General features: G+C 43.0%; 1 long non-coding RNA gene across 1 annotated transcript; it reads right to left on the bottom strand.

Annotated features, from left to right (window-relative positions):
* Nucleotides 1-47542: 47542 nt before the first annotated feature.
* LOC122124531 lies at nucleotides 47543-53686 on the bottom strand. The gene is made up of 3 exons (XR_006150583.1): nucleotides 53613-53686; nucleotides 49181-49186; nucleotides 47543-47554 (listed from the first exon to the last, which is right to left on the bottom strand). It is a non-coding gene; the product is annotated as an uncharacterized LOC122124531 (long non-coding RNA).
* Between the last annotated feature and the right edge of the window lie 18403 nt (nucleotides 53687-72089).

Below are 72089 nucleotides of genomic sequence, written 5' to 3'. Positions count from 1 at the left end.
TCTAAGCTAGCTCTCTATCACTTGGAGCCACAAAGCCTCTTTTGGTTTTCTGGTAGTTAACTGGAGAGATGAGTCTTAGGACTTTCCTGCCAGAGCTGGCTTTGAACCACAACCCTCAGATCTCAGCCTCCTGAGTAGCTTGGATTACAGGTGTGAGCCATCAGTGCCCAGCTAAATAAAAACTCTTGTTCTTTAAAAACATAAATGGAAAATACACACTAGGAGCAAATATTTACACTTTGACTTTGTATGTCTAACAAGGGACTTACATCCAGACTGCATAAAAAATCTAAACAGTTCCATCTACAAACTAGTAAATACCCCTAACTGAACGTAAGTAATGAAAAGATGTGAGTAAACGTTTCACCAAGAAGAGATGTACAAATGAACAAGAACGATGTCCAACATTCCTGGTCATCGGGAAAATACAAATTAAAATGACAGTGAGTTACTACCTTAAAGACAAGAGAATCGGTGAAATTAAAAGAGCAAATGTTGGTAAAGATATAGAGCAAGCAACTAGACTTCTCCTATTTCACTAGTAGAAATATAAAATGTCACAACCACTTTGGAAAAAGAGTTTGGCAGTTTCTTGCCTTTAAATATACCATTACCATAAGATTCAGAAATTCTCAAAATAAATGAAAACACATTTACAGCAACATTTGCATGCAAATACTCACAGTAGCTTTATCATAACAACCTCAAAAGCAACACACATCCCTATCAACACATGGAAAGGATAAACAGCTTGCAATTTATTTTTCACTAGATACAATTTAATCCTTCACTTGGCCAAAATGAACAAATTGATACAAACAGCAATCCCAAAGAATTCTGCAGATATTGCACTGAATGAAAGAAGCTGGACTTGACAGTGTGTTGTCCCATTAGCACAAATTCTACAACACTACCACAAGGTATCTTAGTAAAACTGAGGCGGCTGACAGCCAGACCAGTTTACATGGGAGAGCAACTACAAAGACAACTTTCTGGGAAGATGGAAATGTTCTATGTTTCTGAGCAGAATGATGACTACATGGCACATTCATTTGCTCAAATCCATTGGCCTGCCAGGTGCCAGTGGCTCACATCTGTAATCCTAGCTACTCAGGAGGCTAAGATATGAGGCTCCTAGTTCAAAGCCAGCCCTGGCAGAAAAAGTCTATGAGACTCCTATCTCCAATTAACCACCAGAAAGCCAGATGTGGAGCTGTGGTTCAAATGATAGGCAGCTTTGAGCAAAAAAAGCCAAAGGACAGTACCCAGGCCTTAGTTCAAGCCCCCAAACCAGTACACAGACCCAGTCATGCGCACACACAGAAGTGGCCTGTATGCTGAAGATATGTGATTTTACTGCATGATGTCACAAGTTCAAATAAACACATTTAGCAGGAGCACTGTAATTTCCAAAGAGATAATGTTTAAAAGACAAACTTTCAGTACTAGATTTTGTTTTTGAAAGCAAAGCAAAACAAAACAAAGAAAGTGTGGTTGGGAATGTGGTTCAGTGGTACAGTGCTTGCCTAGCATGAATAAAGCCCTGGGTTCAATTCCTCAGTACCACACACACAGTAAAAGCTAGAAGTGGCATCATGGCTCAGTGATAGAGTGCTAGCCTTGAGCAAAAGAAGCTCAGGGACAGTGCCCAGGCCCTGAGTTCAAGCCCCAGGACTGGCAAAACAAAAACAACAAAAACATCCCTGTGTATACTAGAGAAGAAAATGGAAAAAGAAACCCCAGCAAGAGTGAACAGAAGAACCCAGGTGCTTATCATCAACCTTGGGGAACAGAAGATAGGCAATATTCTACTACGAGCAGAAATTGGGCGTGCTCCAGAGCCATTGGCTCCTACGACTCTGAAAGCATGTAACCTCAGACTCCTGCTCTACATGTGCAAGTGCTTGGACCCACACAGTGCAGATAACCCCAATCACCCATCAATGTGAACACTGACACTCTCCTTGCCCAAGAGACAGAACAGCGCTCCTGAATTGTGTAAGGCAGCCTGTCAACTGCTTTGTACATTTTGTCCATTTACATGTATCCTCAGTTTTCCTTCTTTTGTACTTATAAAAATACATCTCTGATAATGCTTTTGCAACTTGTGCTGATTGCTCGACCTTTTCACCTGTCGTGTGTAACGGCAGGGCAGGTCGGCTCCCAGTTCTCAGGGCCACAGGCCTCAGGACATGGGCAAAGCCAAGGAGCTTCGGAGAGTCCACAAGGGCCCAGAGAACCATGAGACCCTCCTCAGAATCCAGCGTCTCTACTTTGGGGAGTGTTTATTTGTGCATCAAGAGGAAATAAACAGACCCAGGGCCTCATGCATGCTAGGCAGGGGCTCTACAAAAGGGAAGGCTAACAAATGTCAGGGCTCTTTTCCAAAAATAAGGGAAAGGTGAGGTGCAGTGGCACATACTTGTAGTCCAACTATCCAGAAGGGTGAGAACTTCAAGGAGAACCCCTTGAACCCAGGAGTTCTAGACTAGCCTGTACAACACAGCCCATCCCAGGCTCCAAAGACAACCACCACCAAGAAAACAGATCTCAGCACAAAACAGTTTTGTCAACATTGATCAAATTTACTTGCTAGTGCCTTCACAGACACTAGAGAGCTATTTATTTGGCAGTTATAATGGCATCAGAGAGCCCAGAGGCACCAAGTAAATTATGCTACTGCTACCAGGTTATGTGGACAACAGAAGACACAAGTGCAAGAAATATAGAAAACTATCGTTTTGTTAGGCGGTATTTCACCAATATTTCAAACAAAAATCAAAAAAAGGCACAAACAAGAGACAAAAATTCTACACTTGAGTGGCAGCTGGTGTAGCTATGAGTAAATGATAACAGATTTGTGAAAAGCAAACTCAACCATCACAGTAAAGAATGAGCAGGGGCTGGGAAGGTGGCTCAGTGGTAGAGCGCTTGCTTTGCATGCACCACATAAGCAAAAAGAAAAAAGCCGGAAGTGGCGCTGTGGCTCAAGTGGTAGAGCGCTAGCCTTGAGCTGAAGAGCTGAGAGATAGCGCCCAGGCCTGGAGTTCAGGCCCCATGACCGGACCACCCCCCCCCCCCCCAAAAAAAAAAAAGAAAGTGCAGACACAGAGCCTGGGAGCTCATTTGCATATTATGCATTAGGGTATACTGTCTTATATGGACTAGGGGTAGATGCTATGATTGGCTAGCTATCCCTGTGCGATAAATATGTGCTAAGAGCACAGTTAGTAGTTACTCACTTGATATCCCTTCGCTGATGGCAGCCCTGAAGCAAGCAGGCAATCAGATCGCTAATAAACTCCACATCATCTCTGTGAAGAGCTGCCTCTAACTCCTGAGAGAGAAGAGGAAAGAGAGAGATTAAATACTGAGACTTCTTAAAATCTACACTACCACCAAAAGCACCGAGCCCAAGCAACAGAAAATGGCTGGTCAATGCAGCAAAGGGCTTGCTGCCATTTTCCATCTTCCCCCAGTTACTGCTGCAAGAGGAGCAATGAGAGCTTTCAGGTTTTTCCTAGAGTTTCTCTTATTGCCCCTACCATCCCCCCCATTCCTTTTGTCTACACTCTGGAAGACATACCCACAGTTCTTGGGGAGGGTTGGGGAAGACAGTAATGGGGGGCAGGGACTGAACTCAGGGTATTGCACCTGCTAGACCTGTATTCTAACACTTGAGCCCCAGTGTGTGTGGGGGGGAGGGAGGAGGTTGGGGAAGACAGTAATGGGGGGCAGGGACTGAACTCAGGGTCTTGCACCTGCTAGACCTGTATTCTAACACTTGAGGCCCTGTGTGTGTGTGTGTGTGTGTGTGTGTGTGTGTGTGTGTGTGTGTGTGTGTGTGTGTGTGTGTCGATCCTAGGGCTTGAACTCAGGGACTGAGAGCTGTCCTGAGCTTAATCTGCTCAAAGCTAGCGTTCTGTCCCTTGAACTCAGCACCACCTCCAGCTTTTTATGAGTAATTTACTGGAGTTGAGTATTAGGGACTCCCCCGCCCAGGCTGGCTTGGCAGCACAATCCTCAGCTCTCAGCCCCTTTTGCAGCTAGGGTTACAAGTGTGAGCCACGGGCGCCCGGCTCAGCCTGCTTTTTTGTTGGCTATTTTGGAGATGGAGCTTGGAAACGGTTCCCGGCTGACTACTTACTAACGGCAATCCTCCAGATCTCATCCCAGCCCCATGGCTGTGATACAGGTGCGTATTTCTTTTTTGCAAAGCCATGCTAGCTGTATAATCAACTAGATTGCATATTGTATAGTTTTCTAATTTAGTGGCAAAACAAAGTACAGGAGCATTAAAGCTTTATAATCAATTACAAGTACTCTTTGTTATATAACGGTTTCAAAAATAAACCAACTGCAACACTGTATGTTGAACTTAACAGAACTGGGAGGAAGAAATTTGGCAACTTTTACTTTAATGATGCTACTCCTACATGTCTAGAGGAGATTGTTGTTATAGGACGGCTCTTACATGATCTGGAGAGTAATGCCTTGGTGAGATGCATTTGTTTTGCTTACGTTTGCAAGCACTCATGTGTACAGTCTAGGGCCTGGAAATCCCTTTTCTGGGCCAACTGTATATCACACAGACTTTTTTTTTTTTGGTCGGTCATGGGGCTTAAACTCTGGGCCTGGGTGCTGTCCCTCAGCTCTTCAGCTCAAGGTGAACATTCTACCACTTAAGCCACAGTGCCACTTCCAGTTTTCTGAGTGGTTTACTGGAGCTAAGAGTGTCATGGACTACTCTCCTGCCTGGGCTGGCTTTGAACCGCAATCCTCAGATCTCAGCCTGCTGAGTAATTAGGAGTAAAGGCGTGAGCCACCAGCACCAGGCACAAAGACTTTTCTCTACGGCCTTCCCAGGTGAATTTCACTTTGCCAATCCTTCAATTTCGATGCCTGAACTACAGTAGCTATGTACTCTGCAACACATCTGCCTATGAGTCCCTCCTCTCCCAGAGTACATCAAAAGCGCAACTTGCTTGCTCTTAAGTGTGGCTTCCAACTCTGAAGAATAGTAGAGATGGGACCCAGGCCTTTGCACACGCCAAGTACTATTCCACGGATGTAAAGTCCCAGCCCCAAAATGCTCATTTTTCATTAGAGGTGCTTAGACTGAAATACGTAATGTCTCCTAGAGTTTATATTATTACTAAATATATTACTGGCTCTGCCAAGTAATTCTAACTACCTAGGAGGCCGAGATCTGAGGACTGAACTTCAAAGCCAGCCCCAGACAGGAGTCCATGAGACTCTAATTAACCACCAAAAAGCCAGGACTGGAGCTATGGCTCAAGTGGCAGAGCACTACACTAGCCTTGAGCAAAAAAATCTCAATGACAATGCCCAGACTCTGAGTTCAAATCCTAGGCAAACGTGCACTCGTGCATGTGCGTCTACATACACACACACAGAGGACATACCAAATTAAGTTGTTTTAACAGCCACACTTGAGAACATAAGGCAAGAACCAGGAGGGTATTGCTCGAGAGGACTGCCAGAAGTCTAACATAGGATATGCGTGATCTCTTAGAGACCAGACTTGGAAAACATTTAATGGTGATTTTATTTTTTAAAAATAATCATGATTTGGAGTAGAATGTAAGATGTGCATTAACTTTTTTGGCTGAGGACAGCTCCTGGGCCTGGCACCTGTAGAGAAGGCTTCAACCACTGAGCTCGCCCCCAGGTTCCCTAAATCAATATGAAGGGGGAAGAAAATCATAAATGATTTTCAGTCAACTATTAAGTGAGACAAGAGGCTTCTCAGGCTTCTTTCTGGGAGAAAAGTTTACTTTCTTATAGGATAAGTACAATACAAGGATACAGAGTCCGGACTGTTGGATTAGGAGAAAAGAACAGGCCCATGCTGTCTTTCAAACAATATTCCAGCCCCTTTCCTTGCTTCCCATTTCCCCCCCACACCATAGGTCCTAGAATATGGTAAATAACTCAGTACAGTCTGTAGACAAACAGGTTCAAATACAAGACTGCCTTTTAAAACGTAATTCTACAATACTATGTTTAATATAACAGAATGACACCTGGAAATATACTAGGATGGGGGAGAGGCATGCAGGCATGGATGCACAAATGCAGACCTGAGTTAAGAAGATGGTTAAATCATTAGGAGTGACATTGTCCAAAAAGAGATGTACTGTACTCATTACCTGACTTACGTAAATGTGACCAGTCACCCTTGTAACAACAATTTTTTTAAGTTATCATTAAAAATTAGAACCAAACCGGGCCTAGGTGGCTCACACCTGTAATCCTAGCTATTCAGGAGGTTGAGATCTGAGGATCAGGGTTCAAAGCCCGCCTGGGCAAGAAAGCCCATGAGATTTTTATCGCCAGTTTAACCACTAGAAAAACAGGAAGTGGCACTGTGGCTCAAGTGGTAGAGTGCTCACCTGGAGCTGAGGGACAGTGCCCAGGCCCAGAGTTCAAGTCCCATGACCAACCAAAAAAAAGAAAGAAACTTTTGCAAAGGTGGAGAAATATTTTCCTGCCAAAGGTCATATGGCCTTTTATAACATCATTATGGGCCATACAAAGTTATCAGTACAATCAGAGCAGATACATTCCTGTCTCTCTGTCCCCTCATTTACCAACTGACTTCCTAGGCCTTCAGTGGGCCACAGGCCAGACTTTCCCCATCTCTGTTTAAAGAGTAGTTTGAGTTGTGCAAGATGAAAAGCTCTGGAGATGTGTTTGTTTCACAACCATAAAAATACACTACTGAATATAACAATGAAAATAATATTACGGAAACACACTGGTGGCTAATGGTAATTAATTACTGTACAATGAAAACTTGTTAACAGGAAAAAAGTCATTTTCATGATTTTTCTTTTTTCTTTTGGCTTTTGCTCTACCACTTTAAGCAACAGCTCCACTTTCTGGTTTTTGAGTGATTCACTAGTGATAAGAATCTCATAGGGGGCTGTGAATGTGGCTTAGTGGTAGAGTGATTGCCTAGCATGCACGAAGTCCTGTGTTTGATTCCTCAGTACCACATACACAGAAAGAGCCAGCAGCAGAGGTGTGGCTCAAGTGGTATAGCACCAGTCTTGAGCAAAAGAAGCTCAGGGACAGCACCCAGGCCCTGAGTTCAAGCTCCAGGACTGGCAAAAAAAAAAAAATTATAGGGATTTTTCTGCCCGGGCTGGCTTTGAACTGTGATCCACAAATCTCAGCCTCCTGAGTAGTTAGTGTCACAGGTGTGAGCCACCAGCACCAGACTAATGGGTTAACTTTTTTTTTTTTTTTAATTTAATTTAATTTTATTTGTGAACATACTGTACAGAGGAGTTACAGTTACATGGGCAGGATAATGCGTACATTTCTTACCAAGCATTGCAGCCTCCTCCTTTGTTTACCCTTCACATCCCTTCCCAGCTTCCCCCCTCCCCCCCTAATCCCAATCCTTCTCCTTCCCCCCCTTTCCCCCCCTTCCCCCCCCCCCCGTACCAACGTTGTAAAGCTCGTTTTGGACATGACAACTTGTACTTCTTATTGTTGCAACAGGTCCACCTGTATCCTTAAACAACTGGTTTTTCCCCATCTCCTCCACAAGTTATACTGACATCAAATATAGTGAAAGCAGGGGTTATAATGTGGGGGAGGGACATACAAAGCAACAAAGAGATAATAGCTAGCAAGATCAATAGAAAGCCCACGGATTGGGAGAAGATCTTTACTAGCCATACAACGGACAAGGGTCTCATATCTAAAATATACTTGGAACTCAAAAAATTAAACCCCCCAACAACAAATCCTCAAAGAAACAACTGCCCAATAAATAAGTGGGCGAAAGACTTAAAGAGAAACTTCTCTGAAGAAGAAAGAAGGATGGCCAATAGACACATGAAGAAATGTTCAACATCCCTAGCCATAAAAGAAATGCAAATCAAAACAACATTGAGATATCACCTCACTCCAGTTAGAACGGCAAAAATCAAGAACTCTAACAACAACAGATGCTGGAGGGGATGTGGACAGAAAGGAACCTTACTTCATTGTTGATGGGAATGTAAACTTGTTCAACCACTTTGGAAAGCAGTATGGAGGTTCCTCAAAAGACTTCACATAGAGCTCCCCTATGACCCAGCAATCCCACTTTTGGGCATTTACCCTAATGTTTACAAACAAGACCACACTAAAGCTACCAGCACAACTATGTTTATTGCAGCATTATTTACCATAGCTAAGATATGGAACCAACCCAGATGCCCCTCAGTAGATGAATGGATCAAGAAAATGTGGTATATATACACAATGTAATTCTATGCCTCCATCAGAAAGAATGACATTGCCCCATTTGTTAGGAAATGGAAAAACTTGGAAAAAATTATATTAATGGGTTAACTTTTAATTGTAGCAATGATATAAATGTTTTAAAATTGTTACCACAACTAAAAAATACTTTTCACAGCAAGATGCTGTGTGTTCCTCACACGAAGTATGTGGTCTCCAAGGGGTAGTATGGACAAAGAAGGAAGGTAAATACCACCCGTGATACACAAAACAAATGCTGCACAAAGTAATATTACATTTATCTCATCTTCCTCTATGGAAAGAGAGCAAAGACTGAGGAGATACCAGTATCCCGTTTTTTGATATAAGGAATTTGAATTCTCTTCATACATAACCCACTGCTTTAAGTACGGATAAAACTGTCTCCAAAGAGAGTCCAGAGATCCAGGTTATTCAGCTTTACTACTTAAGGTTTCAACCCAGAGCTTAAGTCTTAGACTAAGGCACAAGGGACCCTCCTCCTAAAGACATCCATTCCAAACTTTTTTTTTTCCTCTTCTCACTTTCTCTCCTTGGGCCTTTTGTATTCTTTCACTGTGCGCATTGAACTGTGAGCACAGAAATCTGAACTTTGCCAAGATGCTCAGGGACAGCAGAGGACAGGGAAAGAAAACAGCAGAAAGGGGTGAAAGAAGACTCCATTCCTACCACCGCTCTGCGGCTTCAGAGGAGCTGCGGAGAGTAACAGGATTTGCCTCTCTTGCAGCTGGCGCCACAGCTCATTAGGGAAGAGCCTGCTTAACGTGTGCACATGTACACACATACACACACACACACACACACACACACGAAAACAAATCTCTCCGGACTGAGCAAGGGGCACCCAGACTACCTCTGGGGGAAGGGGAAGAAGACAGCGGTTAGAAAACATGCCCACTAAGGATGAACAACTGCTCACTTTAAAAAGTCCTGCCCGCCTTACAGCTGGATTCCAGACCAAGGACAGTCTAATGACATACGGAACATGAAATTTCCTTAATATAGCCGGTCACTCGACTATAGCTTTTCTTAAATAACACTCCAGACACTTTCCTTTTGTAACTCGTACCTATTCCCTCTGTAAGTTTTCTTTAACCTTTTACCAATTTGTTTCTTTTCTTCATCATCCAAGAATCAATATACAGATTTATATTGCTGCCATTTAGTCACAATAATTCCTTTGAGTTTATTTAGAGGAGCGGGGGAGGGGGGAAGGAGTGGCTAAGGAATAAAGTCATGTTGGTTGTATTTGCTTTTGGAGTTGCAAATCTTCCTGATTTGCCCAGGACCGAGTACAATGTACATCTAGATGAAAGCCCCGTGTGGGACCAGAACCCCTCATGCACAAAGGTGGGGCAGCGGGCCCCTGAGGGACTCTGGCAGCTGCTGGCCACAGAGACTGCCTGGAGTGCCAGCTCAGGACATGGGAGGAAAGGCACACCAGCCTCCAGAAGGCACCCAGACTAGCAGCTGATGCTTTCTAACTTGGTACACGTTAATTTAACCTCAAAGGCATGTGGCATGCCAATTTAGCAGGAATGTATAAGTCAGCCGGAGCAACTGCACTGCCGAGGGGCCTGAAAGCAGCTACATGGGCAAACCTTTATCTGCGCAACCCCCAAAGGCTAGCAGGTCTGTTCTGCTGCTTTGTATGCAGTGACCAGACTCAGCTATGTCACGGGCTACAATGCTGTGGAAAACAAACAGCTCCTTCCCTCAGTGTTGACTCAAAATCATCAACTGGAAAAATGTTAATTACACAATAAATGTGTGAAACTAGAATGACTTTTTTTCTGCAAATGTTTAAATTAGGAATAGTGGCTACAAAGGCTGTTTAAAAAAGGTATTCAAAATTGCCTAATCTTACACACACACACACACACACACACACACACACACACACAAACAAAATACCATGACACAAACAATGCCCAATGACTGAAAAAGCAGGGAGTGTGGTGTCTACCATGCTGGGGTGGGAGGCACTAAGCTGGACAAGCATGGCTACACAGACGGAAAGGCAGATCCTAGCCAGGACACACATGCTCTGTGCGGGTCCAGTCAGACGTCTGCCTGCACAAGCCTTCACCAGCCGGCAAAGTTCTCCCATCGGGGCTGATGACTTTCCTGGGTTCCACATCTAAGACAGGAGGTAAAAATGGCACAGCTTCCTGGAGTCATTTGCCTTTTTGTTTTATTGTTGGTGCTTGTTGCTCAGAAACACATTTTCATTTTTTTCGTGCAGTTCTGGGAGGTAGCACCAGCACCCATAGTAGGTAGATGCTCTAAGATTATTTATCTGTTTAGCCAGTCCTGGGGCTTGAACTCAGGGCCTGGGCACTGTCCCTGAGCTTCTTTTGCTCAAGGCTAGCACTCTACCACTTGAGCCACAGCGCCACTTCTGGCTTTTTCTGTGTATGTGGTACTGAGGAGTTGAACTCAGGGCTTCAAGCATGCTAGGCAAGCTCTCTACCACTGAGCCACATTCCCAGAGTCATCCTCTCAAATTTTTGACTTTTAAAACAAAGATTGGGGCTGGGTGTCAGGGGCTCAAGCTACTCAAGAGGCTGAGATCTGAGGGTCGTGGTTCAAAGCCAGCCTGGGCAGTAAAGTTCCTATGACATATCTCCCACTAACCACTCAAACACTGGAAGTGGAGCTGTGGCTCAAAGCGTTAGAGTGCTACCTTTGGGGGGGGTAGGGTGGGGAACCACCTCAGAGACAGCACCCAAGCCCTGAGTTCAAGCCCCACAAATGACCAAACAAACAAAGCAATATAAAAAAAGGCTGACCAAACCCCAAACGTTTATCTATGTTTGGTCTGCATCTGCACCTACGTTTGATATGCACAGGATATTGTGAGGGACAGCAGGAAGGTGAAGAGAGAGCCCCAGTCCAGTTGTGAGAAGTGATAGGTTGGTTACTACTGGAGGGATGACAGTGGAACAAGCAATGAGAGATGAAAGGGAAGCATTTCAGAAGCACAGTCAATAGCTTGGCACCTACTTGTAGGTAAAGAAAAAAAAAAGACAAGAAAATTTATGTTGAGTTTTAATTCCGTCTAAAAACAGAGCTAGATAAGTGTAAACAAGGAAAAGGCTAGATTGGGGTGGCAGTGATAACAAAGAATTACACTGGAGATAAAAGTCCTCTCAGTGTATACAGTGAGATGTAATTGTGTAGTGTTGTACAGACAGCTGTTCACACCCAACTGAACCTCAGCTGTTCATGTCCCAGACTCTTGTGTAAGAATGAAAACATACGCAATCAGACGTGCTTCCCTCAACTGTGGAAAGGCACCTACGGTGCCTGGCACGCACGTGCACACACACATACGCATGCACACACACACACACACACTGTGTGTATGTGAAGGATAAAAAGAGAACCTATTCTCACACAACGCTGATCAAGAATGAAAGGTTGGGATGGTATTCGGCTCAGTGGAAGAACACTTGCCTGGCAAATGTAAGGCCCTGAGTTCAGTCCTCAGCAATGGGGAGGGAGGGAGGGAGGGAGGGAGGGAGGGGGGAGGGAGGGGAAGAAAGGAAGAAAGAAAGAAAGAAGGAAGGAGGGAGGGAGGGAAAGGAAGGAAGGGAGGGAGGGAAAGAGGGAGGGAGGAAAGGAAGGAAGGAGAAAGAAAGGGAAGGAAGGAAGGAAGGGAGGGAGGGAGGGAGGGAGGGAGGGAGGGAAAAGAAAAGAAAGGCAAGGTAAGGCTGGCAATTCAATGGAAGGACACTACAATGTTGGTTCTGTCAGAATGTCATTGTGGGGGTGCACAAAGAGCCGGCAGTGGACACAGGCTGACAACAGAAAGGCACTTAGTGACACACAAGTCACCTCCAAGAATGAAATATTAAAAGTGTTTTTGTTTGCATTTGTTATGTGCAGGTCCTGGGGCTTAAATTCAAAAGTCTGTGCACTGTCCCCAACTTTTTTGCTTAAGGCTAGCACTCTACCACTTGAACCACAGCACCACTTAAAGTCGTTTTTGATGGTTAATAGATCTAATGAACTTTTCTTTCCAAACTGGCGTCACACTGCGATCCTCAGATCTTAGTCTCCTGAGTAGCTAAGGATTATAGGCAAGAGCCACCAGCACCCAGACAAACCATGTTTTAAACTAATAAAATCCTATGCTTAGCTAGGTGCCACTGGCTCACACACCTGTCATCCTACCTATCCAGGAGGCTGAGATCCTCAGACCTCAGTCTGAAGTCGGCCAGAGGCAAGAAAGTCAATGAGACTCTTGTCTCCAATAAACCACTCAGCAAAAGCCTGAAGCATCGCTGTGGCTCAAGTGGTAGAACACCAGCCTTGAGCACAAAGAGGCTCAGGGACCACGCCCAGGTCCTGAGTTCAAGCCCCAAGACCAGCCCAAAAATACATAAATAAATACTTTTTTTTTAATCCTGTGCTTAAATTCTGGTACTGACCAGTCCCTTCACAGAACAATTGGTCACAGATGTTCACCAAGCAAACAAACTGGACATTAGTAGCAACCATTCTGAAAAGATGTGTGTGACTGGAGATTCTCAGGAATGCCTGAACTCCAACAAAGAGAAGAGATATGGAACGGTAATGTGAACTAGGAATCACCAGGATATGATTCTAACAAGAAAATGGTGCTATAGCCGGACGCCAGTGGCTCACGCCTATAATTCTAGCTTCTGAGGAGGCTGAGATCTGAGGATCACGGTTCAAAGCCAGCCCAAGCAGAAAAGTCCATGAGACTCTTTTTTTTTTTGGGGGGGGGGGGTCCGGTCGTGGGGCCTGAACTCTGGGCCTGGGCGCTGTCCCTCAGCTCTTCAGCTCAAGGCTAGCGCTCTACCACTTGAGCCACAGCGCCACTTCCGGCTTTTTGCTTTTTGCTTATGTGGTGCTGAGGAATGGAACCCAGGGCCTCGGACATGCAAGGCTCTACCACTGAGCCACCTTCCCAGCCCCATGAGACTCTTATCTCCAATTAATCTCCAGAAAACCGGAAGTGGTGCTGTGTCTCAAGCATTAGAGTGCTCTCCTTAAGCTGAAGAACGCAGGGACAGCACCCAAGATCAGAGTTCAAGCCCACAACCGACAAAAGAAAAAAGAAAACGGTGCTATAGTTTGAATCTGCAGTGTGTTCAAGGCCTAGCCCCCGCCCCCCCGCACTGCAGTAGTGGAAGACGGCGGAGACTTTAAGGAGGGAGGCTAGTGAGAAGGAAGGTAGATGGGCAGGACTCCAGTCCTTTCTTCTCTCTCTCTCACCCTCTGCTGGGTAGGTAGGTAGTCCTGCCATGATGGACTGTTACACTACAGGCCCAAAGCAACAAGGCCACATGACTATAAACTGAACTCAAAAGCAAAAACAAATATTTTCCTCTTTTTTAAGTTTATCTCAGGTCTGGGACAGAATGCTAACTAATAACACAGATAGTATTGAAAATGTTAATATTAATGTCAGGTGTTGGTGGCTCAAACTTGGAATCCTAGCTACTCAGTACGCTGAGATCTGAGGGTGGCGGTTCAAAGCAAGCCAGACCAAGCAGGAAAGTCCACGAGACTCATATCTCAAACTCAAAGAAAAACAAACTTGAGCTGTGGCTTTCATGGTAGAGCACTAACCTCAAGTGAAAAAGCTTAGGGACAGTATCTTCAAACCCCACAACCAGCACCCAAAGGAAAAAAAAAAAAACATGAAACCAGGCAATGATGGCTCACACCTGTAATCCTAGCTTCTCAGGAGGCTAAGATTTGAGGATCTCAGCTTGAAGCTAGCCTATGCAGAAAAGTCTGTGAGATTCTCATTTCCAATTGGCCAGCAAAAAGCCTAAGGCAGAGGAATAGCTCAAGTAGTACAGTGCCATTCTTGAGCAAAAGCAGGCAAGCAAGCATGCAAGGCCCTGAGTTCAAGCCCCAGTACTGGCACACAAAAAAGAAAAAAAGAATTATTAGAATCCAGATATGATGCATGCTATCTACATTGCCAAAAAGATCCCGAGATAAAAACAAAACAAAACAAAACAACTTGGCAGTGTTTATCCAACCTTATCCTGGGGGAGAGATGCTTTGTTGGGGGGCAGAACTATTTCATCAGCCCTGGGAGAAATTATTCCCTCAAAACCAAAATCTTTTTAACACAATATATCTGACAAAGGCCTAATATTGAAAATATACAAGGAATAAACCCATTCCAAAGCTAATAAACCAATCACTAATGGTCTAAGAAGCTAAGGAGAGACCTTCTCTGAAGAGGTAAGAATGGTAAACAAACACAGGAGGAAATGCTCATCAACCCTGGCCATAAAGGAAACCCAAATCAAAACAACTCTGAGATTCCATCTCACCCATGGTGGACTGGTCAGCATTGTGATTTCAAACAACAAATGCTGGGGGAATGTGGGGAAAAGGGAACCCTACTGCACTGTCGGTGGGAACAGAAAGTAGTGTAACTATTCTGGACTGCAGTCTGGAGGTCAGACCCTCCCTACCACTCAGCCATAACCACTGGCCACCTACCCGACTCTCACCAGCCAGGATACCATACAGATACCTGCACGTTCAGGTTCACTCCTGCATGACTCACAATATCCAAGCTACAGAAACCACCCAGATGTCCTACAAATAGCTGAATGGATCAAAATAAGAGGTACCTATACACAATGGAAATTTACACAGGCATAAGAATATCGCAGGAAACGCATGGCTCTAGAACAAATCATGTTAACTGAAGTAAGCCAAGTTCAGAGAAACAAACGGTGCAAGTCTTCTACCACATGAGGAAGCTAGACCTAAAATACACGGGGACATGATAAACTATACAGGACTCTAGTAGATGAATACACAGGCACATCAATATGTATCTGATCACATAACACTTATCAAAATGAACTCCAGGAAATGGAAACAAGAGATTTGTTTTTGTTTTTGTTTTCTTTTTGTCTTGTTACTTCATCTGCCTTTGGGAGAGTAAAGCAAGGCACAGAAATAGAGGGACAGAGGGTGAATAAATGCAACAGTGATATTCACTAGACACTGTTGAAAATGAACTATATAACCTGTGGGTAGTTATGGGAAGGCAAAACTGAGAAAGTGCAGGAAGGAGTGACACTGTCCAAAAAGAAATGTACTCTTTACCTGGCTTACGTGACTATAACCCCTCTGCATATTACCTCTTTTTTCTTTTTTTTTAAATCGGTTGTAGGGTTTGAACTCTGGACCTGGGAGCTGTCCCTCAGCTCTTCAGCTCAAGGCAAGCACGCTACCACTTGAGCCACAGACCACTTCAGGTTTTCTGAGTGGTTTATTCGAGATAAGAGTCCCACAGACTTTCCTGCCCAGGGTTGCTTTGAACTTGATCCTCAAGATCTCAGCCTCCTGCTGGGTGCTGGTGGCTCACCCCTGTAATCCTAGCTACTCGGGAGGCTGAAATCTGAGGATCATAGTTCAAAGCCAGCCCAGTCAAGGAAATCCGTGACTCTTATCTCCAATAAACCAATCGGAAAACCAGAAGTGGCTCTGTGGCTCCAGTGGTAGAGTGCTCGCTTTGAGTTGAAGAGGTGAGGGACCACGCCCAGGCCCAGAGTTCAAGCCCCACTACCGACAGACAAAACAAAAACAAACAAAAAAATTAAAAACAAAACACTAGTATCTTCTGATGCTTGATTCTGGTTAGTAAGCAGGTCTTACGTTAGAAATATAGCTTGTGCTGAATTGGCAGGTGTGAACATGAAAGCCACCAAAGGCACCCTATGTATTTTAAATAAATAGTCTGTCCCACAAAAAAGGAAAAAGTAGCATTTTTGTTTGAGTGGTGCTGTTGGTGGTTCTGGAGTGTTGAATTCAGGGTATTACACTCGAGCTCTACCAGTTGACCTACAGCCCTTTTTGCTTTGGTCAATTTTGGGTCTGGTAGAGGCTTAGGCCTGGTTGGACTATCCTCACAGTAGAATCTTCTCACCTCTGCCTTCCTGTAGCAGAGATTACAGGTGCTCATGTCGGTGATGGCAGCTCACTACCATATCTGGCACAAGAACTTTAACTTATAGAGCTCAGGGACTCATTTAGTCATCTGAAGGCAATCGTGATAGAGCAAGACACATTTAGCAGACATTCAACTAGGTGGATTATATAATCAGAGTGACCACTTTCAAAACAACTGGTGAACAGATGATTTTGCTGGGGAAAGAAAGACTAGAGAAGGCAAAGTACACAGGACATAGACAGAAGGTTTGTTAACTGTTGTTTTTCAGTCAGTCATGGGCCTTGGCACTGTCCCTGAGCTCCTCAGCTCAAGGTGAGCGCTCTACCGCTTGAGCCACAGCACCACATTAAACAGGTTTTACACAACCAAGGGCAGGTGCTAGTCAGCCAACATTTGCTGAGCACTCAGTGGTGATGCAAACATTCTTACTGACTAAAGCTGAGTGCTCCCATGGACAAAGGCCTTAACCAGACAAGACATTTCCCCGCTTGGTGGTACTGGGGGTTGAACTCGTGCTAGTGAGGAAAGTTCTCTTCTACTTGAGTCATGCCCCAAACCCTTTTTCTGCCTTGATTTACTTTCAAGATAGAGTTTAGACCGGCGTGAGCCACAATCCTCTTAATTGGGCTTCATATTGCCAGCATCTGCCACCAGGCCGAAGAAATGGTTGAGATGGAGTCTTACTAGCTTTTTAATGCAAGATCCCCTCATCTCCCTACGGTTACAGACTTGTGTCAGTACTTACCTGTGAATTTCAGGGGGGAAAATCATGATGTGCTGAAATTAGAATAGAAATCAGAAAGAAAAAAAAAGAAAAGAAAAAGGGCTGGGAATGTGGCTCAGTGGTAGAGTGCTTGCCTATTATCCAGGAAGCCCTGGGTTCGATTCCTTAGCACCACAAACACAGGAAAAATGGGAAGTGGTGCTGTGGCTCAAGTGGTAGAGTGCTAGCCTTGAGGAAAAGAAGCTCAGGGACAGTGCCCAGGCCCTGAGTTCAAGAAAGGAAGGAAGGAAGGAAGGGAGGCAAAGAGGGAAGGAAGGAGAGAGGGAGGGAGGGAGGGAGGGAGGGAGGGAGAGGAAAAGGAAAAGGCAAGGCTTTGCCAGTACCACAGCAGCCTTTGTTCTGGACTTATCAATGAACTGCCTTCCTGGGCCTCCAGCCATTACACTGAGCCAATCACCCCCTTTCTTCTGTCTCTCCTCTGCCTTCTTGTAACTGGCATTACCCTCTCCCCATCTCCTGCCTTTCTTTCTCCCAAATACAAAATGCCAACTAAATCGTTAGGTTAAGTGTATGGCATGCTTCCTTTCTGCATTTCACCACCATGGCTTCTGAAACACTTATTCTCTGCTTTCTTGTTTTCTTTTAAGCTCCTCAGAAGACCTACTCCACTACCTATTTTCAGTAAAAATGGTTAAAAACAACAAGAGGGCTGTTTCTTCTACAAACAGCCTTTTATTTCCAGTTCCTCCACTGCTGAAACAAAAGAAAGTCCTTTATTTATTTAATTTATTTTTGCACATTGTGGGGCCTGAACCCTGGGTCTGGGCGCTGTCCCTCACCTCTTCAGCTCAAGCTAGTGCTCTAACACCTGAGCCACAGCGCCACTTCCGGCTTTTTTCTTTTTGCATATGTGGTAGTGAGGAATCGAACCCAGGGCCTCAGGTATGCAAGGCAAGCGCTCTACCACTGAGCCACCTTCCCAGCCCCTCTTGTTCCAATTTTTAATTGGTCTTCTCATAAGTTTATTTCCCACCATCACTGATATCAGACATGCTCATCTGAAATGAGCAAAAGTACTACTTCATTACAGAAGGCAAGAGGAGGAAGAAGATAGCATAGGGCAAACAGCTGATCTACAGAGACAGGAAACACAGGGTAAACAAACAACAGGTATCACATCACAAGCATTCCTCTCCCTCTCACCCAAGGGCACCTTACCCCCATGTGGTAGAGGCTCAGGTCAGAAGCACTGTTATAGCCCTTACCCTATCTCCCCAACTCACTCCGTGTGTTTCAGTGTGTCTCCCTCCCTCCCTTCCCTCACCCTGTCTCCCCATGAATGAACACCACCATTTCTCCCTGCTATAGTTAAATGTGTTGGGAGCCTAGTCCCTAAATCCCTGTTTCGATGGTGTTTGAAGGCACTGAGAGGCGGGTGAGGTTGGGAGTTTGCACACAGAGACCTGGGCACACAGGTGTGCCAGCTTGGAGTCTGGGAGCTCCCCACCTCCACAGCCTGACGCCAAAGGCCTCCAAACGCCGTAAACTCATGAGGTATCTTATTTACTAAAGCTTCAGAAAATAAACGTACTTACTACTTCATCCCCACCTGTAAAACTGGGTGGGGAATGACCGGCTGGCCAGAGGGCAGATCAGGATAGAGAAACCAACTAGTCTGTGATGGGACAGACAGACACACGTGCTTCTGATGTGATTTTCTTTTGCTGTTCTGGGAAGTCTGCCAATATCTTGATCATTTTGTATGTTATAAATATCCAATGGCCCTTGCTTTATGATTGCCACCACTTGCAATAAGATTCCAGCTTGTTGTAGCTTACAAGGTCCTCATGATCTAGTATCCACAAATTTCTGGTTCCAATTCCTGCTATTTCCCTTGACTTACACCTGGACTCCCTTCTCAGTCCATTAAGTTGCTACACCTAAAGTTATCCTGGCCTTCAAAACCTGTGCCCCTCACCCTAACCCCCTCCAGCATTTTGGAGATATTTGCATTACCACTCTCTTCCCTCAAAATTCTTCAGCCAACAGATATGGAATGCCATGTCATTCAGATGCGTGAAGGCAAAGCTCACTGGGTTCACTGCTGTGCATAATACACTCAATGCAAATGTAAACATACCCCAAAAAGACATTTGAATCTGAGAGCTACAGTCAGCCACGCAAGTATTAGAACTATTAAAGTTTAAATTTTTCTTTCTTTTCTCATTTTTGCTACATAAACTGCCTCTTTATTTCTTCACAAGGAAAGCTACACACAGGACGTGTACCAGATTAAAAGGGAAGCCCTAATGCTGGGCGCTGGTGGCTCACACCTGTAATCCTAGCTACTCAGGAGGCTGAGATCTGAGGATCTCGGTTCAAAGCCAGCCTGGGCAGGAAAGACCGTGAGACTCCTATCTCCAATAAACCACCAGAAAACTGGAAGTGGCACTGTAGCTCAAGTGGCAGAGCACTCGCCTTGAGCTGAAGAGCTGAGGGACAGCACTCAGGCCCAGAGTTCAAGCCCCACGACCAACAAAAAAAAAAAAAGGGAAGCCCTAGAGTGTCAGGAGACAAGCATCAGACAACAATGTACTATGCACTGGAGAGCGTAAGGACAGACCTAGACTCAGTTCCATCATTTATATCATGTATGTCCTAAAGACAGTCATCATTTATCTGAGGCAGTTTCAGTCTTTTCCTAAGAGTTCTGTGTCAGCCAAGCACCAGCTCACTTCTGTAAGCCCAGCTATTCAGGAGGGTAAGAGCTGAGGATCATGATTTAAAGCCACCCCAGGGAAGCAAAGCCTCTGAGACTCCTATCTCCAGTTAACCATCAAAAAAGCAAGTGGTAAAGTGCTAAAAAAAAAAAAAAAAAAAGTTCAGGGTCAGTACCTAGGCCCTGAGTTCAAGCCAAGACTGGCACAAAAGGAAGGAAGGGAGGGAAGGAGGGAGGGAGGGAGGGAGGGAGTGGGAAGGAGGGAGGGAGAAAGGAAGGAAAAGAAGAGAAAAGGAAAGAAAAGAGAAAAGGAAAGAAAAGAGAAAAGAAAAGGGGCTGGGAAGGTGGCTCCGTGGTAGAGCACTTGCCTTGCATGCATGAGGCCCTGGGTTCGATTCCTTAGCACCACATAAACAGAAAAAAACAGAAGTGGCACTGTGGCTCAAGTGTTAGAGTGTTAGCTGTGAGATGAAAAGCTGAGGGGCAGCGCCCAGGCCCAGAGTTCAGGCCCTGCAATGGACCAAAAATAAAAAAAGGGAAGGGGAAGATTTGCCAGACACTGGTGGCTCATGCTTGTCATCCTAGCTACTCAGGAGGCTGAGATCTGAGGATCGCAGTTCAAAGCCAGTCCAGGCAAAAAAGGCTTTTCTACCCATGAGACTCTAACCAACAACGAACCACCAGAAAACCAGAAGTGGTGCTATGGCTCAAATGGTAGAGCACTTGCCTTGAGCTGAAGAGCTCAGAGACAGTGCCCAGGCCCAGAATTCAAGACCCACAACCAACAAAAAAAAAAGAGAGGGGATACTTTAAATTTTCAGGTAATTGGACTGGGAAGGTGGCTTAGTGGTAGAGCACTTGCCTTGCATTCATGAGGCCCTGGGTTCAATTCCTCAGCACCACAGAAGGAGAAAATGCTGGAAGTGGGGCTGAGGCTCATGTGGTAGAGCTCTGGCCTTGAGCTGAAGAGCTGAGGGACAGCGCCCAGGCCCAGAGTTCAGGTCCCAGGAGCAACCAAAAAAAAATTTTTTTTTCAGGTAATTGGCAAAAAAGAGTAAGTAACTGGGGGATTGGGTATCTAGCTCAGGATGAGCACTTGCCTGGCAAGTTCAGTCCTCAGCCTTTATTTTTTGTGGGGGGCGGAGGAGGGAGAGGGAACAGTAAGTAATTAGCTGTACTATAAAGGTGAGCATATGAGAACTTTTTTTGTGCCAACCATGGGGCTTGATTTAAAATATTTTAAAAGTCTCTTAGTGTTCAATTATTTCTATTGATCATGAACAGTGTAACAACATCAAAAGAAAGGATACCTTGGTAAGTTAAAATGCACCCATAAGATGTCATATAAAAGCAAGCACTCGGGCTGGGAAGGTGGCTCAGTGGTAGAGCGCTTGCCTTGCATGCATGAGGCCCTGGGTTCAATTCCTCAGCACCACATAAGCAGAAAAAAAAGTCAAAAGTGGCGCTGTGTCTCAAGTGGTAGTGCTACCCTTGAGCTGAGGGACAATGCCCAGGCCCAGAGTTCAGGCCCGCGACTGGACCCAAAAAAAAAAAGAAAAAGAAAAAAGCAAGCACTCCTGCTACAAACCTGTAATAACCTACCCCTGGAGAACAGAAAGGAATACAAAGAAAGAATAAACCTCCATTTCCAGATCACAATGACTAAATACAAGAAAGAACCTTGTGGGGAAAAATAAGCCACACTATCTTGAGTGTCTGTGTTCTAGTACAGAGTGATTACAGACCCAGTAAGCTGCAGTTTTAAAATGAAGGTTGAAACTGCAGTGGTAGATGAAAGGGGGCCTCTCCAACATTTGCTCTGGGTCCAGCGACAGCAGTTGGCTGGAGTCTAAGTTATCCTGTAGGGCTGCAACAAAGGGACAGCCCCTCCAGACCCTGGGTGAGACAATGTGATAAAGGACTGCTCTGTCAAGGGACCCTGAGATGGAGATGTCTAGGAGCAGAAGGGGAATGTATCTAATTAAGGGGGCCTGGGTGGAAGGGGAAATAGAGGAAGGCAGAGTGACTGACAGACAGGTGCACCATCTCCTTGTCACACAAACACCTGACCAGAAAACTTTAGGAGTAAACCCTGCAAAACCCCACATCACACAAACTGGAGCTTAATACTACCATGTCACAGGAGACCTAGTTTGGTCCCTCCCAAGTCACTTGGACTAAGGAAAACGTTTCCACCTTCCCAGACCTCTATTCTCTATCTCCAAGTCCAAACTTAAGAAAATACTGCTTGTTCGGGCTAGGAAGGTGGCTCAGTGGTAGAGTGCTTGCCTTGTATGCATGAGGCCCTGGGTTCGATTCCTCAGCACTACATAAACAGAAAAAGCCAAAAGTGGTGCTGTGGCTTTGAGCTGAAGAGCTGAGGGACAGTGCCCAGGCCCAGAGTTCAAGGCCCATGACTGACTAAAATAATAATAATAATAATAATAAATAATGCTCATTTGAGTTCTGGGGATGGAATTAAATACAAAGTCCCATCCTTCCTTCAATGCCCACAGCCCACTAAAGACTGCTGAGTCAGAACTGAGTCAAAGTACTGGAGCTCAAAGTTCATGCTCAAATTAAGGAAATATCCACTGACATCAAGAGAGAGAAAGAGAGAGAGACAGACAGACAGATGTTAAATCACATGGGAGGCACATCATTTCAATTCCTCTTCCCAGCTGTCATTGTTTACACAACTCTTCCTAACAGAGGACTAACCCTGGCTGGCTCCACAGGACCTCTCTGCTGGGGAGCTTTACTGATGATGACACTCAGTCAACACAGACTATGAATTCATAAGTGAGCACATAAGGCATTTCCAATTGAAAAAAAAAATGTTATCAGAATTGACTGTGGTATAAATACCAGCCTTGAAAACAGCTATCCAAAGAATAGTGAATCAGAGGGAGTTCTGGAAAGATGGTGGAGGAGAAGCTGGAATCTGAACAAGCTCTTGCATAGAAAACAGTTTCAGAGTTCCAGTGAACAGTCCCAAGCCAGAGAATCACACCAAGTGTGCCATCACAGGACACAGAGTTAGTCAAGAGAGGGGAAGCCAAGCAGACACATCTGAGCACCTGCCAGCAGCTGTCGCTGCGGCGGCAGGGTCGCGGCGGCGACCACCGCCGCGGGGGCATACCTGAGACACAGTCTGGGACGAAGGAGCCAGACGCAGCGGACAAGCGGATTCTACTCAACACCAGCAAGAACCGACAAGGAGTGGACAACTTCATCCTGCACTTTGCAGACCAGAGACAACCCAGGATCCAAGACTTGGCATGAGTAGAAGCCCGACTTCCTCACTCCTTCTCAGGGAGCAGAGGAGGGAAGGCCACCCCTCCCCCCCAGCACCGGTGATCTCCATCTTGGATACCGACAAAGCTCGGAGGAGCGGCTAGCTCCAGCTCAGGCCTTGGAATAAAACGAGCCAGGTCACAAGAACTTAACGGCGAAGTGACCTCACAGACTCAGTTCCATCCAGGGAAAAGTCATCCAGCTCAGGCGCCAGACATTGGAGTGGCTCTCCTCACCGGGTAACCAGAGCCAGAGGCTGCCCCTCCCTCTAGCAGCCACCACAATCAATTGAAAAACAGAAACCCTGAGAATGGCTCCAGGCTGGGTGCTGTGAGTTTTTTTCACAAAATAGCCCCAGGGAAAAGCTACTGTTTGTTGAAAGGCCTCAACTCTACCCAGAACCTAGCCTCATCACTGCATCCCCCTCTTTTGTGATTCTCAAAGCAGATCACCCTCCCAGTAAACTAACCTGGGAGTAGGATCTCAAAATCTTGGGTAAAGCAGAGCATTTTTCTGCCTGTTCCAACAAACTGACTTAAGAAACCAATCAAGCCACAGGACCTCAAGCTGACCAGAGACTCCAACCAGACTCTGGTTACAGACAAAAGGGAGATACAGGACTCTTCCCACCCCTCCCAGAAAGAAAAAAAAAACCAAAGAACTTTTTTTTTTCTTCTTCTTCTTTTCTTTTTTTCTTTTTTTTGTTTTGGTTTTTTTTTTCGTTTTTTGTTACCTTATATATACAAAAATTTTTTTTTCCTTTTCTAAAACTTTTATTAATCTTTAATTTTTGCCTCTTCTGAAAAAATAATTGTTTTCCATTAACTTTTTTTTTTTTTTTCCTTTTCTCCTCTTATAATTTTTATTTTAGGAATACGTGAATGTGTGTTTTCCTTTCTTTTCTTGTCTTCTTTCTCTTTTTCTTTCATTCTTAATTATCTTTTTGTTTTTTGTCTAGCTCTACTGAACTTCTGATCTTTTCTTCTCACTTTCCTATCCTTTCCACCTTTTCCTCTTTTGTTCTTCTTTATGTGACTTAACTCTTGTCCTGCACATCCTCAGATAAACCCGTAGTTAACTAGTAGACCCTATCCCCCATTGTGTACACACTTAATCCACAAATTTATTACTCAATTCAAAACCTCTGAGACTTAAATTCATTAATAGCAGTACTACCTCTTTATACCTATATAATATTTTAAGCATTTTTTTAAAGTGTTTCACATCTCCTCTATGTCCCTCCCTTTCTCTCAACATATTCACATTCCTCTCTAAATAGATGGTCTTTCAATATCTATAATAACATTAATTTTTACGTTTCTATTTTTTTTTCTGGTCTCTTTTCATTCCCCTTTCCCTTTCTTCTTTTTCTCTCTCTCTCTCTACTTGCATCCTAACCAACCTATTTCCTGCATTGTCATTAGGACATAGTTAACTCTCCCTTTGCCTCCCCACACCAATCTATTCCTATTTTTTACCCACATCTCTCCCTAACCCTAATAATTTCTGGTTTTCCAAATTCTTCTCTGCGGTTCGAAGTCCTTTAACATATAGTTGTTTGATGTCGAATAGATGTATCTGTTGGACTAGTTTGTATCTGTAGACTATTGACTGTACAAATGCAAACTTTGGTTGATAGTTGCCTTAAGATAGTGTTCTAGCACAAAACTGGTGCTATCTTCATCTCAAATGGGCAGAGTAAGCTGGAAAAACACAAGAAAAATGGCAAATTGGGGTATCTCAAGTCCCAATCTTGATAATCAGGGGTTAGAACAGATAATGAATAATCCAGAGGAGAGTTCCCAAATAGCTCTACAAACACTGCTGGCAAACATGATAAATGAGATGTTTGACAACGTACAAAGGACTCTGTATGAGCGTGATAGGGAGAGAGAGGAGGCATCCCAGAAGTTTATACAGGAATATCATAAGCGTGAGGAAGCTACTCAAAAACTGATACAGGATTTGCGTGAACAACTTGAGAATACTCAAAGAGAAGGGAGGAATGGCGTGAGCAGGCTGAGAACACTCAATGAGATCTGCAGGAATCCCACGAATGGGAGGAAGCTAATCAAAGAGTAATACAGGAATTGAGAGACCAGGTAGAGAACACACAAAGATCACGAAAGGCATTAATGGAATACATTAACAAAGAGCTGAAGGAAGTCAGGGAGACCACAAAGAGAATGCTGAATGGAACCCAACAGAAGGAATGGGAGCCCAAAGAAACCATAACCAATCAACTAAGTGATTTGAGGACAAACACTGAACACCAAATTAAGGAAGTAAAGAAATTCATATAAGACCCAAAACAGAGTTTCAACAAAGAACTTGAAGCCATCAAAGCTGACCAACTAGAAGGAAAAGAGATAAAAAACAAAGTAGAGAGTCTTGACAGCAGGTTAGACCATGCAGAAGATCGAATCTCAGGGATTGAAGACAGCCTAGATATTATAGAGAAAGAACATACAACCATCCAAGACAAGTCCAAAAAATATGATAGATCTATCCAACACCTGGAAGACACCATCAGAAGGACTAATCTAAGGATAATGGGTGTAGAGGAGCACCAAGAAACAGAAGTTAATGGCCTAGGAAATTTGTTTAACAGGATCCTAGCAGAGAACTTCCCAAACATGCAAAAAGATAGGCCTGTCCAGATACAAGAAGCCTTTAGAACCCCAAATAGACCAGACCATAATAGGACATCCCACCGCCACATTATAATCCACACAGGATCAACTCAGAACAAGGAAAAGATCCTTAAAGCTGTCAGAGAGAAAAGGGTAATCACCTATAAAGGGAAACCAATTAGAATCACCTCAGATTTCTCAGCAGAGACAATCAAAGCAAGAAGAGCCTGGAATGATGTATGCCATGCCCTAAAAACAAACAACTATCAACCAAGAATACTGTACCCAGCTAAACTCTCCTTCATAACTGAAGGCCAAATAAAAACCTTCCATAGCAAAGAAAAATTGAAACAATACATCTCCACCAAACCAGCCCTACAAAAGATTCTTAAAGATGTCCTACACATAGAAAACCAACAAGACCGCAATAAAGGCCAAGAAACTGCACCCAAACTGAGAATCCAAGAACCATAGGAAGAACCCAGTTATCACAGCCCCCAAGAAGGTAGATAACATGGCAGGAACTCCCAAATACCTCTCAGTCCTATCTCTTAACGTTAACGGACTGAACTCTCCAATTAAGCGACATAAACTGTCTAGTTGGATTAAAAAACAAGACCCTTTTATCTGCTGCCTGCAGGAGTCACATCTTGCCCGTAAAAACAAACACATTTTCAATGTTAAAGGCTGGAACAAAATCTACCAAGCAAACGGACCCCATAAACAGGCGGGAGTTGCAATCCTAATATCAGATAAAATAGACTTCAAATTAAAATTCGTGAGAAGAGATAAAGAAGGTCGCTACATACTAATTAAAGGATCTCTCCTTCAGGAGGATATTACAATTCTAAATATCTATTCGCCAAACAATGGAGCACCCAAATTTATCAAAGAAACACTACTTTCCCTCAAATCCCATATAGATCCAAAGACATTAATTGTTGGGGATTTTAACACACCACTCTCCCCACTAGATAGATCAACTTGGCAAAAACTTAACAGAGAAACCGCAGATCTAAACAGCTGCATATATCAACTAGACTTAACAGACATCTACCGAACATTTCACCCAGCAGCATCAGAATTCACGTTTTTCTCAGCAGCACATGGAACATTTTCGAAAATAGACCACATTTTAGGCCACAAAGCAAACTTGTCTAAATTCAGAAACACTGAAGTTATACCTTGCATTCTCTCTGACCACAAGGGAATAAAATTAGAACTCAACACCAAAAGCCACCAAAGAAAATCTGGTATCACATGGAGGCTGAACAACACACTGCTGAATCACAAGTGGGTCATGAGAGAGATTAGAAAGGAAATTAAAATGTTCATGCTATTCAACAAAAATGAGCACACAAATTACCAGCTCCTCTGGGACACAGCAAAGGCAGTACTCAGAGGCAAGTTTATAGCTCTGAGCTCCTACATCAACAAGTTGGAGAGATCTGAAACTAACAATTTAATGACACATCTAAACCTCCTTGAAAAAGAGCAGCAAGATAAACCCCAATCCAGTAGACGGAAAGAAATAATCAAAATTAAATCAGAATTAAATGAATTAGAATCCAAAAAAACTATAGAAAGAATCAACAAAACAGAGTTGGTTCTTCGAAAAACTTAACAAAATTGACAGACCCTTAGCAAATCTTATCAGAAAAAGAAGAGAACACACCCAAATAAATAAACTCAGAGATGAGAATGGAAACATCACCACGGAAACAACCAAGATTCAGAACATTATGACGGAATACTTCTCAAAACTTTATGCTAATAAGTTTGACAACTTGACAGAAATGGACCTCTTCCTAGCAAATATTGTCATGCCAAAACTAAACCAAGATGAGTTAAACTATATTAACAGGCCCACATCAAGCATTGAAATAGAAACAGCAATAAGGGACCTTCCAGCTAAGAAAAGTCCAGGACCAGATGGTTTTACAGTGTAATTTTACAAGGCCTTCAAAGCAGAGCTCACACCAATTCTCCTCCAACTCTTCAATGAAATTGAAAGAGAAAGCTCACTACCGAACACATTCTATGAAGCCATCATAATCCTCATCCCAAAACCAGGCAGGGACTCATCAAAGAAAGAGAACTATAGACCCATTTCTTTGATGAACATTGATGCAAAACTTCTCAACAAAATTTTGGCCAACCGACTTCAACAATTCATCCAAAAAATCATACACCACGATCAAACAGGATTCATTTCAGGGATGCAAAGCTGGTTCAATATACGCAAATCAATTAATATTATTCATCACATCAACAGGAGCAAGAATAAGAACCACATGGTTATCTCAATAGACGAAGAAAAAGCATTCGACAAGATCCAACACCCCTTTATGATGAAGGTTTTGGAAAAATTAGGAATCCATGGAACATTCCTCAATACAATAAAGGCTGTATATGACAAACCTACAGCCAACAATATACTCAATGGTGAAAAACTAAAGCCATTTCCTCTTAACTCAGGAACAAGACAAGGATGTCCACTCTCTCCACTTCTCTTCAATCTAGTATTAGAATGCCTAGCTACAGCAATAAGACAAGATGCAGACATAAAGGGGATCCAAATAGAGAAAGAAGAAATAAAACTCTCCCTCTTTGCAGATGACATGATCTTGTATTTAAAGAATCCCATATACTCCACTCCCAAATTACTCAAGCTGATTCAAAACTTTGGCTAATTAGCAGGGTATAAAATTAAACCTCAAAAAACAATGGCTTTTCTGTATGCCAACAATGAGAAAAGTGTGGCTGAAATTAGGAAAGCAACTCCGTTTGTAATAGCCCCACAAAAAATAAAATACCTAGGAATTAACTTAACTAAAGAAGTGAAGGACCTCTATGATGAAAACTTTAAAATCTTGAAAAAGGAAATCAACACAGAACTTAAAAAATGGCAAAACCTCCCATGCACCTGGATTGGAAAGATTAACATCGTGAAAATGGCAATACTTCCCAAGGCTATCTACAAATTCAACGCAATACCTATCAAAATTCCACCCTCATTCTTCAAGGAAATAGAAGAGGCAATCCAAAAATTCATATGGAACAATAAAAGACCCCGAATAGCAAAAACGCTCCTCAACGGAAAGAACACTGCTGGTGGAATATCAATACCAAATTTCAAACTCTACTAAAAAGCCATAGTAATCAAAACAGCTTGGTATTGGCATAAGAACAGATCTCAGGACCAATGGAATAGAATTGGAAACCCAGAAATGAACCTACAGACCTATAGCCATCTAATCTTCAATAAGGGAGCTAAAACAATAGAATGGAAGACAGACAGCCTCTTCAGTAAATGGTGCTGGCAAAACTGATTAACTACACGTAGAAAACTAAAGCTAGATCCTTATATATCACCCTGCACCAGAATCAACTCCAAATGGATCAAAGACCTTGAACTCAAAGCAGACACTCTGAAAACATTACAGGATGGAATAGGAGAAACCCTAGGTCTCCTTGGCTCAGGCCGAAATTTTCTGAATAGAAACCCGGAAACACAACAAATCAAAGAAAGGTTGGACAAATGGGATTGCATAAGGTTGCAGAGTTTCTGCATGGCAAATGACAAGCTAGCAAGATCAATAGAAAGCCCACGGATTGGGAGAAGATCTTTACTAGCCATACAACGGACAAGGGTCTCATATTTAAAATATACTTGGAACTCAAAAAATTAAACCACCCAACAACAAATCCTCAAAGAAACAACTGCCCAATAAGTAAGTGGGCAAAAGACTTAAAGAGAAGCTTCTCTGAAGAAGAAAGAAGGATGGCCAATAGACACATGAAGAAATGTTCAACATCCCTAGCCATAAAAGAAATGCAAATCAAAACAACATTGAGATATCACCTCACTCCAGTTAGAACAGCAAAAATCAAGAACTCTAACAACAGATGCTGGAGGGGATGTGGACAGAAAGGAACCTTACTTAATTGTTGGTGGGAATGTAAAGTTGTTCAACCACTTTGGAAAGCAGTATGGAGGTTCCTCAAAAGACTTCACATAGAACTCCCCTATGAGCCAGCAATCCCACTTTTGGGCATTTACCCTAATGTTTACAAAAAAGACCACACTAAAGCTACCAGCACAACTATGTTTATTGCAGCATTATTTACCATAGCTAAGATATGGAACCAACCCAGATGTCCCTCAGTAGATGAATGGATCAAGAAAATGTGGTATATATACTCAATGGAATTCTATGCCTCCATCAGAAAGAATGACATTTCCCCATTTGTTAGGAAATGGAAAGGCTTGGAAAAAATTATATTAAGTGAGGTAAGCCAGGCCCAAAGAAACATAGGTCCCATGGTTTCCATTATTTGCAATATCTAGTATAGGTATGAGTCAAGCGGAAAAAGTCAGAGAATGTGATGTTAGGAAAACGAACCCTCAAATATGTATTTTAATGTTTTTGTTTCTTTCATGCATGTGTTTCTAACGAATTTATAAGATTATTTCTTTGTTGCTTTGTATGTCCCTCCCCCACAATGTAACCCCTGCTTTCACTATATTTGATGTCAGTATAACATGTGGAGGAGATGGGGACAAACAAGTCGTTTAAGGATTCAGGTGGACCTGTTGCAACAATGAGAAGTACAAAATGTCATGTCAAAACCAGCTTTACAATGTCGGTGTGGGGGGGGGGGAACAGGTTATTATTGGGTGGGGGGGAGCGGGTAGGCTGGGAAGGGAGGTGAAGGGTAAACAAAGGAGGAGGCTGCAATGCTTGGTAAGAAATGTATGCATTATCCTGCCCATGTAATTGTAACCCCTCTGTACAGTATGTTCTCAAATAAAATAAAATTAAATTAAAAAAAATAAATAAAAATAAAAAAAATAAAAAAACAACTAGAAAAAAAAAAAGAATAGTGAATCATTCATCATGCAGTCAGCATGTGATAAAAGAATAGTAAAGCAAGTTTACTAAAACTGCATGTTCAGGAACAAGCAAGCAGCATGAAAGAGTCCTTCATTAAGTCGGGCACGAGTGGCTCACGCCCAAAATCTAGCTACTCAGGAGGCTGAGTGAGATCTTGAGGATTGTGGCTCAAAGCCAGCCCTGGCAAAAAAGCTCTGTGAAAGTCATTTCCACTAAACTACCAAAGAAGTGAGAAGTGGGGCTGTGGCTTAAGAGATAGAGCACTAGCCTTGAGCAAGAGCAGCTCAGGGACAGCGCTCAGGCGCTGTATTCAAGCTGTACAACCAACCAAAATAAAGTATTATGTATTAAAGTTACTGTTACACAATAATAATATGTTATATTATTGTGCAGAAAACTTTAAAAGCCAAATTGACCTTTACCTGCAATTATGTACAATATGACAGAGTGAAGAAGCTAGAATTTACTTCGGGTGTACGGTTCCCTTTGAAGATTACTGTTAAAATTTATGCTCCCAGGCTGGGAAGGCGGCTCAGTGGTGGAGTTCTTGCCTCACAAGCATGAGGCCCTGGGTTCAAATCCTCAGCACCACAGAAAAGAAAAAGGCCGGAAGTGGCGCTGTGGCTTAAGAGATAGAGCACTAGCTTTGAGCTGAAAAGCTCAGGGACAGCGCCCAGGCCCAGAGTTCAAGCCCCATAACTGACAAAAAAATAAAAAATAACTAACTAAATAAACTTATGCTCCGGCCTGATATAAGTTATTACTGTAGGTTCTGAACATCAGATTTAATAACTACACACCAGCAAGGTATTTATACTCTAATGGCATGTGACAACCAGGAGAAAAAAGAAATCACTATTTTGCTGGATTGAGATGGATTAAGTTGTTAGTTTCTTGAGGGTGAAAAAGAGCTAATGAATCTATTATAGGGAGAACATATCTGTGGCCTTTCTAGAATTTTAATGGATTAAAAGAAAAATGACCTCTCAGGCTAGCTCAGGCAGGAAAGTTAGATACTTGTCTCCAATTAAGCACCAAAAAAACCCCCCCAGAAGTAGAGCTATGGCTCAAGTGGTAGAGGGCTAGCCTTGAGTGAAAAAGCTCAGGGACAACACCCAGGCCCTGAGTTCAAGCCCCAGGACTGGCACCAAAGAAAACAGTGAGTTCCGGTTCATGAGCTGGCATTCCTAATCACAGAATCTCAGAACTTCAAGAGATTTTATTGTTCAACTAATCAGAGTCATCCGACGCATAAGAGACTGCAAGAGACTAGCAAGCAGAAACGTAAGATCTGGTCTACAGTTTTGTCTTTTAAGTTTTCAATTGGTTGTCTGATGTTGAAGGGAAAAAAAACTTGGGGAAAGTTTATATAAAAAAATGAGTCCTTCCCATCCCTTGAAGAATCAGTAAGCTCTAATTCTGATTCATGGTGGTTCATGACAAGATCCCATGGAGGCTAATGAGTGTCTGGGTCTTTTAAAATGAAAATGTACACTCCATTTCACCAACTAATAATACATCGGGCCTACTCCCAAACTAGATCACCTATCCAGCTCTGTGGGTGAGTTTTCACATCCACAACTTCAATAATGGGAAGTCATTCTGAACTGTGCTCAGTATGTTCTTTTCAAGTTAAACAGGTATTCATACCCCTTTCTTCCCATATGGTCCCTCTCCTCCTCCAGCCCTCTCCCAAAACAGATACTTTCTTTCACCTGTAACACTAAGGAGTAACACAACAGTCTTAAGATAGGACACTCAGCTGAACGCCAGTGGCTCACACCTGAAATACTAACAAATAAGGAGGCCAAGATCTGAGGATCCTGGTTCAAAGCCAGCCCCGACAAAAAAGTCCATCAGACTCTTATCCTCAATTAACAAGCAAGAAGATGGAAGTGGAGGTGTGGCTCAAGTTGTAGAGTGCCAGCCTTGCCAAGCAAGAGTGTGAGGCCCTGACTTGAAGCTCTAATACCAACACACGGTATCATGCAGGCGTGGGGTTTTTTAATCCCGGGTATTAAAATCTGAAGCAGCAGCCTTGCCCAGAGAGCAGGCCAAGTAACAGGAAGGCTAATCAATCACAGATTGAAGACAGGAGCTGGGGAGTGAGGGAAGAGGGACCCGGCCAGAGACAACCAAATGTGATCAACTACCAGGGCTGAGAGTAAACTGACTGCTGGAGGATTGTGAAGAACAAGGGGCTAGGATACACATGCCAGATGAGGAAGGGAGAGAAGACATGCAGGAGGAGCAGGGAGCTCAGGTGCAGAGAGGCAGGGTCACTTCTGGAGAAACCCACCTGCATGGTTTCTTGGGAAGGCTCTGCTACAGAACGTGAGCTGGGCGCTGGGGGCCTGGCAGTGGTTTGAGGATCACAGATCAAAGTCTGGGAGGGGAGGGCCTCCAGAGCTCCTGGAGCTGGAGCCTGTCTGCATGTGTGGGGGGTGTGAGCGTGAGCATGGTAGGCAGGACAGATGTCTCCTTCATCCAGGAGGGTTTGTCTAAAAAGGAGGCAAGAGCTTTATCAAGCCCGGGACGTGAGTGAGACGCAGAGTGGCAAAGCACCTAAAATCAGAGCCTTACCTCCAATTAACCAGAAAAAAGCTAGATGGAACTGTGGCTCAGCGGCAGAGTGCTCGCCTAGCATGTACGAAGCCCTGGGTTCAATTTCTCAGTACCACATACACAGAAAAAGCCAAAGGGGCGCTGTGGCTCCAGTGGTTTAGAGTGCTAAAAGAAGCTCGGGGGGAGGGGGGAGCTGGGAAGGTGGCTCAGTGGAAGAGTAGCTTGCCTTGCATGCATGAGGCCCTGGGTTCGATTCCTCAGCACTGCATAAGCAAAAAGAAAAAAGCCGGAAGTGGTGCTGTGGCTCAAGTGGTAGAGTACTAGCCTTGAGCTGAAGAGCTGAGGGTCAGCACCCAGGCCCAGAGTTCAGGCCCCATGACTGGACCCAAAAAAACAAACAAACAAACAAACAAAGAGGCTCTGGGACAGTGCCCAGGCCCTGAGTTCAAACCTCAGGACTGGCAAAATTCAGTTAAGTTGTACCTTTAGTCAGGCATTATGACATGCGTCGGTAGTCCCAGCTATTCAAGAGCCAAAGCAGAAGCGTCACTCCAACCTAGAAATTCAAGTTGCCAGTCTAGACAGCATGGAAAGACTCCACGTTCTGTAGGCACCAGTACAAGTGAGTACTAAATGAGTTAACTGACCATCATACTAGAATTCCTTGCGCCCCAAATAAGAGACAATGTAGCCGGGCGCCAGTAGCTCACACCTGTAATCCTAGCTACTTAGGAGGCTGAGATCTGAGGATCACAGTTCAAAGCCAGCCTGGGCAGGAAAGTCTGTGAGACTCTCATCTCCAATAAACCACTAGAAAACCGGAAGTGGCACTGTGGCTCAAGCTGTAGAGCGCTCGCCTTGAGCTGAGGAGTGCAGGGACAGCGCCCAAGCCCAGAGTTCAAGCCCCACAACCGACCAAAAAAACCAAAAAAACCTGTCAATAGACACATTTCAGAAACTAAACATCAGGGGCTGGGAATGTAGCTTGGTAGGAGAATGTATACTTAATATGCAGAAGGCCTTGGGTTCCATTCCGAGCTCTACAAAGAGGGGGGAGGGAGAAAGGTAGGGGATGTTACAAACTTAATCACATTGTTAAGATCCAATGGTGAGGCCCAGTACTTGTATTTTGCAGAAGCCAATGTTTACGCCTCCACATTTCTAGTTATAATAGGTAAGAACACCAGTACTAGCCAACACTGGTGGTTCACATCTATAATCCAGTCGACTTGGAGGCTGAGATCTGAGGACGGAGCCAGTCCCCAGCAGGCAGGCAAATACCGGTGACCGTTGCTAAATTAACCCGAAAAAGAGTGGGTATGGTTCGAGTGGCTGAGCACCAAACCAAAGCAATGAATCCATTGACAACCAAAAACTCCTAGCTACTTAGAGATGAGAGAATCTAGGTTCAAAGCTAGATCAGAGAGAAGACTAAGACTGGATCTCCAAATAGGGAACAAAAGCTGGCTGTAGCTGGTGGTGGTAGAGTACCAGCCCCACCACCAGGCCAGTCTGGACCACAGCACTGCCATGCGACACACACCTGCATGTGCATGGGCCCTGCCTTCTCTACAGACTCAACCTAACCATAAACCTCCACTGATGTCTTGCTTTTGTTTTCTCAACATTGTTTTGTTCCTGCATCAGCCTTCACAACCTGCCAAAACCTTGACAAGTTTCTAATGAACTTCTTTTTCAAGAGAAGGCTGTTTTAAATTTTGACATGTACTTAGCAGCGGTCTGGAATTTACAAGATAAATGGAGAGTCTAATGTCAGCCTTCAGATTTCCCTATCTTGTCTTACAGCTAACATTTCAAGTATGTGATCGACGGTAATAATGACTTGCAGGGAAACCTACGCTCACATCCGATGTGCATTGCATCACATCCTTGCGCTCAGGGGAGCTCCAGATGGACCCTTACACTAGATTGGACAGCAGGGACTGATGGACTTGTTCCAAAGCATTAAGCCACCATCTGCAGCCTTCTGTTAATTCCCTCCATCTCATCTGTTCCATTCCGAAATCTTTTTATATACCCATTGCACCAGTAACCAAGATTTGTCCTGCACCTAGCTCCTTCCCATAAGGCAGAAATAAATATAATATTATTCTCAATTAAACAATGTTTCCACATTATTCTTTAAATCCTAAAACATTACTCTGCATTTAACAGCAAAAGTACCATGCAAGGCACTTTACAGTACAATACTCGGTCGGAACTTGTCATGAAACGGTGAGAAAATTATCATTTTAGGCTATCTTTGTTCTGCTGCTAGGTTTGGCTCTCTCCTGGTTCTATTCTCAATTCAAGCCACGATATGTTGTGTCAGCTGTACATTAAACCCAAATTATTTCTAACATCTTTTCCGTCTCTTACTGTCTGCCGGACTCCAGAACGTGTTGAAGTTGCCTGTACACAATAAAGAGCATTTAACGTCAAGTGAGAGTCCAGCAATGACGTCACTGTATGAGCAAACCCAGAGCTGGAGGCAGAGATGGGATGTAGGGCTACTCAATCCATCAGGACAACCTCAAGTTTTCAAAGACTGCGTAGGCTACACCGTGAGATACTGTTTCAGATAAAATCAATCAATATATACAACCTGCAGTTCCTGGTGGTTTTTGTTGTTTTTCTGTGTGTGCATGTGCACACCAGCACATACAAGCACACATGTGCATTATCAGTACTGGGGCTTGAACTCAGGGCCTTTCACTCAGTTCTTTTGCTCACAACTGGCATTCTATCACTTGAGACAAACTTCCACTTTCGGCTTTTTGCCTATTATTTGGAAATAGAACTCTCACAGATTAGTCAGCCTGGGCTGACTTGGAACCATAATTCTCAGATCTCAGCCTGCTGAGTAGCTAGGATTATAGGCAGGCATGTGTCACCAGGGCCCTGCTATTGCTTCTTGCTTTGAGACAAGGTCTCATTACATGGACTAGAATTCACTATGTAGTAGCCTAGGTGAAGCTCATACTCACAACCCTCCTGCCTCAACTTCCCTACTAACTGCGCTGGGATCACAGACATATACCTACACCCACAGTGATCACAGCTCTGCTTTTAGGAAATTATTTCTTTCAGTTGTTCATTCATTCATTCATTCAGTCAGTAAATATTTTCTGAGTCATCATACAGAGAAGATGACAGACAGATTCTGTGGATATAAGTGTGAAGGAGATAAGATCCCTGCTGATAGGACCCATATTATTAGAGAACCATTTTCGAGAGAAAACAGACAAACTGAAGAGAAAAATCAGGAAGAAATGAGTTGGCAAAACAGGGAGAAGGTGAGATGTGAATGCTATTTTAAGCCTGGTGACCATAAATAAGAGATATCAGTAATGACTGAAGCTTATGGGTGGGAAATACTATTCTCTTCATTTACTTTTAATTTTTTATGGTGATGGGAGTGGGGATTGAATTCAAAGGCCTCATGCTTGCCGGGCAGGTACACTAGCTTCCACATCTCAGTCCTTTTTCATTTGTGCTACTTATATCTGGTTCTTGCTTGCTGCCTGGTTTTGTACCTGGGCCCCAATAGTACTGCACTAACTGGGAGATGATGCGTACCACCAACACGCAGCTTCTTCAGGTGACGTAAGTAAGCTGGGTTGGATTCCTCAGCATCCCACACACAGAAACAGCTGGACGTGGCACTGTGGCTCAAGTGGTAGAGAGCTAGCCTTGAGCAATTGCAGTTCAGGGACAGTGTGTAGGCCTTGAGTTCAAGCCCCAGGACTGGCGATGATGGTGATGATGGTGGTGGTGATGATGATGATAATGCAATTAGATTGTATAAATTGCTGGGAGCAGCTCGGGAGATTCACATTCTAACCAAACTCCAGACAGGAGTATTGTAGAACAGGGTTTCTCAAGCTCATCACTGCTGGCATCTGAGTCAGAGTTCTGTGTTTTGGAGGGCTGCCTTTATGGACTGTAAGATATCTGGCACTACCCCTGGCCTCTGCCGTCAGCACACACAGACTTTTCCAGAGTGAGAAAAATACTCCTGCCTCTAGACGGTGCCAATCACCTTGTATCTGTACTTCTGTCAGAAGAGACCTGGCTTCTCTGTATCTTGATAGCCCATCTATATGAAACAAAGGCTGGCTGATTTTATGGTAAGGTCATCTTACACCCAGACAACTTCTGTTCTCAAAGCCCAGCCCAGATTTTGCTCAGCACATTATCTGTTCCATTACAGCTTAGGGCTTTTCCCTTTCATCAATTACTAGCACCTGAAGGACTGTATGCAGTTTTACATTTGTATTATTTGTGGACTTATACTTCCTATGATGCTTCCCTTTAAACCGTATGAAACATCCCCCACATACACACAGCAGCCTGGGCAGCCAGCTAGGAAAGGGCACACAGCTCTGTACTTGTTTGTATGCCTGGTCCTTGGGCTTGAATTCAGGGCCTGTTGTCCTTCAGTTTTTGGTTTTTGTTGTTCTTTGTTTTTGTTTTATTTTGGTCGGCCATGGGGCTTGAACTCTGGGCCTGGGCACTACCCCTCAGCTCTTCAGCTCAAGGCTAGCGCTCTACCACTTGAGCCACAGTGCCACTTATGGCTTTTTCTGTGTATGTGGTACTGAGGGATCAAACCTGGAGCTTCATTCATGCTAAGCAAGCACTCTACCAGCCCTCTCCTTGAGCTTTTTGTGCTTAAGGCTAGTGCTGCTCTACCACTTGAGCCACAGCTCCACTCCCGGCTTGTTCTGGTAGTTAACTGGAGATAAGAGTCTCATGGATTTTTCCTGCCCCGGCTGGCTTCAGGAAGGGGACCCTACAATTGAACTCTTCAGTCTGCCAAAATGCTAACTACGTAGGAAATGGAACTAATTCAGCTGTTTCTGGTGTTTTTTTGGGAAAAGAAAAAGTTCAACACCTTCCCAAACTTGCTCCCAGAGTGAGTTCTTTCCAAAGAGAAGTTTTAGCCCTCCCCTCCTTTCCTCTGGTGCCACAGTGACTCAAATACCCTTCCTCAAGTCATCTTTGACCCCTCAATGCCCAATGGGTGTTTTCGACTGTCTTTCTCCTTTGTCTCTCTTATTACTCAGCAATACCAATCCTGTGATGGGGAGCAGAATCACTTTTTTTTTTGGTCGGTCGTGGGGCTTGAACTCTGGTCCTGGGCACTGTCCCTACGTTTTTCAGCTCAAGGCGAGCACTCCACAGCTAGAGCCACAGCACCACTTCCGGTTTTCTAGTGGTTTATTGGAGATAAGAGTCTCACAGACTTTCCTGCCTGGCAGTGATCCTCAGATCTCAGCCTCCTGAGTAGCTAGGATTACAGGCATGAGACACCGGAGCCCAGCAGAGCCCAGCAGAATCGCTCTTATCTGAATACTTACTGACTTCCATCACTGAGCCACCACACCTACCAGGAGCTTAGGGGTAGAGAAGAATCTGCAGTGATTACTGACATTTTATTATTTGCAGCCAGAAAAATCATACTTGATACACTTCTGAGTTCAATGTGCACAGGGTCGATCATCTAGTTCTACCCTTTCCTACTATGATGATCTTCTTTCACTCTGTTCCAGCCCAGCAACCAGTGCTAGATTTAACCTACACACAGGGCACACAAGAGTTCTTAGTCTAGAACTTTATAAGTTTTCCCACTACCTGAAGAAACATGACTAACAGCGAGCTGATATGCAAGGCTTACTACAGCAATGCCTCCGTGGTCTCTCTCTCTCGACCTCTTTTTCTACCGGTCTGAATAAGGAAATAACTCTGATCCGGCCAGCTTTGCTAACTTGCACACCATGAACTCCTGAGTCCCGGAAGCTCTTCACTCATCATCATTGCCTCCCCCTGAGCTACTGGTTGCTTTATAGATATAACATGGGTTTTCTACTATATTGTAACAGATCCTTCTTGATAAATTTCCCAAGGCAACAGTAATAATCCGTACAACTTTAGCATTAATAATGAAAAGAATGGAAAAGATTTTTTGTGGGGAGTCCGGTTGTGGGGCCTGAACTCTGGGCCTGGGCGCTGTCCCTCAGCTCTTCAGCTCAAGGCTAGCGCTCTACCACTTGAGCCACAGTGCCACTTCCGGCTTTTTTCTTTTTGCTTATGTGGTGCTGAGGAATTGAACCCACGGCCTCATGCATTGCAAGGTAAGTGCTATACCACTGAGCCACCTTCCCAGCCCAAGAGAAAGATTTTTTAATTCCATTTTTACTTTAAAAAGCTGCATATTGGCTGGGAAGGTGGCTCAGTGGTTAGAGTGTTTGTCTAGCATGCATGAAGCCTGGGGTTTGATTCTTCAGTACCACATACACAGAAAAACCTGGAAGTGGTGCTATGGCTCAAGTGGTAGAGAGTTAGCCTTGAGCAAAAAAAAAAAAAAAAAAAAAAAAAACTCAGGGACAGTGCCCAGGCCCTCAAGTCAAGCCCCAGAACTGACCAAAAAAAAAAAAGTTGCATATTACAGAGATGGAAGTACAGGAATAAAGATGGTATCTATCCATCACTAACATGAAAACTCCAGTCAGGAGGCTGTCAAGTAGATCCTTTTCCCTCCTGATCCCAGCATGATGCAAGCTTGTGCCGTTTGTAACACATGGGGATTGAGAAGAAAGGTCAGAAACAATAGATAAAAATCAGTACATGTGTAAGATACTCACTCAAATCAGTACCAGTCTAGGAGTGGGAAACTTCTCATTATGGCAACCTGAGAAATCTTTGAACACCTTTCCCTCCATAAAGGTGTACCAAACGACTCCAGGAAATAAAAAAATTCTTATCCATAAGTAGGATTATTTACAAAAAACCTTTCGGGAAAAGAGAACACACAATGGAAATGGAAGAAAGGATTTAAAGTAGATCTGTTAATTTAACAGACTTTGTCAAGCAAATCCACCATCCCTAGTGTGCTATTTATTGTGCCTAATAGAACCAACACTCGAGTAAAAGGTAGTCATTAAAAAGGACTGGTCAGAAGGGGGAAAACACAGCAAACAAGCCAGCTTAAAAAGTTTCTCAATTTTAAGTGAGTTACTCTGAGGGAATTATCTGGAGGTGACTTTAAAGTTTAACATTAAAATATGAAGAAAGGATCATCATGGCCCCATCACTCCCCTATTTTCACTTTTTTTGGGGGGTGGGGGGATGTTATGGATGGTCGGAGGGGCATGAAAGACCAGGCGCAGTCTGCTATAACGTTAGGTTCAGGTTACCTACTGCCAAGTCACACAATTACTCCAGAAAACCTGCCTAAGGAATGCGGGCTGCCTGTCAAGGTTACAAGCTGTCCACTGCAGTGTAAGATTTACAAGAAAGTGACATCATGTAAACTTCATAAAGGTCGCATGGTGTCAGGAACTTTAAACAAGAAAATAAATACTATCCTCCATCTAGTTTTGTATACTAATTTCAAGTCAGCATACATAAATACCACACAGCACACAAGAGCATTACCTTAAGGGGTCACTTGTTCTGTGAAGAAAACACTGCTTTTGGCTGTGAAAGTAACTGATTTCACAGGCTATTTACACAAATTCTAGGATTTTAGCATCTTAATGCAGTCCAGAATTCTACCCCTCCTCCACCAACCCCAAAGCAAGTCCCAGGACATCAGGAGAAGAACACAACAATGGAGTGAAGAGAAAACAAAGGCAGGGGGTTCAAGACTTAACCCCAGCTGAGACAGAGAGAACAGCATTGTGGCTCAGAGGGCGAATGCTTGCCTGGCAGTTGCAAGACCCTGGATTCAATACTCAGCACCAAGCCTATGGCCTTCATCTGTAAGTACCAAATGAAATAGCCCAGACAAGACTAGGTGATAGGTGCTTCCAAAAAAGACAAGAACCACGGGTAAGAGGAAAACACTGCCTTGATGTTCTGTAATATGTTCCCTCAAGAAGCTCAAACTCTTCGCACAAGTACACTAGGCTGCCTAGGTCACCACCACAATGCCATCCTCTTTAGAAACCATCTACCCATGGTAGATACCACCTTGGTATCTTTGCCTGGAAACCCAACAACATTCAAGAAATCATGAGTGATTATTAGAGTTCTGTCATTTTGAAACTGATGAGAAAATGAATGTGTTATGTGTCTGGAACACATATTATCACCACCACCACACGTGCATGCACACGTGCGCGCACGCACACACACACACACACACACTCCAACTCAAGTCTTGAACTTTTGCAGCTGAGCTGAGCCCCCTCCCAGGTCCACCAGGGCACCCGCTCCAGGGCTGACAAGAGTGCTGGTGGGCAATGGCAGCCAGCCTACCTCAGAGGCCTTTATAGAGTCAGGCAGCTTCACATCTCCCTCCCTACTGCTCCAAAACATGCTTCTTTAATGATTCCCGAAGAAAAGAATAAAACCTAATATCTGTTTCCCAGGTTTACTGACCTGTACAACCGCTGACAGCATGCAAATCTGGAAGCCTCGCAACTTCCTTCAATTTCTCTAAATGTGAATACTGAAGAGTTTGAAGGGGGGGAGCACTGTTTTGTAGTGTAGAGCCAGGGACGCTCCTCGGTGTGCAACAGTCCCCCACCCCCGAGGACATCTCATGTTGGCATCTGGCTTGCTTTTACATGGATGTGAATTCTGTCTTGCTTAATTTTGTGGAACACTATCAGGACAGCCTAAAATACAACTGGGTGGCTCAGTACAAGCGACCATCTGCCCTGTGACCAGGTGAGGCTCAGGGCTAGATTCCTGGTGTGCTAAAGGTCCAGAATGAAGACTGGCCAAGCACAAGAAACACGCATGTGCAGCGCAGAGACGCGGGGGAAGGGGAGGGGGGCGTGCCACCAGCCAACTGGGTTTCCATCTAGCTGGTGTAACACACACCCTTCTTTCAGGGCTCCCGTCGCACACGCACCATTCTGCCACATGCCCTGTCCCTGAGCTCACTCTGAAAAAGAACCACAACTGGACTGCAGGTCATCTCTCTGCCATTGAGTCTGGGTTTCAGATGGCTCATCCGTGCAATAATTTTATGTTAGATGAACTCTAGGTATTTCACAGACCCAAAATTCCATGATTTTAAGAGTGTTTTTGAGCCATAACAAGCATGGTGGAGAACCCTGGTCAGGATCCCTACCACCAAGTAACGTTCTACCAAATGAAACCTACAAATCCATCCTCGGCGCATCTGAACTAGGGATTTTTCTTCTTTCTGTTCAATGTCCAAATTACTTTTAAAATAGCTTCCGAGGCTTAAAGATTAACCTTTTCCTCAATTAGACCTAAAATTGTGAGCAATTCTGGAGGACAAATGTCTTAAAACTATCTTTTGCCCTTCTTTCACTCCTCTTTGTTCTGTTGTATTTGAGATCCTCATACATAGAACCACAAATAAAACCCAGGTCTAGTTTGTGGCTTGCCTATCCTCCATGCTGCAACCTCATGTATGAGACTGGGACCTCTCCAGAGAGCGATGTCACCCACCCTCATATTTTCATTTTTCACTGGGTGCTGTTCATTGCTTTTTTGTTGTTCTGTCTTCATATTAGCCTCTAGCAAACACTAGTCCACATTTGTCGAAAACATGGGCTCAGTGTCTTTCTCAGTAGTTCTTACTGTTAAAAGAGCAATGGTCTAGGCCGAGGAGGTGGCTCGGGTAGAGTGCCTGCCTAGCATGCATGAAGCCCTGAGTTTGATTTCTCAGTACCACATACACAGAAAAGGCCAAAAACGGCTCTGTGTCTCAAGTAGCAGAGAGCGGCTCAGGGACAGAGCCCAGGCCCTGAGTTCAAGGCCTAGGACTGGCAAAAAAAAAAAAAAAAAAAAGGAACAGGCTCAGGATCTTTGTGATTCTTTCCTCAGCAATGCTATTTTGGGCCAGATACACCTTTTAGTGAGGAGCAGCACCATAAATTAAACTACAGTGACTAAGGGATGGGCCTTGCTCCGTGTGCCCCACTGGGCTTTATTTCTTACAACCCATTGACAGACTTCATCCAGGACTTACTGATTTGCTTATTATCTGGCTCATTCCACAAAAAAGGAGGCAGTTATTTTTGTGTTGTGTTTACAAGTTTCACAACAGCACCTACTCGGCCTGCCTAACACAAAAAGGATGCTTTATAAATATTTGCTGAAAGAAACATCAACTCTCTCTGCTGTAATTCTAGCTACTCAGGAGTCAGAGGTCTGAAGATCACAGTTCAAAGCCAGTCCAGGCAGGGAAGTCCACGAGACTTTTATTTTTGCCAGTCCTAGGACTTGAACTCAGGGCCTGGACACCGTCCCAGAACAACTTTGGCACAGGGATAGCACTCTACCACTTAAGCCACAGAGCCACTTCCAGCTTTTCTGTCTGTGGTACTGAGGAGGTGAACCAGGGCTTCAAGCCTGCTGGGCGAGCACTGTACCACTAAGCCACATTCCCAGCCCCTCCATGAAACTCTGATCTACAAGGAACCACCAGAAAACCTGAAGTGGTGCTGTGGCTCAAGTGGTAAAAATGCTCACCTTGAGCTCAAGTGGTAAAACGCTCACCTTGAGCTGAAGAGCTCAGAGACAGTGTCCCAGGTCCTGAGTTCAAGCCCCAAGATTAACCACAACAACAACAACAACCAAAGAAATAGGAACACAGCTGGATGCTGGTGGCTCATGCTTATCATCCTAGTTATTCAGAAATCTAAGAACTGAGGATGGCAGTTCAAAGCTAGCCTCATCCAGGAGAGTCCAGGAGACTTTTTTCTTTAAATCAATTGTGAAGCTTCTTAACTCTGGGCCTCCCATACTGTCTTGATCTTTTTTGCCTAAGGCTAGAGCTCTACCATTTTGGTTTTCTGGTGGTTCACTGGAGGTAAAAATCTCCCAGATTTTCCTGCCTGGGCTAGTTTCAAACCTTGATCCTCAGATCTCAACCTCCTGAGTATTACAGGTGTGAGCCACTAGCACCTTGTGGAAGACAGCTAGCCTTGAGCAAAAGAGCTCAGGGATAGGGGGACAGGAGAGAGGGGAGGGGTCAGGGAGATGAGGAGAGGGAGAGAGGAGGGGAGGGAGGGAGGAAGAGAATGAGAGAGAGAGAGAGAACAAGCACAAGAGAGAGAAGAAACATGATCTTGCCCCTGTACTCAGTTTCAGTAGAAGGCTTAAAAAAGATCTTCTGGACAGGTACTGGTGGCTCATGCCTATAATCCTAGCTACCCATGAAGCTAAGGCCTGAGAATAATAGTTCAAAGCCAGCCAGGACAGGGAAGTCTGTGAGACCCATCTCCAATTAACTACCAAAAACCATGAAGTAGAGCTGTGCTCAAGTGGTAGAGTGCCAGCTGTGGCCAAAGACTAAAGGACAGTGCTCAAGCTCCAGTACCAGCATACACAAAAGAAAAAGGAAAGAAAGGGAGGAGAGGGGGAGAGAGGAGGGAAGGGAAGGAGGGAGGGAGGGAAGAGAGAGGGAGGGAAAAGAGGAAAGAGGAAAGAGAGAAGAAAGACAGAGACAAGACAGGACAGGACACCTGGGCTCTGGTAGCTCATGCCTGCAATCCTAGCTACAAAGCAGGCTGAGATCTGAGGATCATAGTTCAATGTCAGCCCAGGCAGGAAAATCTGTGAAGCTCAGGTGGTAGAGCACCAGCCTTGAGCAAGAAAAGCTCAGAGGCAGCACCCAGCACCAGTACAAAAACAAAGGCCAGTATGTTTCAATTAAAATAGTTTCCTGGGAGTGCAGTTCAACAGTACAGCACCTGCCTATCTAGTACACTAGAGACCTTCTTTCTTGATCCCTAGTCCTGCCAGGAAAAAAAAAAAAACGTTACCTCACTCAGTCCACTAAATCTAGTCATCATGAAATGAATACCCTACTCAGGGCTCACTTATTATTTCCTGTATTTGAGGCCTCTTAAACCTTTGATTGAAGAACCTCCTTCAGAATTGATTAAAATGTTAAACCACAAACACACTGCCAGCAGATTGTGTATAAGTATACAAACTCAAAAATCTACCGCCCATCCTTTGGCACCATGTTTAGGAACTGTTGATTGTATTTTTAAGTTCCTCTTAACTTTAGTCTTTTTTTGGGGGAGGGGGGTGGGCAAAAACTAAGGAGCCGGTCTTGGGGCTTGAACTGAAGAGCCTGGGCACTGTCCCTGAGCTGCTTTTGCTCTCTACCACTTGAGCCACAACACCACTTCTGGCTTTTTCTGTGTATGTGGAACTGAGGAGTGGAACCTAGAACTTCATGCACACTAGGCAAGCACTCTACCACTGAGCCACATTCAGTACTTATTTTAATGTGCAAATTCATGGCTTGTGCTCCCAGTACGGAGTTAATCCAAGGAAAGACCAAGTATAACATTCAAGACTCAGCATATTATACTCAGGTGATCATGTGGTTTAGGTAAGGGACTTTAAACCACATAAAACCACAATCAGAGCCCAACACCAACCAGTGACTCACAAATATAACCCTAGTTACTCAAGAAACTGCCGGCTGAGAATCAAGATTACAAGCTAACCAGATATACCAGCAGAAAAGTTCAAGAGACTTTTATCTCCAATTCACCAGCTCCACTGATAGAGAGCCAGCCATGAACAAAAAAGCCTAGTTAAGATTAAAGGCCCAGACTTCAAGCCACAGTACTAACCAAAAAAGAAGAAAGAACTAGAAAGAGACACAGCAAACCTAAAAATTAGGTTCTCAAAGGCAAGAAGCTCATTAAAAGATACAAGAAAGCAATCAATTTTCATTATCCTGCTACCATAAGAACTACATAAATGATTCTACATGAACATTTCCAGTTCCCTTGGATCAGACCACTGAAAAATCTCCCTTATCAAGTAAGGCACTAGTTTCTGAGAAGACCACTTGGTTAGGGGAAAGTACTAAACCTTTGAAGAAGAGACCAATTAACTTTTCTCTTTGGAGTCAACAAAACTTAGCCCACCTAACCACTAAAATATTAAGCAATTACATAATGCTAGATTAAATAGTATACAAGCTGGGCAACAAGCCGGGTGGCTCACACCTATAATCCTAGCTCCTCAGAAGAATGAGATTTGAGGATCACAGTCTGAAGCCAGCCTAAGCAGAAAAGTCCATGCGACTCTTTTTTTTTTTTTTGGGTGGGGGGTCCGGTCGTGGGGCCTGAACTCTGGGCTTGGGCGCTGTCCCTCAGCTCTTCAGCTCAAGGCTAGCACTCTACCACTTGAGCCACAGTGCCACTTCCGGCTTTTTTCTTATGTGGTGCTGAGGAATTGAACCCAGGGCCTCAGGCATGCAAGGCAAGCGCTCTACCACTAAGCCACCTTCCCAGCCCCCATGCGACTCTTATCACCAATTAACCACCCCAAAATCAGAAGTAGAGCTGTGGCTTAAAGTGGTAGAGCACTAGCTTTGAGTACAAAAGCTCAGGGACAGCACTCAAGCCCCATGAACAAAAAATAAACAAACAATTGTGGCTCTGAGCTAGTTTTTTATTTTTCTGGTCAGTCTTGGGGCTTGAATTCTGGGCATGGGCGCTGTCCCTCAGCTCTTTAGCACAAGCCAGCGCTCTACCACTTGTTCCACAGCTCCACTTCCGGTTTTCTGGTGGTACACTGAAGCTAAGAATTTCAGGGACTATCATGTCGGGACTGTCTCTGAACCGAGATCCACAGATCTCAGCCTCCAGAGTAGCTAGGATTACAGACATGAACCACCAGCACCCTGCTCTGAGCTACTTATTAACTGCCAATCTTCTGACAGGACCGTTATGAGCCTAACTGATATTATCTACTTCTATATAAAGCACATAATAGGTACTTAATGATGCCAACGATTTAATTCAGTGTCACTAATCCACTGTATTAACCACCCGAATACTTCAGTCTCCTCTGAAAAAATACTTACTGTATGATACAAATACATTGTGAATATATTTAGGAACTTATAAATATGCAATAGGCTACAATGTTACAAGTTTTTAATCTCATGGGTGATAGTGGGTTATTTCAAATTTTTACGTTTTTTTCCTATAATGTTCAAGCTTTATATAATTTTATTTATTTGTATGTGTGCCCATACTGGGACTTGAACTCAAGGCTCAGGCAATTATCCCTAACCTTCTTTTGCTTGAGGTCAGGACTCTTATTACTTGAGTCGAAGCTCTACTTCTAGCCTCTGCCCCCCTTTTCTAAAATAGTTTATTGGATATAAGAGTTGCATGGACTTTCTACCCCAGCTGGCTTTGAATCACTGTCCTCTGATCTCGGCCTCCTGAGTAGCTAGGATTACAGGCGTGAGCCACTACCACCTGGCAATTTTATGTTATTATTTTTTAAACCACAATTAAACAATGCAAAGGATCATTAACCGTACACTCACAGATTTCTGGACTGATAATTACAAACACTTTATTTAGGGCACAGAAACATTGAAGTCCTTAGATATATCTCCAAGCCAGGTGCTGGTGCCTCACACCTGTAATCTTAGCTATTTAGGAGGCTGAGATCTGAGGATCACAGTTCAAAGCCAGCCTGAGCAGAAAAGTCTCTGAGACTCTTATCTCCAATTAAGCACCAGAAAACAGAAGTGGCGCTGTGGCTCAAAGTGGTACAGCGTTAGCCTTTAGCTCAGGGGCAGCACCCAGGCCCACAGTTGAAAGCTCCATGATCAACCAAAAAAAAAAAAAATCTCCAAATGATAAGAGGCTAAGGAGTTTAATGGTAGAAACCTCGCTAGCATGAGACCATGTGTCCAATCTCCCAGCTCCCAGCACTAGGGGAAAAAAAAAGTATGTTGCCTTTCCTGAAGAAATCCTCTATATTCAAGGCTGCTAACGAAGTAAAAATATTTTTAGCATGCCAATATAAAAACATCAGCTCTTCAGGGCTGGGAAGGTGGCTCAGTGGTAGAGCGCTTGCCTTGCATGCCTGAGGCCCTGGGTTCGATTCCTCAGCACCACATAAGCAAAAAGAAAAAGGCCGGAAGTGGCACTGTGGCTCAAGTGGTAGAGCGCTAGCCTTGAGCTGAAGAGCTGAGGGACAGTGCCTAGGCCCAGAGTTCAGGCCCCACGACCGGACCCAAAAAAAAGAAAAATAGAAGCCAAGGCCTTGAAGATTCTATAAATCCAAATGTTCAGCCAGGTGATCAAGAGTTAAAAAGAGAGGAAGAGATCTGTCCCACAGGTGAAAACTGGCTTCCTTTAAAATAAAATAAAATAAAACAAAACACGGGCTGGGAAGGTGGCTCAGTGGTAGAGCACTTGCCTACCATGCATGAAGCCCTGGGTTCAACTCCTCGGTTCCAAATACACAGGAAACGCCAGAAGTGGCACTGTGGCTCAAGTGGTAGACTCTTTTCTCCTATAACCATGCCAGGCTGACATGTTGGCTACTCTGGGGCCTGAGATCTGAGGATCACCGTTAAAAGCTAATCAGGGCATGAAAGTCTGTAAGACTCTTACCTTCAATTAACCACCAAAAAGCCTGAAGGGGAGCCTTGACTCAAGTGGCAGAGTGCTACCCTTGAGCACAAAAGTTCAGGGACAGCACCCAGGCCCTGAATTCAAACCACAAGAATGACACCAAAAAAATTTTTTAAGCCAGGCTGGAGGCAGAGCTCAAATGTTAGAGCTCCAGCAGTGAGCAAGGAAATTGAGAGGCTGTGAGTTCAAGCCCCCATTAGAGAAGAAATGATATCCAACTTCTACCTGGTATTATTCACCATTTCTATCTTTTTTGGGGGGAGGGGTCTGGTCGTGGGGCCTGAACTCTGGGCCTGGATGCTGTCCCTCAGCTCTTCAGCTCAAGGCTAGTGCTCTACCACTTGAGCCACAGCACCACTTCGGCTTTTTTCTTTTTGCTTATGTGGCGCTGAGGAATCGAACACACGGCCTCAGGCATGCAAGGCAAGTACTCTACCACTGAGCCACCTTCCTAGCCCACCATTTCTATCTTTTCAAGTTGCTATACATTACCACTGTAGGGCCTAGGACCTAACCTAGGAATCTTTTCTTTCTTTCTTTGCCAGTTCTGGGGCTTGAACTCAGGGCCTGGGCACTGTCCCTGAGCTTCCTTTTGCTCAAGACTTAGCACTCTACCATTTGAGCCAAAGCACCACTTCCAGCTTTTTCTGTTTTATGTGGTGCTGAGGAATCAAACACAGGACTTCATGTATTCTAGGCAAGCACTCTACTACTAAGCCACATTCCCAGCCAAACTTTTTCTTAAACAGTCAGGCCAATAAACTATTTGATATTTTTTAATTACCTAAGAAAAATGAGAATCAATTATACTGAATCAAACTGATTAGTGTCCTCAGTTCTTCACAGTTGAGTCAAGTTTGGTAGACAACTAATTTAACATTTCTCAACTTTTGAAAAAAAAATCTCTACTTAAAATATAGCCATATAGCCCATCATCCTAGCTCCTCAGGTGGCTGAGATCTGAGGATCATGGTTTGAAGCAGCCTGGTCAGAAAAGTCTGTGAGAAGACTCTTATCTCCAATAAATACCAAAAGTCAGAAATGAAGCTGTGGCTTAAGGGGTAGAATACAAGCCTTGAGCCAAAAAAAAAAAAAAGCAGCAGCTCAGGGGTGTGGGTGTGTGTGCCCGTGCACACGCACACGTGCACACACGTACATACACACACACAAAGGGGGGCATATCAAAATAAATACACATGATCTACGATAGAGATACAAGTACCAGAGCATTAAGTAAGTAGGTTACCTAACGTCTCCAAAGAAAAAGAAGTGTGAAGAATACTTACAGGGCATACATGTTGGAATCTAAATAGGTATCTGAGGTGTTTTTCAAATTGCATATGTTTTAAGTGAAAAGAAAGTTACTCCCAAGGAAGACTAGAATTAGAAACGGTCACTTCGGGTGTCTGCACCAGTCACTGTGTAAGCTACAATCACTTCTCATTTCTCCTTTAAATATACTTGACCTCTTCAAACAATCTGCATTTCTCTTTAGGAAGTGAGCCCGCTAACACTCAGAAGCCACACACGTGTAGGACACAGGACAAATCACTCCCAGACTGCTGGGAGCGTGGCTGTCTTCAGGCTGAAATGAGTTGACCTCTCCTTTTCCATCCACAAAAAGGGCGCATGGGGACCCGGTGATGCCTGCCGTTTCCCTCCAAAGGCTCTCCTGACCAGGGGTCCTCTCCATGGTCTCTTGGAGCCCCAGGAGGGGGTGCGGGGTGCGGAGCCCGGCGGCCTCCACAGAGAGACGCAGCCCTGATTCGCTGGCCTTTGTCAGGGTGTTTTTTTTCTGCTGACCCACTAAGGAAATTCAGAACATTCGGGAGTAACTGTCAGAAAACAAACCAACCAACCATCCAACCATCCAACCATCCATCCATCCATCCATCCATCCATCCATCCATCCATCCATCCAACCATCCATCCATCCATCCATCCATCCAACCATCCATCCATCCATCCAACCATCCCTCCTGCGGACTTCAGGCTCATGAGCCTCGGCTGCCCGGATTCTAGTGACCAGGCTCCCACCAAGAAGAGGGAAAGTCGTTAGAAAAATCACCTGGTACCACAGCCCCCTTTCCCTCCCCTCCCCCCCTCATTCCTCCTCCTCCCCCTCCTCTTCCTCCTCCCCCTCCCCACTCTGCCAGAGGTAGCCAGCAACTTCCCCACATTGTCCAGCCTGCCCCGGGAGCTCGGGCCGCCAGCGCCCAGGTCCCTGGGCCGGAGCTAGCTTCCCTGGCTCCAGGAGCACGGCTTCCCCTGCCGGGCCGGGCGCAGGAAGGGGGGGGAACATCAACATCAACACAACAACATCAACAACAACACAACAACAACCACCACCCACAACACAAAAGCCGCGCAAGTTTCCAGCCCTGCGCCATCCCCACCGCCCCCACCCAGGGCCGAGCTTGGTGGGAAGAGATGACACCCGACTTTCCCCGCGGCCCCAGGAGCCCCCCACCCCCGCCCCGCCCGGAGTTGGCGGCCAGGCCCCGTCGCCGCCGCCGCTGCCTCTCTGGGGGCGGACGAGCTCCGGGCGGCCCCGGCTCGGCCCCAAGGGGGCTGGCGGCGCTGCCCGCTCGCCCGCCAGCCCGCCCTGGACCGCGCGTGGGCGCTGCCGCCGTAGGTCCCAGCGGCACGAGGAGCGCCACCCGCACTCGCCGGCGGCCCTGGCCCCGGCTCCCACCCTCACGCCGCCGCAGCCCTGCTCCCGAACTCCGGCCAGTCCCCGCCTCTCACCTTGATCTCGAAGTCCGGCAGGAGGAAGGTGGTGCGGAAGAGCAAGCAGAAGTGCACGATGGCCGGCACCTCCCACCAGGAGTGGAGCTCGCCCAGCCCCACCGCGCCGCGCTCCTCTGGGTACATCGCCGCGCCAGCACGCGCCCGCTCGCTCGGCGGCTGGCTCCGGCCCTGCGGCGGCGCCTCAGCACCTCAGCGCCTCGCGCTGGCTCCTGCCGCAGCGCCCACAGCTCCGCGTGACCTGCGGCTGAGGCGCCTGGCTCGGCGGGGCCAGGCCATGGTGAACCGCTTCGTGGAGGGCCGGGGGGTGGGGAGGTGGCTGCGACAGCGGAGGGGCCAAGTCTCCGAAAATTAAAGAACACAAAGCAGCTATTCCCCTATGGTCAAACAAAACAATATTTGAAACAATCCCAAGAATACTAAAGGCAAATTTTAAGTGTTCAGCTTAAGACTTTCACAGTACTTAGTTGAATAATTTGAGTAAATATTTCTTCTGATATAAAAAGAAAAACTGAAACACAGAAAAACATTTTCCATTGCTAAATATCAGTATTATTTTTTAATTAATACATTAGGGAGAAATCATGTATCATAAATTAATTCCTATTTTGATAATTGAAAATCTGTAACAGAATGAGAGAAAATGTCTTCACCTTTACATTAAGGAATCTTTGGATCTCATTTATGTTTTTGTCTTTTTTTTCTTTGACACATTTTAAATGTCCAAGAAATGGAGGAGGTGATTAAGACCTGCCAGGAAGGTCCAGATGAATGTCTGTGTGAAGTAGCAGTCACAAATAGTAACCCAGTGGAAGAAAGAGTGAGATTGATAACAACTTTAACTTGGGCTCAACTCATAAGCTTGAGCTGATGAGGAATAATGGGAACTCTTTAGGGATGAGCACTGAGGAGTTCATTGAGTTTCAGGACATGCTTCTCAATAGTGAGCCTGATGAGATGCATGCTGCATATACAACTGGTGTGTCTCCTGTAGTTGAACAATCCTTCAGATATTCAGAGTATTTTAGTCAAAATTATGCGAGTCCAAATGAGCTGCAGTATTTTGAATTTGGTGGAGAAGGGAAGGTATTAAACTCAGAGACTATATTCTTTAGCCATAATTGGGTCTGTATGGGAGAGACCTCCTATAACCATAGTGAATATAGAGAAGACTATGATAAGTCTGCTCTCCTTGCCCAAGAGATACTTCAAGGAGGGAGGAAAACACCTGAATGTACTTTATGTGGAAAAACATTCTACATAAGACCTGTAGTCACTACACATCAGAAAATGTACAAAGGAGAGTATCCTTGTACATTTAATGAATGTGAGAAGTCTTTCAATAAGGAAATGCACATTAGAAAACCTGAGAGCAAATATCCACAGAAGTCCGATGAGTATAAGCAATGTACAAACTCTCTCTCTCATAAGTCAGACTTGACTTTCCAACCTCAATCACCTATAGATTGGAAACCCTTTGAATATGAGGAATGGAGGAAATTTTCCATCCAGAAGTCAGGTCTCAGCAGGCATCAGAGAACTCCCAAAGATGAGAATGCATGCATGAATGCAACAAATGTGGAAAGTCTTTCATACAAAAGTCATACCTCACTTTGCTTCAGCGAACACACACAGGAGGTAAACCTTATGAATGTAACATATGTGGAAAATCTCTTGCCCGGAAGACACATCTTACTGTCCATCAGAGAACACACACAGGAGAGAAACCTTATAAATGTCAGACATGTGAAAAGTCCTTCACCCGGGAGGCAAACCTCCAGAGACACACGAGATTTCACACAGGTGAGAAACCTTTTGAATGTAACAAATGTGGAAAGACTTTCAGACCGAAGTGAGACCTCACTTTGCATGAGAGAAATCACACTGGAGAGAAACCTTATGAATGCAACAAATGTGGTAAGGCTTTCAGAGGGAAGTCACACCTCACTTTGCACCAAAGAACACATACAGGAGAGAAACCTTATGAATGCAACAAATGTGGAAAGACCTTCAAGTGGAGTTCACACCTTGGCATGCATAACAGAATTCACACTGGTGAGAAACCTTATGAATGTAACAAATGTGGAAAAACCTTCACCCGGAGTTCACACCTCAGCAAGCATAAGATAATTCACACAGGTGAGGAACCTTATGAATGTAACAAATATAGATCTTTCAGGCAGAAGTCTTCTTTCACTTCGCATCAGAGAACACACACAGGAGAGAAACTTTATGAATGTAACAAATGTGGAAAGTCTTTCAGGCACAAATCAACCCTCACTTCGCATCAGAGAACACACACAGGAGAGAAACCTTATGAATGCAACAAATGTGGAAAGACCTTAAAGTGGAGTTCACACCTAAGTTGGCATAAGAGAATTCATACAGGTGAGAAACCTTATGAATGTAACAAATGTGGAAAATCTTTCATCCAGAGTTCACATCTCAACAAGAATAAGAGAATTCACACTCATGAAAAATTGTATGTATAAAATAAATGGAAAGTCGTTCACCTGGAAGAAAACTCAGTTTGCATCAGAGAACCCACTCAGGAGAGAAACCTTATGAATGGAGCATATGTGCAGTCTTTCACCCAGAAGGCACAGCTTATGGCTCATCATTGAACACACATAGGAGAGAAATCTTATGAATAAAACAAATGTGGAAAAAATTTTCAAGAAGTCACACCTCAATTTGCATCAGAGAACATACACAGGAGAGAAACCGTATGAACGTAACAAACGTGGAAAATCCTTCACCAAAAAGGCATGAGTTGGTGTTAATAGAACACACAGAAGAGAAATCTTATGAATGTTATAAATGTGGAAAGGTATGCCTTCACCTGGAAGGCATACCTCAGTGTTCATCAGAGAACTGAATCACACAAGAGAAAAGAAAACTAGTGAATACACCAAATGTGCAATGACTTTTAAGCAGGTGTCAGTCCTCAGTCCATCTGAGAACATATAAATAAATGAGAGAAATTCTCAGCATAATAAATGTAGAAAAACATTTAGCTGGAAATCTTATCTCTACAGGTATCAGAGACCTGGTAAATGTAAACATTAGAGGAAATCTTTCAAGCAGAAGTCAGGCTTTAGTAAGCATCAGCACTCACAGCAAAGAAACCCAATGCAGGAAAACACTTTTCAGGAACTGCTGCAAATTATACAGAGAAGCTCTTCATGGCAGAAGTAAGCTAGGTGTAATGGGAAACCATTCTTTCCTTTTTTGGGGGGGTGTCCGGTTGTGGGGCCTGAACTCTGGGCCTGGGCACTGTCCCTCGGGTCTTCAGCTCAAGGCTAGCGCTCTACCACTTGAGCCACAGCGCCACTTCGGCTTTTTCCTTTTTTCTTATGTGATGCTGAGGAATCAAACCCAGGGCCTCAGGCATGCAAGGCAAGCTCTCTACCACTGAGCCACCTTCCCAGCCCGAAACCATTATTTCCTATTGGGCACTCGCTGAGCCAACATTTCTCATCTTCTTATTGTGATGAGTGTGGATGGTGTCCTTGAATGTTATTCAAAAGATTTGGACACAAGTGATGGGTGTTAATTTCTTCCAGGCTTGAGAAGTAATTAAGAGAGTGAAGTTGTTGACTTGTGTCTTTTATAATATGGAATAATTTGTCAAGGTGATTTTATAAAGTCAGAAATAAGAACTCTGGCCCTTTGAGATTGGACTCAGATCATCCTCCAAGGTGGTTTGGGGAGTCATAGATGGGAAAAGACTGTTATGATTTCAGACAAGGACATAAGAGCTTCGATTTCTCCACTGCTCCACTAAAGTATCCCACTGTATGTGCGCTCAATGCGTTATAACACAAGTGACTTACTATTTCCAGTTCAGTGTTTGAATAGAAGATCTGATGGAAGATGCCATTGTTTATTACAAAACGTGCACAATTGTGAAATTTTTCTCTTCACCTTTTGTCCTCAAGTTCATGAAACATTCAGAAAACATGGAAAGGCACACATTTGGGGATATATTTGCTTTTTGTATGGGTACAAGTCCTGTAGCTTGAGCTCAGAGCCTAGGCACTCTTCTTAAGCATTTTTGCTCAAGGCTAATGCTCTACTATTTGAGTCACAGCTTCATTTCTGGTTTCTTTGGTTGGTAAATAAAGACAAGAGTCTAAACCATTTGGTTTTGGATGAGTAACCCCAAAATAACTTCAGTGCTTACTTTATATTGAATTAATCACTGGTAATGAGTCACATGTGATTGATTCACCCTTAGTTCATTCTGTTGTTCTGTTGAGTGAGTTGTTATAATAAACCAGCGTGGATAATATGAAGAGCTTGTGTTTTTTTACTTTTCTGGAGGCTGAAAGTGGAGTTCTGAGGATGAGTCTATCATCACTCCAATTTCTTTCCCCAGCTCCATTCAGATAATTGTACCAAAATACAATGAAGACATGGTTTTATTAAACTCAATTCTGGTAGTAAGGAAATAATTGGAAACATGGCAAAAATGAGGAACCAGAAGCTTGTTAGAAGGTGGTTGCCGAAATCCAAGGGATGAGAGAGACAGAGGTAGGACTGTGCTAGATATTCGGTAGGGTAAAATTCAGGTAAAAAGTCATCCTAATCACATATTTCTTCCTAGGTATATCCATACAGCATTTTGAAGCATAATATTATGTACTATGATTTCATTCTACAGTGTTTCATATCCAACAGCAAGAACACATATATTTCTTTATGGTGAGAAGAATACTGTCATTTGCAATCTCAGGGCGGGCTATGGAAGATAGTATATTAAGTCAAATAACCAGGTATAGAAAGATACTGAGCAATCTCAACACAAAAAAGGAAATTAAGAAAAATAGAGACAACAAAATGGTGCTGTGGCTTAAGTGGTAGAGCGCTCGCCTTGAGCTGAAGAGCGCCGGGAAAGCACCCAGGCCCAGAGTTCAAGCCCCATGACTGACCAAAAAAAGGAAAAAAAAGAAAAATAGACAAAACTCACAAACGTGGAGAATAGAATAGGTGACCATGTGACAATTAGTAATAACTTTTTCCCAATCAAACATTTCATTTGATTATACAGTGTGTTGTTTCATGTTTCATTGAGCATTGGTTGCATATCCAACACCTGGAAAGCTTACATTTCTTTGTGATGAAAAGAAGGCTGTCAGCAGGGCGCTGGTGGCTCACGCCTGTAATCCTAGCTACTCAGGAGGCTGAGATCTGAGGATCGCGGTTCAAAGCCAGCCGGGGCAGGAGAGACCATGAGACTCCTATCTCCAATAAACCACCAGAAAACCGGAAGTGGCGCTGTAGCTCAAGTGGTAGAGTGCTCGCCTTGAGCTGAAGAGCTGAGGGACAGCACCCAGGTCCAGAGTTCAAGCCCCACAACCGACCAAAAAAAAAAAAAAAGAAGGCTGTCGTTTGTAATCTCATAAAAGGCTATGGGAGGTAATGCATTAAATGAAAGAACCACACAGAGAAAGACACTGAGCAACCTCACACAAAAATGGAAGCTAACAAAAATAGAACCAACTTCTCACAGTTGAGAGTAGAATATTTGTTTCCAGAGGTATGGAGAGATTGGTCCATATCTTCAGGATCCTCTGTTCAAGATTTTGTCCTTTAATCAAGTTGATCTGAGTCAGCATGAGCTTTTGAGGATTTTCCATTGTGTCAAGTGCTTAAACATCCAAGAGTGATTATGTGGGCAAATGCCTTCAGTAAAAGGAGTTCACATAAGAAGAACAGATCAGACAGAAGATGGGGACAGAAATCACTGGTTGTAGCCTGATATCCTTGGTTTCTATTTGAATGTAGAATCTATACAATATATAGATTACTCTGCCGAAGTTCCATATTTGGAGTTGTATAAATGTTACCTATGTTCTTCAAATTGGCAAACCATGGGGAAAGAAAGTTGAACCTCAATTCTATTTCCTTTATGTGGTTAAATAATTTGTAGCTCAGATAAAATCTGCTGTTTCCTGTGATCTCAGTCCAGTCTTGAGGGAAGTACAGAGCAAGAATCAAAAGTTAGGGATTTTTTGGGAACACTTTCTCAGATTCCCAACACTGCTGAGTGATGGTAATGAGAAAAGAATCTAATTGGGTGCTGGAGACAGAGCTCCCTCAACTCTTGATTCCTCTGCATGATGTCATGGAATCTAGATTCAAGAGCAAGTCTTAATCCTTTTTTTTCTTTTTTTCTTAATCCCTTTCTTAAATATTTCTGCAACAAAGTGATGCTGGGAAGACTGATGCTCTAGGAGATAGCCTGAGCCAGGGGAAAGCTCATGAACCCATTCCTACTGCCTTACATTTCAGTTTTTGACCCAAAATAGGATATTTTCTAAATAGAATTTCTCTGAAGGACAAGAGGAAGAGCACATTTGTATAATCTTCTCTCAGCATCTTTTCATTGACGAAGGCCTCTCCAGAGCCTTCATGATCTGTAGGTGACACTCCCCACCACCCGTGACCAGTGTTCTCCTTGGCTCCTTAGATGGCTCAGAGTTCAGAACATCCTGAACCACTTGCCACTTGATGTCTGTGCCAAGAATTAACTTTGAATGATCAGCCCTGATGAGCTAATCAATGGAGGCCTTGTGTCCTACTGAACTGATTCTTGGAGGATGGTGACAACTTTTTGCTGAGTACTGATCTGAGTCACAGAGTGAGCAAGACAACAAAGTCAACTGAGATCATGTACTCTCCTGGTCAGGTCATACTCACCAAACCTGGGTCTCAGTCAGCCTTAGCCTCACTAAGTGCTTCAGGACAAGATTCCCAGTCACTGCTCCAATCCCTAACTCACACAAACCACTCACTGAGGACCACCCAAGCTGTTTTCCCTCCATCACCCAGTGTCCACTCCACTGTCCTGATGACACTACTTGTGAGCACTTCTGTAGCCCCCTAATACCAGGGGTTAACAGTATTCTCTCAGCCACTATACCCTGAAAACCCACCTAAAATGTCTGGATTTCCATTTCTAGTATTCTTTATTTGGATATAAGAAGAAGATGATTTGTTTCATGAAACTCTATTACTATATTTACCTTTTTCTTTTGTTTATGCCAGTAGTTAGCTTTAAGCTCATGGCATGTTAGTCTCCTTTGGCTTTTAAGGTCAAGCTTGGCATTCCTTGTGCCACATCTGTCATTGTTCTATTTCAGATCCCAAGTCCCCTCATCTGATGAAGAGAGTGAAGGTGTGGTCTCTTATTTTCTCTCTTCCAAGATGTTTTACCAAAACATTAGAAAAAATAGAATATTTTAAATTAGGGAAATATAAAGTTTCATAGCAAAATTTCTAATGAAAATTGAGTAGTTTAATTGAATTTGGTAACATTTAAAAATATGTGAAGATGTTGCAGAATTTTTAAAAAGGTGAGGAATATAGATGAACACTGAGCAGTTCCATATGTAAAAGCAACATTCAGAAGCTCCATATGAATGTATCTCCAGAGCAACAGCACAGATTTCCCATTTCTCAGGACTTTAGATAGAAATATCCTGAGAATATTCCACCTATTCATACACATAAACCTCTTGGCTCTGGTGACAGGGTGGAAAGCAAGACTGAATCATCTCATCATGTTGGTAAGAGGTCATCAGAATGTTCACATTGAAGACCTGCCATCACACTGTTTGCCATGGACACTATTGTTTAAAAAAACTACATGTTATACTAATATGTATGAAATAATTTTGAAATGACAAAAATTGAGCAGCATTTGAAAAGTACTTTCATTGATCATGAAAATTTCAGTGTGAATTGAGGATAAAGGTGATGTAAGAAAAATTAAAATCTACCTCAATTGCAATATCAACCTTACCAATTTCTACTTTTGTTGAGTTTTTAGTTTTTAGTTTTGTTCAGTTTATAGTTCTAACATAAAAATTTGCAATTATTTCAAAGACGTGTGTATACATATCCATTATATACATAATATATATACATAATATACATACACTTTGGAATAAGTATATATACTGCTTTGGAATAAGCAGATTACATTTCATTCATTAGAAATATTAACTCAGTGCTATTTGTAAATCAGTACAAACCTCTCCAGTCATTTGAATCCACCCAGACTCCTCCATAACACATTTCAACTTATCAGACCTTTAGCACAATCATTGTCTCTCCCGAGGAAGCCTATCTAAGGAGGAGCCATTGTGCAACAGGGCACAAGACCCATATCAGGACCTTAAAAACAGGCACACAAATGAGGAAACCATTTACTGTGTGATCAATTCTCAAAGAATTCGTTATCTGTAAGATTAAATTGTTTGGAATTGAAAACCAAAGAAATGAAGATCTCTACAAACAAGGGGACTAAAAAGACAGGAATTTAGTTCATTCAAAAAAGCAGCTGGGCAACAGTGGCTCACGCCTGTAATCCTAGCTACTCAGGAGGCTGAGGTCTGAGGATCCCGGTTCAAAGCCAGCCTGGGTAGGAAACTCCGTGAAACTCTTATCTCCAATAAACCATCAGAAAACCGGAAGTGGCACTGTAGCTCAAATGGTGGAGTGCTAGCCTCGAGCTGAAGAGCTGAGGGACAGCGCTCAGGCTGAGTTCAAGCCCACGACTGACAAAAAAAAAAAAAAAACAAAAAAGCATAGTTCAGCTCACTACGAATAGATTTTTTCTGACACATTAGCACTCGAGCAAGGAGTCCTTGTTCTACTCAGCTTATTCCTCCCTTACAACCTGCTATGTGTCTGAAACCCACAAAATGGAAAACTTGGTCATTAGGAAGTATTCAAGGAGGTCTTAGGACTTAAATCAGCCAGTCACCTGTGGCTCACACCTGTACTCCTATCTACTCAGGAGACTTGAGAGCTGTGCTCATGGTTCAAATCAGCCCAGGTAGGGAAGTCATGGAGATTATTATCTCCAACTCACCATCAAAAAGCCTGAAGTAGAGATGTGCAAGTGCTAGAGTGCAAATCTTGAGGAGAAAAAGCTCTGGGAAAATACCTGGTCCTTTAGTTCAAGCCACAGGACCAGCACAAAAACAAACAACAAAAACCTTACTAAGTACCACAAATAACCAGGTACAGTGTAAATAAAAATATCTAAAGCTGCTGGGTACAGGTGGCTCATGCCTGTAAACCTGAGATCTGAGAATAGAGCTTTGAAGCCAGCCTGGGCAGAAAAGTCCATGAGACCCTCTAATTAATAAAAACAATTCAGAAGTAGAAGTAGAGATGTGGCTCAAGTAGCCTTAAAAGAGAAGCTCAGGGACATCACCCAGGCATTGAGTCCAGTCACTAATATTGGCATATTTGACTGTGATGTATGAAAAAGACCAGCTGTGGTAAGTGCATAAGTTTGTGCAAAACTACACTCTTAGATGCAGAAAATGAGCTTTCTGCGATATGGTTGTGGAGGTATTTCATGTTTACTTCTTCCACTAAATATTCTATTTCCTTAATAACCAAAAGCCCATTTGATTTGAGGACAGCAATGTACTCATTTTAAATAACATTAAGTGAGGTGTGGTTGGGCAGGTTATAATTTAAACCTTAGGTGGAGAAGACAGGAAGTTTACTAGTTTGAGAGCAACCCAGGCTACATACTAAGGCCTGCCTCAAATCTATGTGTCTGTCTATCTGTCTATGTGTTTTTTTGTGAGTGGATGTGTATATGTGTGTGTGTCCACATATACAAGCATGCGTGCATACATAACCACATAAATAAAATACTGTTTGTTTATTGTAAAGAATGTTCATAGCCATGGTTATCCAGGGAATGTGCTTAATTTTTTCTCTTTCTCTGTATACATGTAGATATAGGTACAAATAAAAATAGACATAGTTTTGTAAACTGAGCATTTGAAAATCACGTTGTTTTGCATTGCAACTGATATAAAAGGAAAGAAACTGATAAGCCTTTTGGCTTTTCCCCTCTAAGCCTAGATACCCATGAAGCTGAGATCAGAGGATCAAGGAATAGAGCCAGCCTAGGCAGAAAAGACTACAAAGGGCGCTATAATTAAGCAGCAAAAAGCTGAGTTGGGGCATGGCTCAAGGAATAGAGAGCCAGCTGTGAGCAATGAAACTGAATAAGCATGAAACCTGAGTTCAAACTTGGGTACTAGCCAAAAAAGGAAAGAAACTAGGGTTAGAACCAATTAAATATAAAAATCAGGTATCTGGAGAAGAAAGTGTGCATAGGTTTCAATGTCATGGAAATCCTCCAGCTTTTCTATATCAAGCCATAGTGTAAGGCCTTTAGTTATTTGAACGGTGTTATTACAGATTTTATTAAATCTAGAATTAAAATATGGCCTAATAGACTAGAGCAGAGGACAACATCAGCTGTACATCTGAAAAGTGACTAATGATCAAGATACAAAGATTATCTAAACTCCCAAAGAACCAATAATCCAATCAATAAATAGGCAACTGAACTGAAGAGACAAAAGAGTGAACTGAGCTCCAAAGAAGTACAAAAAGTACATCTGTAGATGAAGCAATGGTCAGCATTCTTGGCCATAAAGGAGGTACAAATTGAAATGACATTGAAATTTCATCTCACTCCAGACAGAGGGGCAATCAGCAAGTACACAAACAAGAGCAACTGCTAGTGAGGATGTTGGAAAAGGAACCTTATACCTATTTGTGTGAGTATAAATTAGTGCAAACACTTAGGAATGAAGTGGTATAGAAGTGCTTTAAAAAGCTAAAAATAGAAGTACCATAGGATCTAGTAATACTACCCATGGACATACATCAGAAAGAATTTATGTCAGGATAGAATAGAGTCATGTTCACACCCATCTTCATTGATGCACTATTTCTGGTAGCCAAGCTATCAAAGCAGTTTAGGATATTATAGTTGATCAGTGCATAAACAAAATGTGACTTACACATGACACATAGGCAGTTTATATCTGGTATCTTATTCCATTCTGCTCCCAATAATATGATGTCAAAGCCATCAATATCCAGATTGCTGAGGCAAGCAATTATTTCTCCTGTTGTGTAGAAAGGAAAACAACTCCCAAAGGGTATTGATATATGTCTGAGCCTTAGTGCTAGTCAGTTAACCAGTCAAATTGCCACAGTGAAATGTAAACTACCTAGTGAAGACTGTGAAGATTTTAAAGAAAGTGGAAATGATTCAGAACTATAGAATATTTCATGAAATTCCAAGCAATTAGTGTATGTTTGTTCCATGACCAAATGAGTAGATTTTTATTACTGAAAGTCAGGAATATGTGCTGGAGTCCTGACCACACAATTTGAGGACTAGCACACTTTCTGATTAGTTGTACAATCATTGCTTGTGTCTTTCACTTTAATGAAAAGAACCACATCTCAACTTTCATTTTGATATTAATGGGTGATAGTACTTCCCATCCTAGTAGGCAGAAGGACTAAATGAAAAAATAAGCAGAGTGCCTTTCTTTACAGGAGTTGAAATTTTAGATTTGCAAAACACCAGGAAATGGGTATTTGAAAATGGTGAACAAATGAAGAGTAGAAGAGTGGGAGAACGTAGTCAGCAATCCATTGTATATCTTATGTATGTCTTATGAAATGAAGAAGAGTGAGAGTATGGTTGGGGATGTGTGGAATATTGAAATGTGTGACATTGATCAAGATTTTATATTTTGTATCCATGACTTGTGAAATAGCAACTCCTCCATACGACTATTTAAGGATGATAAAAGAATATGAAATCTGGCATTGATACATAGTGTACATTTATTCAGTTATAAACAGCAAAGACATTATACCATTCATTGGCAAAAGGATGCAACTGGATATTAACTTGTTAATTGAACTAAAGTAGGTTTTTATGCCAGTCCTGGGCCTTGAACTCAGGGCCTGGGCACTGTCCCTGAGCTTCTTTTGCTTAAGGCTAGTGCTCTACCACTTGAGCCACAGCACTACTTTTGGACTTTTCTGTGTATATGGTATGGTACTGAGGAATTAAACCCAGGGCTACATGCATGCTAGGCCATCACTCTACCACTAAGCCACATTCCCAGTCTCTGAGTTATGTAATTTTTGAGAACGTCAAAGATCTTACCACAAACCTCATCCTGTAGTAATATCCACAGTTAGACTTTAGAAGATTTCTGCCTTTGTATTAAAGACTTAAATTGTAAATTAGATTTTCAGATTTCCAATAACCATTCAAGGAATGTTACAGTATATTGGTCTGTGTTACAGAACATACTGAATCTTTAGAGGGCCAACATCTCTAGGGGTGGTTAATACAACCCTAAGTCCTGACCCTGAAGAAACTGTTCTCCTGAGATCTTAGCATTCAACCAAGAAGCTCCAGTTCCCTGGTAATCTTGACCATAATCTAAAGGACAAAAGTTCTAGAGAGCAGGATGGTAGGTGAACCCTGATTCCTTCCTGACATGAACCTGAAATAATGCATCTCAGTCTGTGGGAGGGATAGAAGCTGGGATGTGGAGCACAGTGGGCACTGGCCACTGTGTATTTTCTCTAGACCCTCAGGAACCATCCAAGCACTCTTACATCTTTATGTTTGTGCACTGCTAGGTCACTTGTTCCCCCCCCCCCCAATTATCACAATGTTTGTTCTGCTTCTTTGTAACACATCATACCCTAACTTCTCTTTTCTGTCCCCTCCATGAATTTTGAAGTTCATTTAACTTTTTCACGTCTCTGGATCTCATACATCCTTGCATGAAGTTCACAATCAGAGATCTCAGCACTTTGACAAGAGCATTATCTGTGGCACCTACAGCACAACTCTTTTGGCTCACTTGTATATGAGCTATAAACCAAAGCAAGCAATTTCTTTATAGTGCTCAGTCTAAATTAAACAGACTTTGTATGGAGACTTCATTTGGTGTGGCAGAAGTTGGTTAGGCCCCTAGGCTGGGCTAGAACTCAAAAATAGAAGGTTCTGGAAGGAAAATTTTGGTTTGGTGACAGCTGAGGAGAAGATGGCAGTATTGATTGAGGCCTTCATGCAATAGGCAAAACCTGAAGGTACATTTGGACAGGGGGAGAAGCCAACAATAAGACCTCTACTGCCCATTAGTCTGCTGTCAGTGCAGCATGATAACTCCAGCATGGGCCAAGGGGCCAGTGGGCCCACGCAGGGCACAGGGGCCTGTAAGACCACCAACCTTTCCTCAGGAGTCAAAACTGATTTCAGGACTGACCCAGGGGCCTTTGGTTGAGTTCTCTCAAAGCTTTGTGTTAGAAATGAATTATATGACTTGAAGGGGAGGAAGTTGAGAGGGGAAATCCTAGGAGAGAATGAGGGAGAAGTCGCACTCTTCCAAAGGAAATGCACTTTTTACCTGACTTATGTAACTGCATTTTCTCTATACATCACCTTTACAATAAAAAATAAAAAAAAAAACAAAAAAACCTGCAAAAAGGAAAGCTGCAATGCCATTGTTGATATGCCCATTTTAACGATTATTAGAATCTGACCCTCAAGCCATGGGCTTAAAGGCAGCTTTTATTTCATCAATATACATTTGTTGTCATGAGGGGAGAGGTTGGGTTAGGAAGGATGGGGGAGGATGTTGAAACAGGTGACATTGATCAAGATGGATTGAACTTATAAACTTCTTTGAATAATTTCTTTTTTTTAAAACTTTATTCAAGATGTTGACACAAATGATCCCCCAAAGTAATATAAATTTTGACACTTTAAAAAAGTCCAGATGTGAAGTTTCAAAAAATTTCAATTTGAAGCCAAAAGTTAAACCAATTCCTAATAATATGATTTTCCTTCTTAAATTATATTTTCTCAGACAGATTACTTAGTATTTTTGACATGGTTATTTGGACTCATTTTAGTTTGGCCTGCAATTTTAGGTTCTAAGTTTGTACCTATCCTGAATATATCTTATTATAATTAAAAATATAAATCCAGAAACAGCAACAACTCTTCCTTATAGAAGAATTCCAATTATTAAGTATAAGGGAAATAGAACATCACCATCAGAATACTACTGTTTTAAATGCCACAAGCAAGATCTGCCAATTCATAAAAATAGTTGCAGAAGTGTAAGCAGAAACAGGACAGCTGCATAGTCTCAAAGTATCTAGCAAATATTTAGTAATTATAAAGGAAAACATTGCAAGCATACAAAAGAAAATCCAAGCAAACACCACCTTAACATTGCAATCAAGATTAACAACACCAGAAACACATTAACACATTAGGTATCCTGTTATGTATAGCATGCTATCACAGATTGGAAGATAAAACAAGAGACATGGCAACTCAGTTCAAGATGGGACCCTGGATGGGATCCTGGAACAGTAAGAGACATTAGGAAAAATATCTACTTTTAACTCTACTAGGATAGCATTGTAGCAAGGTTAATGTCTTGATTTTGACAAGTGTTCTTCAGCAAGATATCAAAACAAGACAATAGCTTAAGAATATACAGGAATTTACTACTTTTACAATTCTCCTATAAGTCAACAATCATCTCAGAAGTATGGAAAATAATTTTAAAAAGATAGACACACTCAGCCAGGCCCTGGTGGCTCACGCCTGTAATCCCAGCTACTTAGGAGGCTGAGCTCTGAGGATCACGGTCCAAAGCCAGCCCGAGCAGGAGAGACCGTGAGACTCCTATCTCCAATAAACCACCAGAAAACTGGAAGTGGCGCTGTAGCTCAAGTGGTAGAGCGCTCGCCTTGAGCTGAAGAGCTGAGGGAGAGCGCCCAGGCCCAGAGTTCAAGCCCCATGACCAACTAAAAAAAAAAAAGATAGACACACATTTATATGTGTACATAGCATATACACACATATAGCAAGTTAAATAATCATGTTCTCTTCTGAATCAGTCATTGGGTCACTAACAATGTAACTTTAAGGTTCTCCTCTTCGTTATTCTCACATTTAACTACGTAATTTTCTTAGAAAATCTTTTGGCTATACTAGGCCAAAACAAGAGAATCATAGAATAAGATTATTACATTATCTTGCAAACTCATTCATCACAGCTGTTAAGACCCAGCCAATATTTTTGGAACATTTCTTCTCATCACCTAATATTTTCTTTATACAAGTACTTAAAATAGAAATATAAATAAAAATTTTTTATTGTCACAATTAGTTTCTGAGTTGGCAGATAGTGAAATGGTCAGCCTAGAGGTTTCACTGAGCTACATAGAGCACACTATACAGGGCCAGGTAGCTCATTTCCCTTTCAGTGCATTCAGACCTTTCCAAGATAGATCTGATATGTTCACTGTGTCCAAGCAAACATACACTATGTTGTTACCTGGTGGAAATGATCCACTGATCAATATTTATTATCCCTAAGATTTATATTCCAAAATTCATAGGAAACTGCACAAGACACCCAGAATGACCAAAGCAAGCCAGATGTGGGGGGCAGTATTGGATGTATCACAATTCCAGACTTCCAATTTTGCTATCGCTCTAAAGTGACAGAAACAGCTTAGTAATGGCACAAAAATAGGCCTGGAGAACAATGTAACAGTCTAGAACACCCAGAGGTAACCTATATACTTACAGCCATCTAATACTTGACAAGGGGTACAAAAATGTAAGTTGACAAAAAGATCATCTGTTCAAAAAATCAGACCAGGGAAATTGGATATCCATATGCAGAACTGAATGCCTCTGTCATTTTTTACTACTATCAATTCAAAAGGTATCAAAAACCTCAATGTAAGACCTGAAATCTTGAAATTACCTTACAAGGAGTAGGAGGAATATGTGAACTCATGGTCATAGTGGAGAAATTTTTGAGTAGAAGTCAGGGGTTTAGGAAATCAGAGAGAGAATTGACACATAGGATTACATCAAGCTAAAATGTTTCTGCACAAGAAAGGATGCACTTACTAAAATAAATATTAGCCTATGGAATAGAAGAACTGTGTTAACTGTACAGCTGACAAGGACTTAATATTGAGAATATACAGAAAGGTCAAGAAATTAAACTCTCAAAAAAGAAATTATCTGATCCAATAAGTAAATGGGCAAACAAGCTAAATAGTTATCAGAAGTAACAATGGACAATAAATGTGTGAAAAAATGCTCAATATCTCTGGCAACGAAGGAAATGAAAACCAAAGCATCACTGAGATTCCATCTCACCTCAATGGCAATTATGAAAAATAAAAACAACAACAGTTGCTTCTGGGGATGTAGGAGAAGAGAAACCCTATTACATTGTTGGTGAGAATTTAAACAGGTAAAGCTTTCTCTGGAACTTTTTAGATTCTTCAAAAAACTAAACCTAGGGGCTGGGAATGTGGCTTAGTGGTAGAGTGCTTGCTTTGCATGCATGAAACCCTCGGCTCGATTCCTCAGTACCACATAAACAGAAAAAGATGGAAGTGGGTCTGTGGCTCAAGTGATAGAGTGCTAGCCTTGAGCAAAAAGAAGCTCAGGGACAGTGCCCAGGCCCCGAGTTCAAGCTCCAGTCCTGGCAAAAAACCCCAAAACAAAAGACAACACCCTAAACCTAGAACTGCATTATGATCCAAATATACCACTCTTGGGCATTTATCCAAAAATTACAAATCAGGGTATAGGAAAATTATTTGCATACCTATTTCATTGCTAAACTATTCATCACAGACAAGTTATAGAAACTTCCCAGATGCCTCCAATGGACAAATAGATCAGAAATGTACTCATTATCTTGCCCATGTAATTGTAACCCCTCTGTTCAGTATGTTCACAATAAAAAAAGAAAATAGAACTTTTGGGAAATACATATTTCACACATAGCTGCAGAGAAATGTGTGAACCTGGAAAAAAATAGGTTTAGTGAAGTCAGTAAGGCTCAGGAAGACAGCAAGGCTTAAATTACACACACACACACACACACACACACACACACACACACACACACACACAATGAAGTATTGTATGTGCAGGGAAGGATTCTAATATTGCAACTCCACTGAACAACTAACAGTTTAACATAATGACAACTAGGAAGCTGCAATATGCCTTGGTAAGGGAAGGGACTGACATCAAGGGGAGATGGTCAGACAAAGAGAGGAAGGGTGGGTTAATGAAGTCAATATTCAGTGAATGTAAATGATCAAGGTGAATTGGAATTGTTATGGTTGGGAGAGATAGGGAGAATGATAAAAGGCGTGACATTGATGAAGATGCACCGTACTCACAAACTGACCTGTAGAATGGAAACCCTTCATACAAATTCTTAAGATAATAAAAGGAAATGCTTATGGATAAAACGATTTTGTAGGGTAAGCATTGTCCCAAAGGATTTTCCTTAAACAAAAGAATGACTGAGCACCAGTGGCTCATGTTTGTAATCTGAACAACTCAGGAGGCTGAGAGCTGAGGATCTCGGTTTAAAGCCAGCCTAGGCAGGATGGATTTGGGCCTTTTATGTCCAATTAACTATCAAACAATCTAGAAGTGGAGCTGTGGAACAAGTGGTATATGGTTAGTGGTGAGCAAAAATGCTCCCCTCCCTCCCCCCCCCCCCCCCACAGAGAATAGTATAGAACAAAAAGTTGCAATAAAAGTTACTAAGTTTTTTTTTTTTGGGGGGTCCGGTCGTGGGGCCTGAACTTTGGGCCTGGGCGTTGTCCCTCAGCTCTTCAGCTCAAGACTAGCGCTCTACCACTTGAGCCACAGTGCCACTTCCGGCTTTTTTCTTTTTGCTTATGTGGTGCTGAGGAATCGAACCCAGGGCCTCATGCATGCAAGGCAAGCACTCTACCACTTAGCCACCTTCCCAGCCCAAAAGTTACTAAGTTTTACAGTAAAGTATAAGGAGCTCATAACATATTTGTGTGTGGTAAGCTATAATGCAAGAGTTATCAAAATGATATTTTAATTAACACCTCATTCTATTTTTCTATATCATAACATAATTGTGTGTGGTAAGCTATAATGCAAGAGTTATCAAAATGATATTTTAATTAACACCTCATTCTATTTTTCTATACTAACGAGGCTATCTGAAGAACACTGTTCTGCCATTAATAAATATTTTCTTAAGCAACTGATTTTAAGGAAGAGTTTTTTTACTTAAGCAAAATAATTGTATCTTATAACACAGTGAACAACTATTATTTTAAGTGATTCTAACATACTTTGTGCCCTGTATGTCTGAGAAAAAAAATTGTAGAGTGATATGCTAAATATTGCTTGCTCTTTTGTATGTTTAATTCATTTCTGTTCCCCAAGTTAATATAAGCCTTGTATGCAGGAATAAGGAAAATTCTTTATAAATCTACTACCTTCTGAGTTAAAGAGGTTAATGAACCTTGCTTCTTAAATTTCTATGCGTTTATTTATTTTTATTAACTTACATATATAGGAGGAAAGGATTCATTGTTACTTTCCATGTAGGTTTATAATGTGTTTCATTAACCTTCCCCTTCCCCTACATGTATTCTTACCTGTAACAACAGGGAGATAAAAAACCACCTTAAAAACTCTCCCTCTTTGCAGATGACATGATCGTGTATTTAAAGAATCCCATGGACTCCACTCCCAAATTACTCAAGCTGATTTGAAACTTTGGTAAAGTAGCAGGGTTTGAAATTAACCCTCAAGAACTCTACTGCATTGTTGGTGGGAATGTAAACTTGTTCAACCACTTTGGAAAGCAGTATGGAAGTTCCTCAAAAGACTCCACATAGGGCTGGGAAGGTGGCTCAGTGGTAGAGTGCTTGCCTTGCATGCATGAGGCCCTGGGTTCGATTCCTCAGCACCACATAAGCAAAAAGAAAAAAGCCGGAAGTGGTGCTGTGGCTCAAGTGGTAGAGCGCTAGCCTTGAGCTGAAGAGCTGAGGGACAGCCAGCGCCCAGGCCCAAAGTTCAGGCCCCACGACCTCACCCTCCCCCCCCCAAAAAAAGAAGACTCCACCTAGAGCTCCCCTATGACCCAGCAATCCCACTTTGGGGCATTTACCCAAACGATCACAAACAAACCTATACTAAAGCTACCAGCACAGCTATGTTTATCACAGCATTATTACCATAGTTAAGATGTAGAACCAATCCAGATACCTGTCAGTAGATGAATGGATCAAGAAAATGTGATACACACACACACACACACACACACACACACACACAATGGAATTCTATGCCTCCATCAGGAAGGACATTGCCCCATTTGTTAGGAAAGGGAAAGACTTGGAAAGAATTATATTAAATGAAGTAAGCCAGGCCCAAAGAAACATAGGTCCCATGGTTTCCCTTATTTGCAATAAAAAAGTATGTCTAAGGCAAGCAGAAAAAGTCAAAAGCTATGTACATATGACCATATAAGATGATGTTAAGGGAAATGAACCCCAAGACAGGGAACAAAGGATCTTTTCTTTCTTGCTATTGTTTTTAATGTATTTAAAATGTACTGTGGTTTTTTTTTTTTTTGTTTCTTTGGTATGTTCCTCCCCCATGGTATAATCCCTGTTTTCACTGTATTTGATTCCAGTGACCTGCATCTTGTATATACACTTTTCTGATCTGGGGAGGGGAAGGAAAAATAATGCTTAAATAAGGATACAGGTTGACCCATTGTAGCAATGAGATGTATAAGACACTATATTGAAAATGAACTTTACAACTTCACCCAGCGGGGAGCCATGGGGGGCGGGCGGGGAGTAATTGTGGAGGTGGGAAGGAACAGATGGTAGAGGACAAACAAAGAAGGAGTCAACACTGCTTGATAGGAAATGTACTCATTACCTTACTCATGTAACTGTAACCCCTCTGTAGTATTTTTACAATAAAATATGTATTTAAAGAAAACTACCTTAATAGACTTCAAGACTAGTATAAGAGACATTCCTTCTAAATTGTTTTTCTCCTAATTAGATCATAAGATGTCTTTTTAGCACGGAGTCCCTTCTAAACTGTCATTTCACTCCAACTTTGGATAAGAACTACTGGGACATCACATCCAGGCAACAAAAAAGGCCTCTAGGGACAAAGCTTATTCCAGTGATGAAGAACCATTCAGATTCTAATAGTATGGAAATAAGCATTGAGACAGGGGATGTTGTCAGATTCCAAATGGAGTCATTTCTGTCATACATTTCAAAAGTAATTCAGCCAAGAGATTGTAAAGAAATGGTTGATAAGCATGGTTTTCTGAAGCTAAAGCTTGTCGACCTTTCAACTAGCCAAAAATCAGAACTTTAGCTTTTTCTATCACCCACTATTTTGATGAGTATCAGAAACCCAGATACCCCCACCTAGGTATGGATACACTCAGCTTCTTACGGACAGGATGGTGGTCCTACCTCTGTTAATATGCCTAAAGATTGCATAAGGCATAAGGACAGAAATGGATAATACAAATTTTCCCATTTGATTTATAAAATCCTGTCACTTCAGGCAATTTGAAGGCAAGTTTTACGTTCTAGAATTAGGAAGTATTTCCATGAGAAGGCTTTGATTTTGAAAAATGGAAAAGAAACCACAAAGAACATTTTCCACCTGTTTTCTTCAGGCAAAATTATATTGCATAGTCAATATATCAGACTGGTATACTTTCAAGTTCTTTAAAGTAAAAATAAGAAACCTTACATCTTTTCAGACAGAGGATGAGGAGGACTGCAACCCACAACTTCATCTTGGGAGTAACAGAGATTAGAAGAGTAATTGTCCATGAAAAGTTCGTTGTTGTTGTTTAGTTTTGGGTCTTAAACTCAAGGCCTAGGCATTGTTCCTGAGCCTATTTGTCCAAGGCTAGCACCCATGAGCATATTTTAATGCTAGTGTCAGGGCCCTGATTCAGTACTAATAAAATTCTGAATTACAAAATGAGGACACCTGGATACAAGTGCCTGAAAATCTTGATTCAGTAATTCTCCTGTTGGGTCTGAGACTACAGAAGTGGCTCTTATTGATTGGGATC

Source organism: Dipodomys spectabilis, unplaced genomic scaffold (genome assembly GCF_019054845.1).
Source record: "Dipodomys spectabilis isolate Male_0828 unplaced genomic scaffold, ASM1905484v1 ptg000239l, whole genome shotgun sequence".
Taxonomy (NCBI): Eukaryota; Metazoa; Chordata; class Mammalia; order Rodentia; family Heteromyidae; genus Dipodomys; species Dipodomys spectabilis.
The sequence above is the reverse complement of the archived record's forward strand: the minus strand, read 5'-3'. Positions and strand labels throughout refer to the sequence as shown.